This window comes from Pseudophryne corroboree, chromosome 12 (assembly GCF_028390025.1).
Source record: "Pseudophryne corroboree isolate aPseCor3 chromosome 12, aPseCor3.hap2, whole genome shotgun sequence".
In the NCBI taxonomy this organism is placed as follows: domain Eukaryota; kingdom Metazoa; phylum Chordata; class Amphibia; order Anura; family Myobatrachidae; genus Pseudophryne; species Pseudophryne corroboree.
In genome coordinates this window covers 43,642,352-43,714,440 of record NC_086455.1, presented here as the reverse complement: position 1 = coordinate 43,714,440, position 72,089 = coordinate 43,642,352, and the positions used below count along the sequence as shown (strand labels likewise).

Here is a 72,089-nt window from a genome sequence, read left to right as displayed (position 1 = left end):
TACTGCATACATGGCATTGCAAAGGAACCACTTGACTGCTTATAAGCAGGCAAAAAGTGTGATGACTCTTGGTCAATAGGTACCTTTAATGAGTGTGCATGGCACATGGGTCAAGCCCCCCCCTGCCACCCCCAATTTGCTATCAAAAGCATCATTTTTCTGCCTTGGAAAGATGGTACTGACACAGAAGATAGCATAGACACGTGTCCATGCTCCTGAGCACCTGTCATGTTTCTGAAGCCTGGAAAGATGACGTCACTGGCAACAGGGATGCTGGGGGTGGGGGGGGGGGGAGGCTGCATCTTTGGATTCACCACCATTCTCAATATTATATAATCGGTGGCTGGCCATCTATGGTGAAAACTTCCTCAGCCTCGAACCATCGATGGCTGCAAAACAATCTATGGTTGATGGCCAGCCCTCAATAAGCCTCTCTTGTACACATCATCAGAGCAATGCTCACATTGCTGAGCCGCCAGGAATCTCTAGGTTTTGCAGCCTCAGCAGAAGATGATGGGTGGAATTCCAGTCAGGGCCAGCAACAGAAATCTTGGGGCCCAGTACAGTGATATCTCTGGGGCCCCCCATAGATTTTATATAAATATATATATATATATATATATATACATACAGTATATATATATATATATATATATATATATATATATATCTCCTATATAATAGCCCAGATCTGTGATTTTGTGATTCATTTGCTAATGCTGGGCGGAGTCACAACAATGGGCGGAGTTAGTCAAATGAGTCACAGATCTGGCCAAATCTATAGGACACTAGGAGCAGCTGCAGAAACAGATAGTATGGACATGGCACAGGCAGGGGTGCATACCTCCCAGCTTTCTTCATAAGCTTTCTTCAGGCAGAAGGAGGGATACACACACACACACACACACACACACACACACACACACAGCAAAAAGGGGGCGTGGCTTCACGGGAGGGCCCCCGTTTTCGTCAGTGAGGGGGCATGCCCAGTGCTCTGTGAGCTGCTGGCATGCCCCCAGGGGCTGATTATGAGTCCGGGGGGCACAGGGTACTTGAGACAGGGGAGCCCTATCTCATTGCTGTGCCTGCTGTGGGGCTGGGGGCGTGGCCTAATCGCGCCCGTGTGGCCACGCCCCCTTATGCAAATTCCGGGACTTTTTTTTTTTTATGGAATTTTGGCCCCTCAACTAGGGCTAAATCCAGAGGAGGTGGTCGCTCCCCCTACACACCCGCACAGGCAGAAGAAAGCAGGGAGACTGCTGCCTCCCTGCAACACCACAGACCTGCCAATACGCAGCAGCGTGTGCTGACTGTAGCACAATGCTGCCGTTGTTGCTGGGGGAGCTTCTGAGCTGGGACAGAGCTACTCGAGCCGGGGGGACCCCTAAAACTGTAGGGCCAACGGTACGTACCGCCTGCCCCCCTCCCCCCCTTAATCCGGCTCTGCTGCTGGAACCCCCCCTTAATCTGTACCCCCTGATGCCCCCTCTCCCTCTGTCTCCACTATTCACCGCTGCTCTGCTAAGCAGAACAGCGAGTACAGGAGCTTTCCAACTGCCCCCTCCCCCACCGCAGGACACTGCGACCCGCGGGTGGGACAGCGGGACAGACCCCAAAAAATGGGACTGTCCCGCGAAAATTGGGACATTTGGGAGGTATGGGGGTGTGTGAGGGGGTATGCCATACTTGACCCCCACATCAGCATACTCAGCAGGGTCTCTCTGGCGGGGAGGAGCGTCACTTTCTGGCACACTCCACGCTTCTTAGCTGTAGTTTTGTGGGTCACCAGCCGCTGTGCACTTTTCGTACTGCCTCTGTTATCTCCAGCCCCGACAACCCCACCGCTAGCTGCAGCGCTGCCACCCGCAGTGAGGTGCGCCCAGCTCATTCACACACTTTAGCTGGCGGGTAGTGCTGCAGAAGTCCCCCTCCTCCCTCCAGCAGCAGCGTCTCCTGGGAGCTAACCAGTCACTCCCAGTCTCCCCTTACCATAGTGCCCAGCAGCTGTGAGGTCCGTGCCACGTACATGCTATGACCCCCTCCTCCCTCCAGCCGCAGCATCTCCTGGGGGCTAACCAGTCACTCCCAGTCTCACCTTACCACAGTGCCCGACAGCTGCGCGAGGTCTGCGGTGTGTGACTGAGGAGGGGGGGAGTGATGCGGACGGGCAGAGGAAGCAGGACTACAGCCTAAGAGAGTCAGCTATGCCAAGTCTCCACCAGCAGCAGATCCCAACAGGTTGGAGTGGAACAGCAGCAGCCAGCAGCAGGGACTCCGGTAAGACACATCTGTCTGTCACCACTGTTCTGTCCCTAATACCAATCTCTCCCGTGCCCTGTGTTCTGTCATGTCCCTGTCACCCCTGGCCTTGACCTGCCACCCTTATCCTGGCCCTTTCACCCTTATCCTGGCCCTTTCACCCTTATCCTGGCCCTGTCACCCTTATGCTGGCTCTGCTACCCCTATCCTGGCCCTGTCACCCCTGTGCTTGCCCTGTCAACCCTATACTGGCCCTGTCACCCCTGTCCTGGTCCTGCCGCCCCTACACTGACCCTGTCACCCCTATCCTGTCCCTGTCATATCTGTCCTGGCCCCGTCGCCCATGTCCTGGCCCCGTCACCCCTGTCCTGGCCCCGTCACCCCTGTTCTGACCCTGTCACCCCTGTTCTGACCCTGTCACCCCTGTCCTGGCCCAGTCAACCCTGTTCTGACCCTGTCACCCCTGTCCTGGCCCTGTTACTGCATACCCTCCAACTACCTTTTTGACAGGTACAGTACCCGCAGCACCTCCAGACCTCTCCCCAATGCACCACACCTCCGCACCTTCCCCTCCACCACATGCGGCACTCCACCCCTCCCCCACATGCTGTGCCTCCAGACCCCCTACACCACCCGCGGCTCCCACTCCTCCGCCCCTTCACCACCCCCAGCAATCTCCAGGCCCCCTCCACCATTCACCCCCCTTATATGTCTCCCCCACACCTGCCCCCCTCCACCCGCAGCATCTGCAGACACCCTCCTCCATCCACGGTCCCCCCCTCACCCACCCCTCCCCCACCAATGGCACCCCCGCACCTGCCCCTCCACCACTTGCAGCACCTCCGGACCTCCTTCCCCATCCGCCGCAACACCCGTACCTGCCCCTCCCCTACCCATGGCGCCTGCGGACCCCTACCCCACCAGCGGCACTCCCGCCCCTTCCCATCCCACAGCACCTCCGGAACCCTTCACCCATCTGCAACATCCCCACACCTGCCCCTCCCCCACCCATGGCACCCCTGCCCCTCCCCCACCTGCAGTGCCTCCGGACCCCTCCCCCATCTGCATCCCCCACTCCTCTGCCCCTCCCCCACCCGCAGCACCTCCCAACCCTTCCCCATCCGGGCCCCACCCCCACTTCCGCCCCCCCTCCATCCGCAGCATCTACAGACACCATCCGCAGTACCCCCCGCACCCGCTACATTCTGTACATTGTGGCCTGCAGGTGCTGTTCACGCCGTCGCAAGGGGCTGCGCCTCCTTCACCATCGCACACCCTTTCATTGTGCAATATTTAACCACTAACAAAGGAATGCAGGTGATACTCCATATAACACAAATATTGAACCCCAGAAAGGCATGCAAGGGTTAAGGGGGCGTAGCCCCTTGCGACGGTGTGAAGAGCGCCCGTAGGGCGCTATGAAGCACCTAGTATATATATATATATATACAAGTGCAACAGAATATATATATATATATATATATATATATATATATATATATACCAAGCAAAAATCCGGCACTCAGACTGTGTCCTGATAACTTGCCAGGTGCCCTCCGTATTAGGCTGAACAGCATACAGCTCTATATAGCAACAATGTCCGGCGGCACTCTTTGATTTGTTTATTTGTTCAAAGTCTTAGTCATTCTGCGTATACACATATATATGCAGTCGGTTTTGTATTTTTGCATGTAGGCGCTATGATGGCAAAGTGCTGTGTGTTATATTGTATTGTTGATTGGGTTGCTAAGCAACACTGTTTGTGAGACTACCTGACGTCATTGTGCTGCACTTTGAGAGGGGAGGAGAAGGCGGGACATGACACCGGACATAGCTCTTCACTGGTGCTATTTATAGGGTAGGTGTTTGTAAACTGTTATATGCCACATCTTGATAAAAGTGCTCAGGCACTGAAACGTTGATTTACTCAATACATGTGTTGGTGATTCCTTCTGCATAAGAAGTCCAGAGTGCCACCGGACATTGTTGCTATAGATATATATACTGCTCAAAAAAATAAAGGGAACACTGAAATAACACATCCTAGATCTGAATGAATGAAATATTCTTATTAAATACTTTGCTCTTTACATAGTTGAATGTGCTGACAACAAAATCACACAAAAAATATCAATGGAAATCAGATTTATTAACCCATGGAGGTCTGGATTTGAAGTCACACTCAAAATTAAAGTGGAAAAACACATTACAGGCTGATCCAACTTTGATGTAATGTCCTTAAAACAAGTCAAAATGAGGCTCAGTAGTGTGTGTGGCCTCCACGTGCCTGTATGACCTCCATACAACCCACACAAGTGGCTCAGGTAGTGCAGCTCATCCAGGATGGCACATCAATGCGAGCTGTGGCAAGAAGGTTTGCTGTGTCTGTCAGCGTAGTGTCCAGAGCATGGAGGCACTACCTGGAGACAGGCCAGTACATCAGGAGACATCAGATCTAGGATGTGTTATTTTAGGGTTCCCTTTATTTTTTTGAGCAGTGTGTATATATATATATATATATATATATATATATATATACACACACATACATACATATAATTTATGTATATCTCACCTTCCTCCCCCCACAAACTGTCTGTCTCTCCCCAAAGGCTCCAAGCTGTATTTCTAGCTCCCTTACCCTATCCCAAAGCCTTGTATCTCCTCACCAATCCACTCTTACCACGGGGAGAGACTCACCTGCGCTGCACTCCCCCGAACACCACACAGCAGGTACCATGCAACCTTCTCACCCCATCAGAAAAGGCCGACGCAGGGCATGGGAATCCTGGCCAGTGGAGCTACTGCCATGTCTCATAACTGCCTACAACAAGGCTGGACCGGGAATAGCGGGTGCACACTCACGCCGCACAGTCACTGTGTGTGAGAGACTCCTGTCACTCTGAGGCTGCGCCCACACCTCCTGCAGCTCACTACCAGATTTGGACAAGGCAGCTCACATCCTCTGATACTTAAGGCCCGGTACAGGTGTCCCCTTTGATCCCCCCTGTCGCTAGCCCTGATTCCAGTACAGTAGGCTCTTTCCTCAATTTAATTTCACTGGTTACAGATCTGGAACAAGAAGAGGTGGGAGGCTGCAGAGGTGATATTATTTGTGTCAAAGTATGACACAGAGGCATGAAACAAGCACCAATAAAAGTATCGGGCAATAAAAGTGCCAGTAAAATGTAAGTTCTCCTAGGGACCCTGCAGTAATGATTGCCCACAAATGGGGAAGTTTGTTATTTTAACTCTATGGGGTGTATTCAATTATAGACGTCAGTTTCCGACTTTTTTAGGTTGAATTGTGATTAGACCTATTCAATGGGGCTGCCGTTTTTCCGACAGGTCGGCAATCCCAACTTGTCGGAAAATACGTGGATCGGCGGTTTTAGCCCCGTTTCTGACAATGTCAATTTGACTTTAAAAAAAGTCGGATTGGCATTGTCGGTAATGGACAAAATCAGTTGGATTTGGCCGCTAATTGAATAGTGAACTGTCCGACAGCAATTGAATACACCCCTATATATCCATCCACATCTGAAATTGAGGCATAAATGCTTCTTTTGCACTGCAGATGTTTTGGGCTTCATAAATAACCTTAGGAGAAGTCAACTTCCTATTGAGTAACTTCTTTATGTTCAGTTCCAATGTATTTACAGAGAAGCAATGTCTCCGGCTTTGCTTGTACTGTATGGCAGAGATTTTCAACCTTTTACAACTTGCGGCACACGGAACAAGATTTAAATATAGCCAAGGCACACTCAAATATAATGGTGATGCATGGTGCAGTTGCGTATCCTAGGATGTCATGTCGCAGCTTCTCCATAGCTAATGCCTGAGCTACATCTAAGAAAGCCAGAAGAGCCCAACACTGCCTGGGCCCAAAATTAGAACTGGCTCTGCAACCACTCAACCCACCAGTATTGATCGTTCCAGGGCCTCAGTAGCGGCAAAACACTGACGGGCCTGGTTGTGCTTCTATGGCGGCACATCTGGAGACTGCTCAGGGCACACTAGTGTGCCACGGCACAGTGGCTGAAAAACACTGCTGTATGGTATGTGACACGCCTACTGTCCATTTGCTGCGTTCCACCAAAGTGTTATACAGTAATAGCTGGGGCCACAGAAAATTGCAAGGTTGCCATGGACACAATAATGGTAAGACAGAATTGAAATATATAGCCACAAGGTCTGAAATATAATACATCAGATCAGAAAAAAAAAAGGGAAAATTAAAACCCTTATTTAAAAAAAAAAGGCATTTCTCAAACTGAAGCAGAACAGTAAAAATCAGAATATAAAAGGAAATAGACTCACGTGGAAGACCTCAAGGGCACAAAAGGAGAATATTAGAAAAGAGAAATTAAACGGAGAAAATGGTGAATATATGCAGAAAACGCAATGAACCAAACCAAATGTCCTCCAGCAAAGGTAATCTCCTTATAGAGAACTCTTTCTAGGATGAATTATTTTTATGCATGTTTTTCATCTGTACAAATGAGAGGAGAGAAATTGCACTGACAGTGGAGTATTAGCATTGTGATGGCTTTGGATCTCAAGCATACTGTTTTAAGCCATTTTAAAACAAATATTATATTTATGGGCTCTTTAGAGAACAATAGAATGGAAAGGAAAAATTCTATCTTGCGGTAATAAAAGGTTTAATCTAACATAGCTGGTAAATGTTATGGCTTTAAGGATCTACCAGGGCAGTTTCTGATAGTCATTTAAATCAATGTATACAGGATTACAAAGGTTACATATGAGATGACTGACAAATATGTTTTTCAAATGGGATTCTAATGGCTTCAAATGTACCATGTTCCTTACTATGCAACTGTCTTCTAGATGCCGCCATCAATACTACGGAAGCAGACAGTAGATAAGGGGGATGAAAGCAGCCATCAGAAATCAGGAAGACGGGTGCACTTTAGAGAACCAGAGGCATCCTATATGCATGGTAGGTAATCAGCAACAAAAGGCATTTTTATGGGGGATTTCAGGTCTTTGTTTCTTATTGCCTCAGGTCTTGTGCCCACAGGCCCTAAATAATTCTGCTTGTTATCTGTTACATTTTTTAAAGCTGAGCAGAGGCAACAGAAGCTCACATACTGGTCCCATAGAGGTGCTGGCACAGGTCACATGTCGAGTATAAGTGAAACATGCTTTACTTCCCCCTCCTCTGCTGTGACATGGGCTTAGCTAAGACAGCCATGTGCTCTGCACCTGTGTTTCCCAAAGAGATCAATGATCTCTCTGAGTCTCTTGTTTTTCCTTTGTTCAGCTGTCAAAAATGGAATGGGGCCGAGTGATGGTCGTGGTTGGATAACAGAATAAATGTGCACAGACTGTTAAAAAAATGTAACTGCTATACATACACTTGGGATCAGGGAATGGCTTTGTGGAGTCTACTGTAACTCCATTATGACCTATTAAACACAGCAGCATTCATCTATTTCTAAAACCTCTCCCTGTCATTTTAAATAAGTCTCCGGCAGTTGTAACACTTAAGTGACCATCTCAGGCACTGATTTCACTAACTGAACATCATATAAAATATAACAAATAACCCATATTGTACATATCTGTGTGATTATATATATATATATATATATATATATATAATCACAATGGACAGAGGCGGCACTCTCAGGACTTGCAGTGATGGTAATAGTAAAGAAAAAACAGCTACATCAAAGCTCTGTAGATTAACGTTTCGATTTATCACAAAACCGTCATCAGAATCACATAACCTGTAATACAAACAAGACATACTTACATAACATCGTATCCCCCCGTCAGGAAGCCGCCAGCGCCGCGCCGTCTCCCGAGTCAATGACGTCACACATGCGACGCGCGCCCTCCGGCGCGCTCAGGTGACCACCCGGCGTCATGGCAACCTAACACACCAAAATACACAACAGTGAGAAATAAATAAAAACAACAGCAGCAGAGTATACTGACATGGTTAGGAGTTTAAACAACCATCCTATATTCATAATCCCTACACCAATGCTGAACAAACTGTAAATAAACTGATAAGCTATAGCTGATAAAGAAAAAGCATACTAGAGATCGGACCCAAATAAAAGAAAAAACAGCTATGTTACAAAAAGCAGCTTAAAGGTAACATCTCATTTAAGCCGCGAGGAGAGACTGTGTCCAGACGGTGAATCCAACGTGATTCTCTCTGCAGCAATGCCCTGTGTCTGTCACCCCCCCGCATTCTCTTGGGTGCTTGATCTATAATTTTGTAGCGTAAGGTACTAAGCCCGTGATTGAGTGCCTTAAAGTGCCGAGCCACTGGCTGACTGTGTGTGCCCGTGTGCTCCAATGCCTGTCTAATTGCGGACCTATGTAGGGCCATCCGTTCCTTAAATTGCCTTGTGGTCTTCCCCACATAGAGGAGACCACAAGGGCAACGTATAATGTAAATGACAAATGTGCTGGAGCACGTCAACACCTGTCGGATGGCACACCTCACTCCCGTCTGCGGATGCGGAAAAGAACTCCCCGTCTCCATGTAGCTGCAAGTGGTGCACCCAGTGCACCTATAGCAGCCTGGTTTTCTGGTCATAAAATTGGTAGGGATCCTATCTTGAAATGAAGAAATGTCGTTCTTAACCAACCAATCCTTAAGGTTGCGATCCCTAGCAAAGCTCGGCATCATAGTGACATTACGGAGACACGGCAAGTCCTTATCCGCAGTCACTATAGGCCACAATCTTTTGGCACATTTTGCAATCTCCCCGCTAGATGAATGAAATCGCTGGACAAATGGGACGACCTCTCCGCCCCCCTTCTTTTTGGGACTCTGTCCTAATGTCTTAGCCCTGGGAATCTTGAGCACCCTTTGTTTGGCCTCAATCAAGGCATCGTATTTATACCCCTAACCAAAAATTGACGTACCATGAGGTCTATCTCCCTCTCAGTTTCAACAGGATCATCGGAGATCCGATGAACTCTCAGAAACTGAGAGTAAGGTAGCCCCATCTTGGTCGCATTGGGATGCTGGCTGGCAAAATGCAGCAAGGTGTTTCTGTCAGTGCTTTTTTTGTACAATCCTGTATGGATATTACCCTCACGTAGGGAAATGCAAACATCAAGGTAATTGACGCAGACCTCACTAATCTCATATGTATACCTAATCGCGGTGTCGCCGGAGTTGACCCGTACCATTAGGTCAATGAAGTCCTGCTTGGGACCCGTCCAGATAAGCAGCAAGTCATCTATATACCTCACGAAAAAACGAATATTTACTGCAACAACTGGATCTGCAAGAAAGGTATCACGTTCTAGGTCGAACATATAGCAGTTGGCGAACGCGGGGGCCACGCATGACCCCATCGCGCATCCCTGCCGCTGTATGTACCACCCCTTGTCAAACAAAAAATAGTTACGTTTTAATGTCAATTCTAACAGTACTAGAAAAAAAGATACATCAGGTCCATTATATGTCGGACTAGTGGACAGCAGTCTCCTAACTGCTTCTAACCCTTCTTGGTGGGGTATATTCGTATACAGGCTTACTATGTCCATCGTACATAGGAAGCTGCCCACTGGCACTTCTTTTATTGCCTGTAGTTTCAAGATAAGAGCAGTAGTGTCCTTCAAGTAGGTGGACTGAACCTGGATAACGGGTTGAAGAAAGTTATCTAAATATTTGGAAACTTTGTAAAAGATTGAATCCCTGGCGGCGATGATCGGCCGGCCTGGCGGCTCCGTCGGGTGCTTGTGCACTTTAGGCAGCGTATATAGTACCGGGGCCACAGGATGTTCCTCAAATAGAGCCATCTGGGTGCTCTTAGTGATGATGCCATCCCTGACCGCTGTTTCCAAAATATTGCCCAGTTCCTGGTTGTAAATCGTGGTCGGATCTGCACTTAATTTAGCATAGACAGCTGTATCCCCCAGCTGCCGGTAGATCTCATTTCTGTACTGTCCCAGATCTTGTACAACAATTCCGCCCCCCTTATCGGCAGGGCGGATTATGATGGACTGGTCCTTACTCAAGGCCTTAAGTGCTTCCATCTCGTCTTTGGATAAATTGGGCCTAAAATGTCCTTCCCGTTTGTCGATCTCCAGCACTTGCTGATCCAGAGTTCTATTAAAGCATTTCAATGAGGTGTTCATACTCAGTGGATCAAACTTGGATTTGCTGCGAATCCCTATGCCAGACTCCATTGATCTAGGTGTGGGCATATTAGAAAAATGTTCTTTGAGTCGGAGCTTACGGTCAAATTTGTAATGGTCAAGTTTCCATTGGAAATTATCAAAACTGCTAGATGGCACAAAAGACAGTCCTTTGTTCAACACCCGTAATTCTGTCTCTGACAGCGTCCGACTGGACAAATTGAACACACACAGTCAGCCAGTGGCTCGGCACTTTAAGGCACTCAATCACGGGCTTAGTACCTTACGCTACAAAATTATAGATCAAGCACCCAAGAGAATGCGGGGGGGTGACAGACACAGGGCATTGCTGCAGAGAGAATCACGTTGGATTCACCGTCTGGACACAGTCTCTCCTCGCGGCTTAAATGAGATGTTACCTTTAAGCTGCTTTTTGTAACATAGCTGTTTTTTCTTTTATTTGGGTCCGATCTCTAGTATGCTTTTTCTTTATCAGCTATAGCTTATCAGTTTATTTACAGTTTGTTCAGCATTGGTGTAGGGATTATGAATATAGGATGGTTGTTTAAACTCCTAACCATGTCAGTATACTCTGCTGCTGTTGTTTTTATTTATTTCTCACTGTTGTGTATTTTGGTGTGTTAGGTTGCCATGACGCCGGGTGGTCACCTGAGCGCGCCGGAGGGCGCGCGTCGCATGTGTGACGTCATTGACTCGGGAGACGGCGCGGCGCTGGCGGCTTCCTGACGGGGGGATACGATGTTATGTAAGTATGTCTTGTTTGTATTACAGGTTATGTGATTCTGATGACGGTTTTGTGATAAATCGAAACGTTAATCTACAGAGCTTTGATGTAGCTGTTTTTTCTTTACTATTACCATCACTGCAAGTCCTGAGAGTGCCGCCTCTGTCCATTGTGATTATCTAGACCCGTGCTAGGGTTCATGCTTGGAGGGCACCTGGGCGCCTTTGTGATTAAGCTGAGTGCCGGTGTATTCGGATAGTATATATATATATATATATATATATATATATATATATATACAGGTTGAGTATCCCTTATCCAAAATGCTTGGGACCAGAGGTATTTTGGATATTGGAATTTTCCGTATTTTGGAATAATTGCATACCATAATGAGAGATCATGGTGATGGGACCCAAGTCTAAGCACAGAATACATTTATGTTTCATATACACCTTATACACACAGCCTGAAGGCCATTTAATACAATATTTTTAATAACTTTGAGTATTAAACAAAGTTTGTGTACATTGAGTCATCAAAAAACAAAGGTTTCACTATCTCACTCTCCCTCAAAAAAGTCCGTATTTCGGAATATTCCGTATTTCGGAATATTTGGATATGGGATACTCATCCTGTATATATATACCTTCCAACTTTGGAACGATTGCATGCAGGAGCTGGCTTAAAAACGGTGGCCTCGGGTGAAGGGGCGGGGCCTTGCAGTGTGACACCTCCCCCTCCCCCCCCCCCCCCTGTTTCATCATTTTGGGAACGTGCCTAGCGCTTCCTGAGCAGCTGGGCAGCCCCCATCTCACCTCACTGCACAATTAGATGCCATGCACATGCGCACGGCATCTCTTCAGTGCCAATTACAGCGGTTGCCACTGCTGCTTGCTGTGTTCATTACTGGCTGTCACAGCAGGTGAGGAATTACCCAGGAAGGAGGGGTCAGCTGCTGCTAAAAGTGCAAGAATTATATATATATGTATATATATATTTATATATATATGTGTGTGTGTAGGTTATATGTGTATGTATATATGTATATGTATGTATGTATATAGTGTCTGTATGTATATATATATATATATATATATATGTGTGTATACTATATATATATATATATATATATATATATGTAGGTCGGCACTAAGAGACTACAAAATAATGTCCCGACAGGGTGCTTTTATTCATTTATCTTTCAGGGATCATCTCCCCTTCCTTCACTATTTTGGATTTTCCGAGTGCCGCCTGTTCTTCCTGCCTGCACATTTGGGGGCACATACCCTGTAGGAGAGCACTTGATCATGTTACCCTGAGGGGATCTTGGAGTGCTGGGGAATATTGTGGATATATATTTTCTATATAAATAAGTATATAATATATATATATACTGTATGTGTATGTATATATGCATATACACACGTGCCTTCCCTATTTCAAATATGGGTGGGGGGGGCTCCTGTCCTTTACTTTGCCAGGGGCGCTCAGACCCCTAGATACACCCCTGCTCAGCTGGACGTATTCAGTCATTGTAGTATCAAACTGAGCAGGTGATGATACCCATGGCTCCTCCTAATTTTCTATCCACCCAAATCGGTGCTGCCAACAACTAAGGGGGACATTTACTAAGCAGTGATAAGAGCGGAGAAGTGAGCCAGTGGAGAAATTCCCCTATCAACCAATCAGCATCTCTGTACCATTTTATAGTATGCAAATTATAGATGTTATTTCAGTGCTGATTGGTTGCCATGGGCAACTTCTCCACTGGCTCACTTCATCACTCTTATCACTGCTTAGTTAATGTACCTCTAAGTCCTATATAAGTGAAAACAGAAATTTAAGAATATAGTTTTTTTCATTTACAATGATGGTTTTACACAATGAGATCAAATTTATGTAGTAAAGCTTGTAACTATTTAATGTTTGATGTTTGTTTTCTTGATCACAAAATAGTAATGATTTTTTGTTTGTTTTGTTTTTTTTCCTCTGTTTTTTTTTACCTTACAGCAAGCCGGCATTGTTCCAGCACTATATTGTCCTTCCTGATAATTGGCATTTGTATTTTAATGATCATGGCGGTGATTTTATATTGTCATCATGTGCAGCTGGGTTTGACTTCATTGAAATCAAGCTTTGTAATCTTCATTCTCCGTCTGAAAAACAATGTAGCAATCTGTTGGAACTTGTTGAAGAGAACCCCATAAAACATGACATAGTCAACAATTTAAAAGAAAAAATAAAACTTCTGTTTAGCTGTAAATTCTTTCATAGTTGAAACAACTGGAAGCAGCGATCATTGCTAAAAATTGGTTATGAAGATTTTTGCAGCTGAAGGAATTAAAGCAAAATAGATTCTCACGCTTGTATTCCAACACAAGAACAATTTGCCCAATTGAGAAGCACTTCAGCATTAATAACTAATACAATAGTAACATTTATAACATCCTTTGAATTCTATCAAAGGAATTTATTTGTGTCGTTGTGATGTAATTGGTTGCTTTTAGAAATAGCTTATGTTCTTCTGTTTAATGTAAAAGTACTGTATACATACTTATGAGACACGTTTCTGTAGTTGTATGATATTTTATAACAGGGTATACTATACATTTGCTAAGTTTTTTCTATGAATACTTCTTTTCTGTTAACTATGAGACTGCAGGATAGTTGGTGAGACTTGCCCTTGTACACTACTGTGAACTTTCTTGAATAATGCAAGACAGCAAATAAGCTTCCTATGAGTGAATTTGCTTCATCTATAAAAAGGAACCATCAAAGTAGAGTATCATTTATAATTACATGTATATTTAAGGTGATATGGTTGTTGTGTCCTGCATTGCCAAGGGAGTGGTAAGTATTATGAGTGGGCACAAGGTGTGCAATGTGGGGCCAGTGACACCAGGTTTCCATGCTTCCCACTCCGCTTTTTGAGAAAGTCGCCTTGCTGGCGAGGAAATACGCTAAAAGTACGGAGTTACTTGCACCTGTCAGTTACACTGTGAAAGTGCCCTCAGCATCCCAGCAGGGAGCTTCACATAGCATTGCTGCTAACGTTGCATGTACTACTGGCCTCAGGCCCTCTACATGCTGCTTGAAGAGGTGGCTGCTCACCTGCAATAAGTATTTAGGATACGGTACATAAGCCCCTGCAGTATTACTGCACTCACTGCACTGCTGGTCCCGGCGAGCCATAAAGGGCCAGATATATACTGTAACAGGACAGAGGATTACCATCTCCATTATCTATGGAGTGAGGAATACCATGACTGTATTTGCTTTGCTAGTGAAGCCGTTGTATTTTCATCACTGGATTCTCTTTGCTGGCTGCATTGAGACTGACAGAAAAGAACTGAGAGTCTCTGCAATTGTTGCGGTAAGTGGACATTGCAGATTTGTGTGCATATTAAGATCACTCTCCTTGGAGCACATTGGAACACACCATAGAGTGATTCCTTTCAACAGTGGTGCAAGTAGAAAAAATTCTTAGTGGTACTGTGTGGCCACATGCCACATGGGGCATGGCCAATGGAAATGGGAGTGTGATACACATATAGGGGGTGCGATACACATATGCCCCCAATAGTGCAGTGCTAGATACACATATGCCCCAAATAGTGCCAGATACACAAATGCCCCAATAGTGCAGTGCCAGATACACATTTGCCTCTGACAGTGCCAAATACACAAATGCCTCCATTAGTGCAGTGCCAGATACCCATATGACCCCAGAGTGCCAGATATGCTTCCACAATGCCAGATACAAATATGCCCCCACAGTGACAGATACACATATGCCCCTACAAGGCCAGATACACATATGCCCCCACAGTGCCATATACACATTTGCCTCCACAGTGCCAGATACAAATATGCCCCCACAGTGACAGATACACTTATGGCCCCATGGTGCCAGATATGCCCCCACAGTGTCAGATAGACATAAGCTTTCACAGTGCCAGATATGCCTCCACAGTGCCAGATACACATATGCCCCCACAGTGCCAGATACACATATGCCCCCACAGTGCCAGATACACATATGCCCCCACAGTGCCAGATACAAATATGCCCCCACAGTCCCAGATACACATATGCTCCCACAGTGCCAGATACACATATGCCCCCAGTAGTGTAGTGCCAGATACACATATGCCCCCCAATAGTGCCAGATATACATATGGCCCCAGAAATGCAACTAAACGTTGCTGCTGCCTGGGGCCGGCTCTGCAGTGTCACTGTGTTGGGGTGTGGAGAGCACAGCTCCTGATTGGCTGTCGGTGCGCAAGCTCTGATTAACTCACAAACCAGCATTTGATTGTGATACACGCCGCCGTTGCTGCCGAAGGAAGACAACAGAGACCGTACTAACTGCTGGGCAGGAGAGGAGAGCCGCATGCTGCATTCTCCTCTCCCCGGTACTGCTTACCAGCTGCCAATTTCTTACCAGTATGCAGTACTGCCCCGTACCGCCATACTTGCTGCACTACCTTTAAACCAAGTATACCAATGGTGATGATACCTAATTCATACCTATATTACATGTGCCGACTGATTACACCAAGTGAGACTGAGAAATACAGTATTATGGGCAAGGCCTGTGTGTAATGATTGTGCACTTTATACTGTATACAGTATGCAGTTTTATGTTATTACTTGTGACTAGTTGCTCTTTTATTGACCCACTCCTGGGAGTTATTAATGTGTTAACTGAATACAATGTTATTTTTCTATTGGAATATGCTATGTGTCAGTGTATGTATAAGAGCCACTTAGATATGTCATTTATCTTTTTCTATAGACGATTGGCATACCTCTTCTAGTTTCGCTACTATTATCACACCCTGTTAATTATTAATCTGACTGGCACCTTTGCTATATTTGTATTTATTCTTCCCACTGTGTCTGCCCACAGAGTCGCAGGACCAATTGGGCCACAATGACTCTGGAATGTATTGGGTGTTCCTTTGCCGTTGCTAGAAGGTGGCTAAGGAGACTCACAAAGAAATTCTGTCATAAAAGTATGTTATTATAAGAGAGTCTCAGATGGATATGCGGTGAACATACCACCCATCGGGATCCCGGCTGTCTCAATACCGACGCCAGGATCCCGACGGGGGTACTATACCGCCGCCAGAATGTACTGTAGGTGATACCCCCTCTATGGGTGTCCACGACATCCATAGAGGGAGAATAGCTCACCACCGAGCCCGCAAGGAGTTTTGTTGCACTCGCCCACCTGCCGGCTTTCTAGCGCCTGGGATGCCAATGTCGGTATACTGACATTCGGCATCCCAGCCGGTGGGATCACATACCGATCCCCTCAGGTAAGTCCCAGGAGTGATTTTGGACTCAAGAGGCCATACTGAGATTCTGCACCTAGCTATGGCTGGAGCAAGTCTGGATGGTGCCTCTTAGTGGCCGACCAATGACTGCAGGGGTGAGCCAGCCAGCATATACATGTAAGTGTTATGCACACCAGTGCCTGCAGGAATGTACTGGTGTCAGAACTGTTATGCACTCCAGCGCCTGCAGGAATGTACTGGTGTTTGAACTGTTATGCACACCAGTGCCTGCAGGAATGTACTGGTGTCTGAACGGATAGGTATGCAAAACAAATGAACTCACAGACAGACTGGGGAATATGACATTACGTACACAGAAGGTGATAGGGTAACAAAATACACACAAAGTGAACAGAGAAGCCCAGAGGCTAAGGAACTGGGTGTCTCCCTAGTATTAGTAATGCTCAGATGGGAAAAGCAAGATGTTGTGTTTTAATACGTAGAGAACCCGAAATGCTGTTGCTAAGGGCAACAGCAAAACCCTAAAGGGTTACCAACGGGTGTGGCAGTAAACTCCTTGGTCAGAGATGGAATGATAGACACAAGGAGAGTCTCCACAATCCTAATTCTCACTTGCAGTGCACAGGTTCAGCTTACTGCCACTAAACTGACACCAGACACCTTGCACAGTGAGACAGGATTTAGGCAGGCAAGTCTTAGAATACAGCCGCAAACTTGCTAAGTTCACAGAGTAGTAAAAGAACCCCAGCAAGTTAAACGACTGACTCCAGTCTTACTGCTAGGTCTGGATTGGCAGAGTGTAGTACCAAATCCCCAGGCCTATTTGCAGTAAGCAACAACAAATACAAAGCTACACAGTACTGGCTAACTTTCAGGAACTGACTAACCAACAAAGATTCAGCAGCATCTGCTTAACCTGAGAAGAGGCCTTATAAAGCAGGTGCTGTCCACGCCCCACTCAGACCTCACAGACTGTGAGCACAAAAACCAGCACCGGATCCCCTGCCGTGCACAGAGCCTGTAACCACTGCACAGCAAAAGACCCGAACCGGAGTATCAGCTGCGCTCAGGTTACTCCGCTAGCACTTGTCTCCCGGTTGCCATGACGACGTGGCAGCACAGGGCAGGAGACCCTAACAGTACCCCCCCTCTGACGAGGGGTCAAAGAACCCCTACCACCGGGTTTATCGGGGAACTGCGAGAAGAAAGAGCGTATCAGTCTGGGGGCATGAAGATCACAACTGCGCACCCACGACCGCTCCTCCGGGCCATACCCTTTCCAATGCACCAAAAATGACAGCCGACCCCGAACCATCTTGGAGTCAAGAATCCTTTCAACAACAAACTCCCTCTGGCCACGTATCAGAAGAGGGGAAGGTCTTCCACTGGAAGAAGGATTACTAATTGCCCGTTTTAAAAGGGAACAATGAAATGTTTTATTGATACCCAAAGAACGGGGCAGATCTAACTGAAATGCCACCGGATTGATAACCCTGGTGATCTTATAAGGGCCGATGAACCGGGTGTTATGATTCCCGTACTCCAGACCAGAGGAGATCTAATGGCAGAGGTCTGAGTACTGGAAAGATATGCTGGTTACGGGAGCAGGAAAGCCTAGTAACCCCTGGCGCCCTAACTCCGTTGTCTCGCCCGTGTTATCAGAAATCCCCTGCGAGACTATGGTTGCTTGAGCCCATGGCAGCCGCGTTTGAAGGGCGGATTATGTCTGCCCAACTTCGATGCCCCCTCAGGTCTTAATGGGAGACAAAGGGAAATCCGAGACAGGGTGATAACAAGGGGCCCTCTGACTAAGCAACCAGGCCAGGGGCTACAAGCTAACTAACTTAAACCAAAAGTATGTGCGGACAAACCGCCAGGGAAAAGGACAACCAAAGATCCACTGATCCGTTACTCCTATCCAGCACCGCTGGATACCAGAGTGGATTAGTGGGAGCGGAATCCTCCGCAAAAGCTCCGGAACACAAAGAAACTAAATAATAAACAGTAAGCGGTCAAGCCGCAACACACGGCTACGCCGCGACTCACGAACACCACAGGATGTTAAAGGTGCTCGGTCGGACTCCAGGAATAGATGACAACTTCCGAGTACTGGACCACTGAGGACAGGAACAACCGGATAGAGCAGGACTGGAAACTCTCTGTAACTGACACAGCAAACAGGAAGCTATCACCGGCGTCTGTGAGAAGTCCGGAGAGTGCTTAAATTTGGGAGCCCTCCAATCAAGATCCAGACAGGGTAATCACATAATCATGCCGTGCAGCTGCATGCTGCACGGCCAGGATACAATTGAACTGATTAATTAAGACCCAGCAACGGGGAACGCGGTCCGACCGTGGCGTCCCCGTTGCTAGGGTCTGAGCGGCTCCGTGCGCCCGGCGTCTAGCGTTGCTAGGGAGCCGGCGGCTGTCTGCCTGCGGCGTCCCTAGTTGCTAGGCGCCGGGCCGCACTGACGGGCGGACCCTCGGCGCCTAACAGTACCCCCCCCTTGAGGAGGGGTCAAGGAACCCCTAAGGCCAGGTTTCTGAGGAAATTCTCAAAAAAATGCCCTTTTGAGCCTCGGGGCATGGAGATCCTCATCCAGGACCCAAGACCTTTCTTCTGGACCATAACCTCTCCAATGTACCAAAAAATAAAGCCGACCCCGGGACAACTTGGAATCGAGAACCTTCTCCACCAAGAACTCCTGCTGACCCTGTACATCTATTGGTGATTTCCCCTGAGAGATCTTGCGAGGAAATCTACTGGACGAAACATATGGTTTCAACAAGGAGCAATGGAAGGTATTTCCGATCCGTAAAGTTTTTGGTAAACGTAACCGGAAGGCAACTGGATTGACTTTTTTGATAATATGAAATGGTCCAATAAATTTAGGACCCAATCTGGCTGAGGTTTGTCGAAGTTTAATGTTGCGAGTCGACAACCATACCCTATCTCCTACTTTAAAAGTGCACGGCCGCCGGAGCCTGTCAGAAAAATTTTTCTCCCGAAATGCCGCTTTTCTGAGAGCCAGGTGCACTTTTCTCCAAATGAGTTTGAGATGAGAGGTCAAGGTCAGCGAGGAGACAGAGGAATGTTGAAAAAAGGAATTAGCTCTGGGGTGAAAACCAAAAACTGTAAAAAATGGAGACACATTGGTGGAGGAATGACAGGCATTGTTGTAAGCAAAACTCCGCCAACGGAAGAAACTCAGACCAGTCATTTTGGAGTTTGGCCGAGTACAAACGCAAATATTGTTTTAATGATTGATTAACTCGCTCAGTCTGCCCGTTGGATTGGGGATGGTAGCCAGACGTTAAAGATAATTTCATCTTTAATGAGGCACAAAAAGACTTCCAAAATTGTGCAATGAATTGTGGACCCCGATCAGAAACAATATCAGTGGGTAACCCATGGAGTCTGAAAACATGGCGGAGGAACAAGACTGCCAATCCCTGGGCAGATGGCAATCGGGGAAGAGCAATGAAATGGGCCATTTTGCTAAAACGGTCCACTACCACCCATATGACTCGGCATCCGGCTGACAGAGGGAGGTCTACCACAAAATCCATGGAAATATGAGACCATGGCCTGAGAGGAACATTCAAGGGCATAAGTTGACCGATAGGCAAGGAACGGGGAACCTTATGCTGTGCACAGACCAGACAAGAAAAAACAAACTCCTTAATGTCTTTGGAAAGACCAGGCCACCATACTGAGCGGGAAACTAATTCAAAAGTTTTAGCGATCCCCGGATGCCCGGCAACTTTGCTATCATGAAACTCCGTCAAAACAGTTGCTCTCAAAAACTCGGGGACATAAAGACGACCAGCAGGAGTATTTCCAGGAGCTTGATGTTGAAGCTGCTTTAACTGGGTAAATAAATCTTGTGTGAGGCCTGCCCGAATGACTGAAGACGGAAGTATGGGAGTAACAGGACTGTTGTCTTGAACTGGAAGAAAACTGCGTGACAGGGCATCTGCCTTGGTATTCTTGGAACCTGGCCTGAAGGTGATAATGAACTTGAAACGAGTAAAAAATAAAGCCCAACGAGCTTGCCGGGCATTCAGCCGTTTAGCTGATTCAATGTATTGAAGATTTTTGTGATCAGTCAAAACTGAAATGGTATGAGTGGCTCCTTCAAGCCAATGCCTCCACTCCTCGAAAGCCCATTTAATAGCCAGTAATTCCCGGTTACCAACATAGTAGTTGGATTCAGCAGATGAGAATTTCCTGGACATAAAGGCACAAGGATGTAATTCTAGAGAACCCGGATCCTTCTGAGATAGGATAGCCCCTACTCCAACCTCCGAGGCATCAACCTCAACAATGAAAGGCAATTCTGGGTTGGGATGTCTGAGGACTGGGGCTGAGACAAAGGCTTGTTTCAAGGCCTGAAAAGATAACTCCGCTTCACGTGACCAGTTGGTAGGATCTGCTCCCTTCTTAGTCAGTGCCACAATGGGAGCAACTAGGTCGGAGAAAGAGTGAATAAATCTTCTATAGTAATTCGCAAACCCTAAAAAGCGCTGAATTGCTTTTAAGTTGGTGGGTTGCGCCCAACTAAGGATGGCTTGGAGCTTCTTTGGTTCCATACAGAATCCCCGAGGGGAAATGATGTACCCTAAAAAGGATACCTCCGTGACATGAAATTCACACTTCTCCAGCTTGGCATATAGGTGATTTTCACGTAATTTTTTTAGAACCTGACGCACCTGGGTAACATGTTGTTCTATAGAGTCAGAATATATCAAAATATCGTCTAAGTAGACTACAACGAATCTTCCAAGAAATTCACGGAGTACATCGTTAATGAGATCCTGGAAAACTGCCGGAGCGTTAGACAGGCCGAATGGCATAACCAGATACTCATAGTGACCCGACTGAGTACTGAATGCCGTTTTCCACTCATCCCCTGACTTGATTCGGATGAGGTTATATGCTCCTCTCAGGTCAATCTTAGAAAAAATCACAGCCGAACGTAGCTGATCAAAGAGGACAGAAATCAGCGGCAAAGGGTAAGTATTTTTCACTGAGATCTTATTCAAGGCTCTAAAGTCAATGCAGGGTCTGAGTGATCCATCCTTCTTCTCCACGAAGAAGAAGCCTGCACTTAAAGGGGATTTAGATGGCCTGATAAATCCTTTCCCAAGACTTTCTTTAACATACTCATTCATGGCCACAGTTTCAGGTCCGGACAATGCATATAACCTTCCCTTAGGCAAAGTGGCACCAGGAATTAGCTCAATAGCACAATCATAAGGCCTATGGGGAGGCAGAATGTCCGCATTGCCCTTGGAAAATACATCAACAAAATCCTGGTATTCCACAGGAATGGGTGCGGGAATGACAGCAGCTATTCTGATGGGAAACGTAATACATTCCTTATTACAGATGGTACCCCATTGTGAGATCTCCCCCGACTGCCAATCAATGATGGGATTATGAAAGGCCAGCCAAGGGTGACCCAGAACCACTGGGACTGCTGGGCAATGGGTAAGGAAAAACTCAATTTTTTCAGAATGCAGAGCTCCTACCGAAAGTAGAACAGGAGGTGTACAGAGAGAAATAACCCCATTGGACAAGGGACTCCCATCTAAACCATGCATGGTGATACACCTACCCAAGGCTAACTGAGGAATACCTAAGGCCTTGGCCCATGTTAAATCCATAAAGTTCCCTGCAGCTCCACTGTCCACAAAAGCCGAGACCGAGGAACAGAGGCTGCCAAAGGAAACTTTAGCTGGGACTAACAGTGAATTATTTGAGGAGATAAGCTGCAGACCAAAGTGAACCCCCTCACAAATCACTTGGTCGAGGCGTTTCCCGACTTGTTCGGACAATTACGGGCAAAATGTCCCTTACCTCCACAGTATAAACAAAGACCAGAATTTTGCCTTCTGGTTCTTTCTTCAGGAGACAGTTTGGAGAGGCCTATCTGCATGGGCTCCTCTATGTCCACAGGAATGGAAAAAACACAAGGAGTAGACCCGACAGATGCTCCTTTTTCAGCCCCCCGCTCTCTGAGATGACGATCAATCTTAATAGAGAGCTCCATGAGTTTATCGAGAGTCTCAGGAGCGGGATACTGAAGGAGACTGTCTTTTATAGACTCGGATAAGCCGAGGCGAAACTGACTGCGCAGGGCTGGGTCATTCCATCCACGGTCGTTCGACCAACGGCGAAACTCCGTACAATAAATCTCTGCGGGATTCCTACCCTGTCTGAGAGCACGCAACTGACTCTCGGCGGATGCCTCTCTATCAGGGTCGTCATACAATAGCCCTAAAGACCCCAGAAAGGCGTCTACAGACAATAAAGCCGGATCGTCTGTTCTTAAACCAAAAGCCCAGGTCTGAGGATCCCCCTGAAGTAAAGAAATAATAATTCCAACCCGCTGAGATTCCGTACCTGAGGAGACTGGTCTTAAACGAAAATAAAGTTTACAAGACTCTTTAAAATTAAAAAACTGCTTTCTATCCCCAGAAAAACGGTCAGGCAAATGCATTTTTGGTTCAGGAATGACCCTCGGGGAAGTCCGTAACAGATCTTCCTGTGACCTCACCCGAAGGGACAGATCCTGAACCATCTGAGTAAGTTCTTGAATCTGGCTAACTAGAAGCTGGCCAGGATTTGGCCCAACACCGGTGGGATTCATGAGGCCGACAAATCTTCCAACTGAATAAGGGAAAAAATTAAATCCTGTTTAATTTTAAATTTTAGTCTGGCCGGTGATAATGTTATGATTCCCGTACTCCAGACCAGAGGAGATCTAATGGCAGAGGTCTGAGTACTGGAAAGATATGCTGGTTACGGGAGCAGGAAAGCCTAGTAACCCCTGGCGCCCTAACTCCGTTGTCTCGCCCGTGTTATCAGAAATCCCCTGCGAGACTATGGTTGCTTGAGCCCATGGCAGCCGCGTTTGAAGGGCGGATTATGTCTGCCCAACTTCGATGCCCCCTCAGGTCTTAATGGGAGACAAAGGGAAATCCGAGACAGGGTGATAACAAGGGGCCCTCTGACTAAGCAACCAGGCCAGGGGCTACAAGCTAACTAACTTAAACCAAAAGTATGTGCGGACAAACCGCCAGGGAAAAGGACAACCAAAGATCCACTGATCCGTTACTCCTATCCAGCACCGCTGGATACCAGAGTGGATTAGTGGGAGCGGAATCCTCCGCAAAAGCTCCGGAACACAAAGAAACTAAATAATAAACAGTAAGCGGTCAAGCCGCAACACACGGCTACGCCGCGACTCACGAACACCACAGGATGTTAAAGGTGCTCGGTCGGACTCCAGGAATAGATGACAACTTCCGAGTACTGGACCACTGAGGACAGGAACAACCGGATAGAGCAGGACTGGAAACTCTCTGTAACTGACACAGCAAACAGGAAGCTATCACCGGCGTCTGTGAGAAGTCCGGAGAGTGCTTAAATTTGGGAGCCCTCCAATCAAGATCCAGACAGGGTAATCACATAATCATGCCGTGCAGCTGCATGCTGCACGGCCAGGATACAATTGAACTGATTAATTAAGACCCAGCAACGGGGAACGCAGTCCGACCCCGGCGTCCCCGTTGCTAGGGTCTGAGCGGCTCCGTGCGCCCGGCGTCTAGCGTTGCTAGGGAACCGGCGGCTGTCTGCCTGCGGCGTCCCTAGTTGCTAGGCGCCGGGCCGCACTGACGGGCGGACCCTCGGCGCCTAACACCGGGGGCCTAACTTATGAGATGGCTGTCTCAACTTCAAATTCTTGGTAGACAACCAGACGAAGTCTCCTAATTTGAAGCTGCAGGGTCTTTTCCGCTTATCAAAAACCCTTTTGGTCACTAATGACACAGACACAAGGGCTTTCTTCACTTTCCGCCAAATACCTCTAAGGACCGAAACCACAGAGGAACCACCAGGCGTGGAGTCCAGGGGGTCAAAAGAATTGGCCTTAGGATGATGCCCATACACACAAAGGAAGGGAGAGATCCCTGTAGCAGAGTGAGCCGCGTTGTTATAGGCAAACTCCGCCATGGACAGATGAGCAACCCAGTCAGTCTGACACTTGGAGACATAACACCTGAGGAACTGCTCCAAGGACTGGTTCACCCTTTCAGTCTGCCCATTAGACTGCGGATGGTAGCCTGACGACAAGCTGACAGAAATCTGGAGATCGGAACAAAATGCCCTCCAGAATTTGTCCACAAACTGGGATCCGCGGTCAGAGACCACATCAAGTGGCAACCCGTGGAGAAGCACAACATGCAGCATAAATAATTCAGACAGGCGTCTGGCCGATGGCAGCCCAACCAGTGGAACGAAGTGCGCCATCTTCGAAAACCTGTCAACGACAACCCAGATGGCTGTCATCCCCGAGGATTTGGGCAAGTCCACCACAAAATCCATTGAAATGTGGGTCCATGGCTTAGATGGGATAGAGAGTGGATGTAATGGGCCAACAGGAACCCCTCTAGGAGTCTTATTTCGGGCACAGATGTCACATGCCCGAACCCACTGATCCACATCCTTAGCCACCGAGGGCCACCACACCGCCCTAGATAGCAACTTCCGAGTTCTGGCAATACCCGGGTGACCTGCCCACTTCTTGGCATGGAATTCCAGGAACACTCGCTGTCTTAACCTAGGAGGCACAAACAAAAGACCTACCGGAAGGTCTGGAGGAGCCTGCTCCTGTGCTCTAAGGACTAATGATAAGAGGTCCTGGGTAATGCCCACTTTAATACATGATGGGGACACAATGGGCAACGGCTCCTCGGTGGTCTCCTGGATTGGAGCAAAACTCTGCGAGAGCGCATCAGCCTTGATGTTTTTTGACCCAGGGCGATATGTTATCAAAAAATTAAAGCGAGCAAAAAACAAAGCCCATCGTGCCTGCCTGGCATTGAGACGCTTCGCTGACTCTAAATATGCCAGATTCTTATGGTCGGTGAGAATTGAGACCACAAACTTAGCCCCCTCAAGCCAGTGTCTCCACTCCTCGAGTGCATCCTTAATAGCCAACAATTCCCGGTTACCCACGTCATAATTCATCTCGGCAGGCGAAAATTTACGGGAAAAGTAAGCACAGGGATGAAGGCGATTATCAGACACTCCCATCTGAGAAAGCACTGCCCCAATACCCATCTCAGAGGCATCCACCTCCACCACAAAAGGACGCTCTGGATCTGGGTGTCGCAGCACCTTGGCCGATACAAATGCCCTTTTGAGACGGGCAAAAGCCGCTTTAGCCTCACAAGACCAGTGAGCAACATCCGCCCCTTTCTTAGTGAGTGCCACCAAGGGCGCCACTATAGACGAAAATCCAGCGATAAATCGTCTATAAAAATTCGCAAAGCCCAGGAAACGCTGAAGCGCCTTCAAACTAGTGGGCTGCACCCAATCCAGGACTGCCTGTACCTTGGAACCCTCCATTTGGAAACCTTCTGGGGAGATAATATATCCTAGAAATGCGATTTGCTGAACTTCAAATTCGCACTTCTCCAGCTTCGCCCCAAGCCGGTGGTCTCTGAGTTTCTGGAGGACTAAGCGTACATGCTTCCGATGTTCCTCCAGGGAATGGGAGAAGATTAGGATGTCATCTAAGTATACAACTAAGAATCTATCCAAATATTCCCTGAGCACATCATTCATGAAATCCTGGAAGACTGCCGGGGCATTACAGAGCCCAAAAGGCATCACCAAATATTCATAATGCCCTGAGTGGGTATTAAAGGCAGTCTTCCATTCATCCCCCTCTCTTATTCGGATTAGATTGTACGCACCGCGTAGGTCAATCTTAGAAAAAATGGTGGCAGTACGAAGCTGGTCAAACAAGACCGAAATGAGGGGCAGTGGGTATGAGTTTTTAATCGTGATACGGTTCAATTCCCTGAAGTCGATGCAGGGTCGCAACGAACCGTCCTTTTTACCCACGAAGAAGAACCCCGACCCAACTGGAGACTGTGAAGGTCTGATAAATCCCTTAGCCAAGTTCTCCTGAATGTACTCTGCCATAGCCTGAGTCTCAGGACGTGACAGGGAGTACAACCTGCTCTTGGGAAGCTTAGCATTTGGCAACAAATCAATGGCACAGTCATAGGGGCGATGGGGAGGTAGTATCTCTGCAACTTTTTTGGAGAACACGTCCGCAAAATCTGCATAACACCCTGGCAATCCTGGCAAACTTAGCTGCGAGAGCCTGACTGGAAGGCTCAAGCAACTCCTGAAACAATCAGTACCCCAACTAAGAATCTCCCCAGAGACCCAGTCAAATTGAGGATTGTGGGCCCTTAACCAGGGTAACCCCAACACCAATGGGGCAAAAGTACAGACAGTCACATAAAAGGACAATTTTTCAGAGTGTGTGGCTCCAATAAACAAAGAAATCTGGCTAGTGCAAGAGGTAATTTTACCTTGGGATAATGGTTCCCCGTTTAACCCACAAATCTCAATTTACGATGCCAAGGGTACTAAGGGAACAGAGTGTTTCAGGGCGAATTGGCGGTCCATAAAAACCCCGTCGGCCCCACTGTCCACAAAGGCCTCAGTCTTGACAGTTTGACCGAGGATCTTCAAGGTCACCGGAATGATAAAAGTCTTCTTGGGAAATTCTGACTTCTGGCCTGACAGGATATTTCCCATCACCCTCAGGCCCTGAAGTTTTCTGGCTTTTCTGGGCATGATACTACCACATGACCTTTATTCCCACAGTACAAACACAACCCCTGCTGTCTCCTCCGCGTCTTCTCACGCGAGGAGAGGCGGGTAGCCCCAATCTGCATAGGCTCCTCGGAAAATTCCTCAGAGTCTGAGGTTCCCTTGGGAAAGAAGGAAACCTCAGTCTCCCTTTCAAGCCTACGCTCTCTCAGCCGTCTATCCACCCGGATGGATAACTGCATGAGCTGATCCAAGCTATCAGGCAAGGGATATTGTACCAGTTGGTCCTTTATCTGGTTAGAAAGACCTCTTCGGTACTGGTGTCTCAGGGCTGGGTCATTCCACTGGGTATCATGGGCCAACCTCCGAAACTCCGTACAGTAAACCTCAACTGGCCTTCGCCCTTGCTTAAGGATCGAAATCTGAGCCTCGGCTGAGGCCGTCTTGTCAGGGTCATCATACAACATGCCCAGTGCCGTAAAAAAAGCATCAACACTTTTAAGCGACGGACAGTCAGGCTGCAACCCATATGCCCAGACCTGTGGGTCTCCTTGTAGCAAGGAAATCACTATGCCCACCCGCTGAATCTTCGACCCAGAAGACTGAGGCCTAAGCCGGAAGTATAGCTTGCAGCTCTCCTTGAAACAAAAGAACTGCGAGTGATCTCCAGAAAAACGATCCGGGAGATTTACTTTCGGCTCCTTAACCCCTGAAGGTGCTGCTGCTGCGGGAGCTCCGCCAGCGGCCTGGGAGGTGTGCATTTTAATGGACAAATCATTAAATTGTCGAGTCAGGACCTGCACCTGATCGACCACCTGTTGCAACGTATTTTGAGGGGTATGCTCCATATTCCCACAAAATTTCAACAGGAGTATTAGGCTGCTGAATATGTTATGCACACCAGTGCCTGCAGGAATGTACTGGTGTCAGAACTGTTATGCACTCCAGCGCCTGCAGGAATGTACTGGTGTTTGAACTGTTATGCACACCAGTGCCTGCAGGAATGTACTGGTGTCTGAACGGATAGGTATGCAAAACAAATTAACTCACAGACAGACTGGGGAATATGACATTACGTACACAGAAGGTGATAGGGTAACAAAATACACACAAAGTGAACAGAGAAGCCCAGAGGCTAAGGAACTGGGTGTCTCCCTAGTATTAGTAATGCTCAGATGGGAAAAGCAAGATGTTGTGTTTTAATACGTAGAGAACCCGAAATGCTGTTGCTAAGGGCAACAGCAAAACCCTAAAGGGTTACCAACGGGTGTGGCAGTAAACTCCTTGGTCAGAGATGGAATGATAGACACTAGGAGAGTCTCCACAATCCTAATTCTCACTTGCAGTGCACAGGTTCAGCTTACTGCCACTAAACTGACACCTGACACCTTGCACAGTAAGACAGGATTTAGGCAGGCAAGTCTTAGAATACAGCCGCAAACTTGCTAAATTCACAGAGTAGTAAAAGAACCCCAGCAAGTTAAACGACTGACTCCAGTCTTACTGCTAGGTCTGGATTGGCAGAGTGTAGTACCAAATCCTCAGGCCTATTTGCAGTAAGCAACAACAAATACAAAGCTACACAGTACTGGCTAACTTTCAGGAACTGTCTAACCAACAAAGATTCAGCAGCATCTGCTTAACCTGAGAAGAGGCCTTATAAAGCAGGTGCTGTCCATGCCCCACTCAGACCTCACAGACTGTGAGCACAAAAACCAGCACCGGATCCCCTGCCGTGCACAGAGCCTGTAACCACTGCACAGCAAAAGACCCGAACCGGAGTATCAGCTGCGCTCAGGTTACTCCGCTAGCACTTGTCTCCCGGTTGCCATGACGACGTGGCAGCACAGGGCAGGAGACCCTAACAGTAAGCCAGTCCCCAGACTCCCATTGGCTAGTTTCACAGGGATTTGGGAATGGATTTATTGAAGATAAGATCCTCGGGTAAAGCAGCCAGCACATATATTACATATAACTTTACATGTATGTTTATATGTGCTGACCAGCTCCCTCCTGCAGTCTTTGGTTGGCGCTGATCGTTCGAACTGCAGCTTCTGAAGTGGGAGCCACAGCTGTACACCAGAAAAAGGACTATTACCATACCTCCCAACATGACCCTCTCCAGGAGGGACACAATGCTCTGCTTCTGGACTTTTTTCTTAATTTATGATTGCCATCACCTGTGTTGAACAGGTTCATGGATAAGAAAGTTGTTTCAGCACAGGTGATGGCAATCATACATTAAGAGGGAAGTCTAGGAGCAGAGCATTCTGTCCCTCCTGGAGAGGGTCATGTTGGGAGGTATGCTGTTACTAGCATCAAGCAGATGCGGTTACAGCAAAAGACGCTAAAGTGGTCGCAGCACCGTCCAACTCAGAATCAGCCCTCCTGTGTCCCCTGTGTTTGTGAGTCACCCCTCCAGAAAACATGGCTACTTTCTGCAGAACATTAGAGCAGTGGAAACATATTTAATGAAGTATAAACACTGCAGTTAATTTATATGTACAGTATTAGTAAGATCAGTACACCCATTGATGCAAATTAACGATATGTAGATTAGTGATTTTCATTACTCTTTAAGCTGAATGACTGTGACACAAAACAGCTGCCAGGTGACTTATCACCAATGAACTGTCTACACTTTAGACTTGAGTGAATGAAGTGAGAAATCGCCAGGTGAGACTGCTCTGCAAAGCTACTGCAGATCATACTTGCCTACCTGACCCTCTCCATGAGGGAGAAAATGCTCTGTTCCTGGACTTTCCTGGTAATGTATGATTGCCATCACCTGTGGTGAGCTAGTTAATTGAGAAGAAAGGTGTTTCACCACAGGTGATGGCAATCATACACTACCCACTAGGTAGAAAATGCTCTGTTTCTGGACTTCCCTCTTAATTTATGATTTCCATCACCTGTGTTGAACTAGCTAAATGACAAGAAAGCTGTTTCTTCACAGGTGATGGCAATAATAAATTAAGAGGGAAGTCCAGAAACAGAGCATTTTGTACCTAGTGGGTCGGGTCATGTTGGAGGGTATGAAGTCTGTGAGTTCAATTTGCAGTTGATTTAGTTAATGAATTCATTGAATTGAATGTTTAATGGTAAATCTGGAGACACATTTATCTGGCATTATTTCCATTCAATGGGAATTTTCAGATCAACTTAGTGTTTCAGTCTGCTGTCTAACAGGAGTCTAAGTAAGCCTGCATAAGCTGTGTATTATACATGTAAACCAGGGCTGGCCAAACCGGTCCTCGAGATCTACCAACAGTTCACATTTTCAAGACTACCTAGCTGGTGCACAGGTGTAGTCATTACTAATTAAGATGTGCTGCATTCATTCCTAACTGACAATTCTACAGATCTCCAGGAGGCCTGGAAAACATGCACTGTTGGTAGATCTCGAGGACCGGTTTGGCCAGCCCTGATGTAAACCATACTTGCCTACCTGACCCTCTCCATGAGGGAGAAAATGCTCTGTTCCTGGACTTTCCTGGTAATGTATGATTGCCATCACCTGTGGTGAGCTAGTTAATTGATAAGAAAGGTGTTTCACCACAGGTGATGGCAATCATACATTACCAGGAAAGTCCAGGAACAGAGCATTTTCTCCCTCATGGAGAGGGTCAGGTAGGTAAGTATGATGTAAACCAGGGCTGGCCAAACCGGTCCTCGAGATCTACCAACAGTGCATGTTTTCCAGGCCTCCTGGAGATCTGTAGAATTGTCAGTTAGGAATGAATGCAGCACATCTTAATTAGTAATGACTACACCTGTGCACCAGCTAGGTGGTCTGGAAAATGTGAACTGTTGGTAGATCTCGAGGACCGGTTTGGCCAGCCCTGATGTAAACAGTGTCTGATATCAGTTAACATGTGGACATGTACAGTATGCGGATATACACAGGATGCATCCTTGTAGCACATGCAGGAGCGGTTTCTGAGTACTTAGAAACCTCCCTGACTGATCATAATCGGAGCCCTGCCCCCTTGTGGTATAATGCTATGCTGCGCAGGTGTCTTTTTGGCTCTGCCCCTCCCATCCACCTGAGAATTGCGGTATTTGATGTGTGGTTAAATATACCCTATATGAATCTGATATATAATTATAAATATATGAGATACTAAATTATAATAAAGAGAATAACTAAGCATGCTGTATGTTCATCATTTTATATTGAGATTGCGGCCATTTACTTCTATTCAGTCCTACTGTATACATTATTAGATGTGAGATTTAATATATCAACACAATATGAGCTGTAAGAAATAGGACTGGGATTATGCTCAGGCTGTACACATGGATAGACTATGGGGGTAATTCTGAGTTGATCACAGCAGTAAGTTTGTTAGCAGTTGGGCAAAACCATGTGCACTGCAGGGGAGGTAGATATAACATGCGCAGAGAGAGTTAGATTTGGGTGTGGTGAGTTAAATCTGCAATCTAAATTGCAGTGTAAAAATAAAGCAGCCAGTATTTACCCTGCGCAGAAACAAAATAACCCACCCAAATCTAACTCTCTCTGCAAATGTTATATCTGCCCCCCTGCAGTGCACATGGTTTTGCCCAACTGCTAAGAAATGTCCTGCTGCGATCAACTTGGAATTACCCCCTATGATGGCTTGCACAGATGGGGGTATTAACATACTTTGCACCCATTCTTATAGTTTCAAAACCTGTTCCAGGTGTAGATTTTTGGCTAGGTGTCAGCTTTTTGCAATCTATGCGCATCCCGGGTGTGGTATTTAAGGTAGATAGTAACTAGGTTGACAGTCTAGGTCGACCACTATTGGTCGACAGGGTCTCTAGGTCGACAGGGGCTTTAGGTCGACATTGTCTAGGTCGACAGGTCAAAAGGTCGACATGAGTTTTTTTATGTTTTTTTGGTGTTGTTTTCTTCGTACAGTGACCGGGATCCCCAATTAGTACACTGTGTCTCCTCGCATGGCTCGCTTCACTCGCCATGCTTCGGGCAAGGTGCCTCGCTTGGCTACCGCTGCGCTCGGCACAGATTACCGTTCCCAATTGTAGTCCACATTTATCGCTAAGTATGAAAAGGTTCAAAAAAAGAAAAAGAATTGTGAAATGCTCATGTCGACCTTTTGACCTGTCGACCAAGAACATGTTGACCTAGAGACCCTGTCGATCTAGAAACCTCATCGACCTAGTTACTGTCAACCAATAGTGGTCAACCTAGATAGTGTCAACCTAGTTACTGAAGCCTTTGGATGTCTGAGTTTATGTTCCTCTCAAACTCATTTGGGATGTCATTTGCTCTTTGAAGTTCAGGATTAAACGCATGTACTTTTCATACATACATATTATAAACCACATTTATTGCAAGTTGTAGTCTTTTTGTATCAAGAAGGCATATTTAGTCTTAATTTAGTTGTTCTAAAATATGTGAAGTAGGTGTTAATTGGTTTATTATACATATTCAAAGCTACTGTATTCATACTGTAGGCATTTCTATAATGGGTGCAGTGTGCGGTGCACACAGGCCACTGGGTCCAGGGGGGCCCACACTGCACACTCTGCACCCATATATCAAACTTACCCCTCTGGAGTCCCATGGTGGTGGCCCAGCAGTGCAGACACATATCACTTGGAAAATGGCCACCGTGGCCATTTCCGAGTGATTTGTGCATGTGCACTGGACTGGTCACCGGGAACAAGGCACAGTCGCCATGTTCCGGAGACCTGCGCATGTACAACAGACTCTGGCATTATGCTAGAGTCTACTTGCATCTGGAGAGGAGGGGGCCCGCAACGTAGGCTTCCCGCGAGTCCCCTCCTCTCTTAAAAAGCCCCTGACTGTATATGTGTATTTTTAAACACTAAATAGTAATTGCCCAAATCCTTTTTTTTACAAGGTTTCATGCTTTCCACAATAGAACATTTACCTCTAATAACAAATGAACATTATTTACAGTATTGTGCAAAAGTTTTAGGCGGATGTGGAAAAATTGCTGCAAAATAAAAATGCTTTCAAAAACAGAAGTATTAATAGATTATTTTTTTCAATTAACATAATGCAAAGTGAATGAACAGAAGAAATACCTTCATCAAATCAATATTTGGTGTGACCACCCGTTGCCTTCAAAACAACTTCAATTCTTCTAGATACACTTGCACACAGTTTTTGAAGGAACTCGGCAGGGAGGTTGTTCCAAACATCTTGGAGAATTAACCACAGATCTTCTGCGGATGTAGGTTTGCTGAAATCCTTCTGTCTCTTCACGTAATCCCAGACAGACTCGATGATGCTGAGATCAGGATTCTGTGGGATCCATATTATCACTTTCTTGTTCTTCATTGTGGTGAAGATAGTTCTTAATGACATTGGCTGTATAATTGGGGTTGTTGTTCTGCTGCAGAATAAGATAAGTTCTTAATGACATTGGCTTTATGATTGGGGTTGTTGTCCGGCTGCAGAATACATTTGGAGCCAATCAGATGCCTCCCTGATAGTATTGCATTATGGACAAGTACATGTCCATATTTCTCAGCATTGAGGACACCATTAATCCTGGCCAAATCCCCAACTTCATTTGATGAAATGCAGCCCCAAACTTGCAAGGCACTTCCACCATGCTTTACTGTTGCATGAGGACACTCATTATTGTACCTCTCTCCAGCCCTTCACAAACAAACTGCCTTCTGTTACAGCCAAGTATTTCAAATTGCCATTTTTTGGCACCCCCGTTCCTACATTTTGGTGCATTATTGAGTCGCTTGGCTTTGTTTCCACGTTGAAGGTATGGCTTTTTGCCCACAATTCTTCAACGAAGACCACTTTTAGCCAGACATCTCCGAACAGTACTTTGGTGTACCAACCTGAGTCCCACTGATTTCTGACAGTTCTGAGCTGATGGAACTGCTGGACATTTTGAAGGGAAGTAAGCATGATGTGTTTTTCATCTGATGGCTTTAGGGGTGGTGATACCTGTGCTCACCTATTGTCTAGGTGTACATATCAACAGTATTTTTGCAGCCTTTATTAAGGCACAATGCTCAGGTCACATACATATAAATGCGATCACAAGGTGAGTGAATGGATTAGCTGAAAATACATGGACTATAATTAGCATGCATATGAATTAGAGATGTGCGCCGACCCCCATGTTTTGGTTTTGGTGTTGGATCTATATCTGCCTCATGTTTTTTATCTGAATTTGGTTTTGCAAAAACCACCCTTGTGTGTCATAAAAACAGCTAAAGTCATAGAATGTGGGCCTGTTTTTGTTCCTACACTATTATTAAACGCAATAACATTAATTTCCAGTCAGTTTTGACCACCTCATAGCTCAGAATATTGTTTTCATCCATTTTAGGCCAAAGGCTGCAGTGAGTTGGCTGGTTACTAACCTACACAGCAGCGGTACAAACGTACAGCAGTTTATAGCACATCTATAAAACATTGCCACAAAACATTGCCACACAGCAGTGCAGAAATGAAAATTGGTGCAAGATAGAAATGTCCTTCTAACCCTTATGTTTGATATTAAAAAGGACTTGCACAGTTTAAAAAAAAAAAACAAGCACTTCAGTGACAGGGACTGACACTTTTGTGGCTTAAGATCTTGCTGTGTTTGGGCCCCCACAAAACAATTTTTTGGAAGGTCTACCTCTGATCACTAATGAAGAGGTTGATGATGAGGGTGGTAATTACATTATAATCTTGTGCAATAAATTTCATGAACTCGCCACAAATGATGTAACATGGAGGAGTTGTCTAGATGGCTATCGTCCCTAACTCTACCAACTTTGCCTCACAAATGGAACAGATGCCTTCACAAACATTGTCAGGTTTTGGGTAAAAATAATCCCACACCCAAGAGGTGGCTTTTTTGGTCTTATGCCCAGGCATCACAGTGGCTTTCTTTTTATCAGGGCAAGAACTTCAGCCACTGGTGGCTGACTTACACAAACAACATTAACATCATCCACAGTGTCAGATAGTAGTACACACATATCCCCCTCACCCTGTTCCACTTCCACTTATGAATCCTCAATTTCTATAATGCCCTCATTATCACCATCTTTACTTGTACTGCTCCTCACATGTGCAGATGTGTCAACAATGTCAGACTCAAACATAGGTGATGTGGACACCTCTAAATGTTCCTCAGGAATGTGTGATGGCTCTGAACGCACATTTTGTTCTACTGCCTTAGTGGTTTTTATTTTTTTTACACCTCTTCTAGACTGGGTGAAAAGTTCTTGCATTGTTATGAGATGCAGAATAAGATGCCTCAATGACAGTTGCCAACCCACCACTTAAAGGCCAAGATCTGAGTCTTTCCTTGCCACTTTCCTGTTTCTCTGCAGCTACTGTAACTTTCCATTTGATGTTTTTTTCTTTACCACTGTAAAATTAAATTGCTTCTTTGATTTTACATGCCCTGACTTAAGTTCTCTATGTCCTTGGGCATCAACCTTAGTAGATGATGTTGATGGACTTGTATCGTCATGACTGGTGACAGCATCTGCAGCACTAGTATGTGCTTCCTGTTCTCCTCTCAATTGTTCGTCCCCCATATCTATCAACAAACATGAAGCAAGTGAGGTACAGCACACACCACAATTTGGGCAAAAAATATACCACATACAGTGTCACACAATATATGTATGAGTCGGAAATAGTATTCTAACACTGCGGTTTAATTTTACCAACAGTGTCGTATAATATGTGTATGAGTTTGAATTAAAATATATTATCAGTTTCATGCACAGTGTCACACAATATGTGTACAAGTAAGAAATAGTAATCTAACTACTGTGGTTTAATTTCACCAACAGTGTTGTACAATTCGTGTAAGAGTGCGAAATAAAATATATTACTGTGGTGCCACCTTCACCCACAGTGTCACACATGTATGAGTCAGAAATAGTAATCTAACACTGCACTTTAATTTCACCAACAGTGTCACAAATTCAATACGTGTATGATTAATTATACACTGCGGTCTGACTGGCAGTGTCACAGAAAAAAAAAGTATAGTACTGACCACTAGAGTTTAGCACCAAAAAAAAAAAATATATATATATATATATATTTTAAAGGATATATTATTTAGCTATAATTAGTGCAGAGCACCCCCAGATTAGCAGGGGACCCCTTTGTGTACAATAAAGTACTGACCACCTACAGTGTCACTATACTGCATGTGTATGATTAATTATACACTGTGGACTGACCGGCAGTGACACAGAAAAATAATAGTATAGCATTGTACATTGGGTTTTAGCATCAATATATATATATATATATATATATAAATTATATATTATTTAGCTATAACTTGTGCAGAACACCCCTAGACTGGCAGAGGAACCATTCATATACAACAAAGTACGGACCACCTACAGAGTCACAATACGTTTATGTATGATTAATTATACACTGCGGTCTGACCGGCAGTGTCACAGAAAATAATAGTATAGTACTTTACACTGGGGTCACTCACAATACATGAGATATAATTATAGTACACTGTACACTGATTATACAGCAGCCCCTTTATGAATGGAGAGAGTACCCCTGAACACAGCAGTCCCAGCCCCTTGATGGAACACACTACCCCTGGAGGACACAGGTACCCATTTAGTAGCCCAAGCCCTTTGATGGACAAAAACAGAGCACCCCTGGATGGACTCCGCATGGACACGTCTGTTCACTACAACCTCTACAGCTGGAGTAAAATGGCGTGATCACTGGGGGCCTCATATAGAATCCAAAACTCGAGGGAATCCGACTGCGGGAGGATGACATTTTGCCTCGATTTGGGATCCGAGTAAGGCAGGAGAAAACCCAAACAGGACTCGGATCCCGGCTCGGATCTCAATCTTCGGGTTGGTCCAGTTCTCCGAAAAACATCAGGTCCGGTGTCTGTGGTTCTATAAGTCCATGCTGGAGTACAGTTTATAAATAAAGTCAAATGGTGTAGTGTTAATGTCTGCTCAAATCTTAATTAGTGTAGTAAAAAGTTCCTCTGGGAGGCTTGCGTCTCGACCTGCCAGGTACAATAACTTACCCAATTCTGATACTGAGTAGTGTGTCTCACCTTCTTGCCACAGCTCCTACCACTGTCCCTCACAGTGCCGCTCTTTGATGGGATATGTTGGTATTGGTCCCTTGCTGGTTACCGTAGAGAAAACGCTGGGCCCCGTGCGAGCCGTAAGTAGCGTTTCTCACAAGAATGCCTGGAGGTGAGACACACTACTCAGTCTTGGAATGGTGTTTGACCTGTGACATGAACTGTCACCTTTGTAGTAGAGTTTGGCTGTTCCTCACACAGCTGTTTCTGTTTCAGCTATTGACTGTGTTTCAAACTACATATAAAAATGATGATCATTATCACCTGTTTGGTATGACTGGTAATCATAGACCTGACTATAATCCTACAAAATCCCTGACTTTGTGCAAGTGTACCTAGAGGAACTGACGCTGTTTTAAAGGCAAAGGGTGGTCACACCAAATTTTGATTTGATTTAGATTTCTCTTCTGTTAAAAATAAACTATTAGCACTTCTATTTTTGAAAGCATTTTTACAATGCAGCATCTTTTACACACCTGCCTAAAACTTTTGTACAATATTGTACAAGGCCCATATTTAAACAAAGGCAGGTATTACTGTGTATCTGAAAAGGCCATAAGTGTGTTCATGATCAGCCCACTAACATGATGTCATTTTATGGTGAGCGTGTGTTTCATAGTGTAACCCATTGGTACTCACTACTAGTGTAGGGGGCACCTAAAACACTGGGTGAGTGGCACAATGTACTGTATGACATGGATGGGCAGAAGCTGCTGGATTCTTACTTGTAAAACTAATGCTCCTTCACTTTTGTAATGGAGTTGGGGCGTGTCGCTGGTCTATTGCAGCAGTGACTAGGTGCACCCGGCAGCGACTATTCGCACCCACGATCGCACAATGGAAAGTCTATGGGCCACGCGTGCTAATATACGCACAAGCCCGTGAACGTGCATGCTACCTGTGGGTACAAATAGCCGCATAATGGATGAGAGCAGCTACGTTTGTAATATGAAAATACAGTGACCATTTATTCAAAAATTCAAAAAACTTAATACTGTACATTTTTTTTACATTGTGTTTTATTTCTTATCTAGCAAGGAGTGTATCTTTCCAATAGTGGTAAGCTCAAACTTAAGTAGACCTTCAACTTCATATACAGTACAGTAGGTAGCATTATTTTTAATGGAAATGTTAAAGAAATGGAAGGAAAATAAATGTATATTTTTATTGCCTGGTCTGGAACTACCTGCCCTCATGTAGTAAAACTATTTGGGTTCTTTGTCTAGGACCTGGAGGCATTTAACCTTTTCAAGGTTATTCGGTGGAAGTTGGACAATCTGCATCTGGCCAAGCCGTGGGTCTTGAGAATATAACCCCTACTGTGTTGGAGGGGAATATACTAAAGGGTACTTTATGTGGCTAGTCTGAAACTGATGCACATATACTACTCAGCGGTTTAGGGGGTGCTTCTCAAATAGCCACTGATGTGTGTAATGTTTAGAAATGGCCAAACCATCGCAAAACCAATGGAAATCTATCTGACCAATCAGAATTTGAGGAGGCACAATACATTTAATATGTGTGTATAATTATTCATTATGTAATGAGTAAGTGTGGAGAAAACCTTAATAATAATGTTATGGGGGCAATATTATTGAATAACTTTATTAGTGAGCCACATTAATGAGTGATTAGAGCACAGGTTCTCAAACTCGGTCCTCAGGAACTCACACGGTCCATGTTTTGCAGGTCCCCTGTAGATTTTTGAAATGTGACAGTTGGTGATACACAGTGCAGCTGCTGGGTGACATGGAAAATGTGAACCGTGTGGGGTCCTGAGGACCGAATTTGAGAACCACTGGATTACAGTAACAGACTAACATTAGTTATTACTTATTATATTATGCTGTCAATATTAAATGATTGCTAATAGTGGCAATAAATTTTTTTTATATATGACGAGGGAAACAACATTTTATGCTACTATAAATGATGGCCATTAATAATATTAATTGTTTGCCCATAATAAGCAGGTTTTCTACAATAAACCAAAAAAAATAAAAAAAAATCATGAATGCCAGAACATTGTAAGCCACAGGTCTTCAACCTGCTGTCCTCCAGCTGCTACGGAACTATACATTCCAGCATGCCCTGTCTCAGTTTTAGCATGCCTTAATAGCAAAACTGTGGCAGGGCATACTGGGATGCGTAGTTCCACAGCAGCTGGAGGGCCGTAGGTTGAAGACCCATGTTGTAAGCACATTTGTTTCTTAAATATCTACAGGTAAATACTGGGATGACCAGTATTTTACTTCTCAACAGTCACTCGTGCGAAGCCCCACCCCTGAGTCACACAAACCACACCCCATATGCAACCAGAAACACCCAATTTTGTATTAAACACCACCATTTTTGTGGACTCAACCCAGGAATGTCCTGTCAAAATCTGGGCAGTTGGAAGGAATGTTTGATTAATTTAAATATTGAGAGGATGTAGTTCTGGGGTAAACAGGATCTTTATATCTATGTCATAAACCTGTTTGACTCATCAGCACAGAATATCATAGTACACAAGAACATTTTGTACCCACACAGAACAGCAAACAGCACTCTATAGGAAATTTGTCCTGCTATTATTTTATTAAAAGTCTGTTATCACGCAGTATATTAAACTGATATGCTCCATGCTATATTCAGGTAGGCTTACATATTATTCACAATATCTATATCACCTATAGGATCACCACATATATCGCTTCAGAAATGGCAAAATGTATAGCTATTAGACACTGCTATTATCATATGACAAACTGAATACAGCGATAGCATATGGAATACTGTTGGGGTAATATAATAAGGGGGTTGCAAGGATATTTGTATAGCAATACTGTCATTCCATGTGACTAATGTCACTGAGATACATTGATGGTCATACAGTATATGGAAAGAGAATCAAATAATTTACATAGTGCAAAAGCGGCAATTGTTTCCCAGATTGCCGGGGGGGTATATGTAATCTTGTTATAAACATGACTGTAAAAGTTGCACAGGCAATAAGGCCTGGGAACCAAGTAGGCCTAGAGGTTCTCAAGAGGTTGTATATATTGCAACATACACTATAAACTGTAGGGAGGCCACTATTGATTGTATAGCTACCCAATCATGTCATCGCTCCTTGCACTGTGATAGGTGCACACCAATGTCACCTGGGCGCTATCTAGTGGGAAGACAGCCAGGGGTAAACATGGTAGGGGCACATCACTGTTTCATACCAACAGAGACGGACTGACGCCCCTTTCCCGCTGCACACATGCCCCCATTTGCAAATGGACTTGCGGCACATCCCAATATTGCTTAGCAACGCGGGGCGCACACTGCAAATGGGGGCATGCCACGAGTCAGGGGGCGTGGACTCGTGGCTCACCCCCATATTGCTTAGCAACGGGGCACTACGTCGGCAGCAGCAGGGGACAAAACAGAGAGCCGGGAGCTGCGCTGTGCGTGGCGTTTCAGGCTCTCTGTTTACCGGACTGGCCCTTCTGGCATTTGCCAGAAATGCCAGATGGGCAGTCTGGCCCGGCATACCAATGTCACCTGAATGCTGTCTAGTGGGAAGACAGCATAGTGGGAAACATGGGAGTGGCAGGATGTTAAATAATATATAGGTAACACATATGTAAAGCACATAGGGGTTGTGTAGGCTCCAGGCCCTCAATAGGACATGGCCACGCTCGAGCACACAGGTAGACATGCTATCCTGCCTTGCAATGCTCTTAATAAATTACTCTAAACATTAAAGTGCATTGTACCACACTGTACAATTTCAAGCCAAGTACAGTTAAAGCTGATAATTAGACATTATATTGCATGGAAGTGTGCCTATTACCAACACACAGTAGAGAAAGCCACGGAACAATATTCATGAGAATGCATCCATGTGCTTCAGTGATGTCACTACCTAGAGAATTGATAGAAGCCATTTTCATGAGTAGTGGTGTAGCTCATAAAATGGCTGGCTCCACTGTCTGTAAGAAATATGTACACTGACTCACTGCTAGGATAGTAACACATTCACAAGTGCTGGATACTTTAAGAATGATATATACATTTCTAAAAGTCCACCGAACACCATGTCTTTATGGCAAAAAGGCACACCAGTGCTTAATTAGGAGCCAATGTATTACTTTGCATACAAAGTGCTTTTTTTTGCCTCATAGCTAGTTATTGATTCACTACAAGGTGGACAGACTTATTCTGGCTCATTATCATTAATAATGCAGGCGGTGTTTTATCAGGTAAGCCGGATGTAAGGATCACCCGCAGCCAGTGTCGGACTGAGACATAAAGGGCCCACCGTGGGAATGCTGTTGTAGGGGCCCATGGTTAAGGGTGTGGCCAGGCTCCACTGGGGCGTGGCCAGCCACCACAGAGGTTTGGCTACCTATTACAGAGTATATGTTCTGTACCCCTTGGTAAATATATAATAAACCGTATTCTTGTGACGTATAATGTAACATAAGTATAATGCATAATTCAAGTGCACTAGGATAGAGTCTGGAACCTGATCCCTAAGAGGAGGAGGCGGGCCCACAGGTAGTGGGGCCCACCGGTGGTTTCCCCTGTTCCCCTGTGGGCCAGTCCGACCCTGGCCACAGCTGATATTAGTGGAAGAATTTGACCTTGCTGATGTGTTCTCTCAGTAGCCTGAATAGCCAAGTGCCTGTTGGACCAACACGCCAGCTCACCACTAGAATATAATGGAGTATTAATACCACTTATTTCTTAGCAAGAGGTTAAGCAATGTTAGGGCAATTAAATGAAAATCTGGCAATTCATGATACACTTCTACTAAATCATGAGACTTTTCTCTTCGTGTAGCGAGTTTTTGGAAGAAGACTTCCCAATCAGGAGCTCTTTCTCTTGAATCAGACTATCCAGTAGGTCCTCCTGTCTGTAGTTGTAGTAAACCTTCAGGAATGCAAGAGTTGTAATACCCAGCCAAGACAGCCAGGCAGCCCACAGTCCAAACTAGGAAGACACATAGAAAATATATCAATAATTATATTTGTGGCATGTCACTTATAAAGAACATAAAGGAGCTGAATCAAAAGCAATGTTGTTTTATTGTGCATATATCCCAGGCTGCATATCATGTTAGCAAGATTCACTGTTGCACAGATCTCAGTCTTTTCTCTGCACATGCTAAATGGGTATTTTTGAGCTTCAACTAGGTGGCAACAATCCAATGTGGGTGTGTCTGGGGCATGCGGCCATAGTTACTCCCTATCGTAAGTCACACATGTACAGTACTGTGCAAAAGTATTAGGCAGATGTGGAAAAAATGCTGCAAGGTAAGAATGCTTTCGAAAACAGAAGTGTTAATAGTTTGTTTATCAATTAACAAAGTGCAAAGTGAATAAACAGAAGAGAAATCAAAATGAAATCAATATTTGACTTTGCTGTGACCACCCTTTAACTTCAAAACAGCATCCATTCTTCTAGGTACACTTGCACACAGTTTTTGAAGGAACACAACAGAGAGGTTATAATGTTGAAATGAGGACTCTGTGGGCACCATATCATCACTTCCAGGACTCCTTGTACTTCTGTACTCAGAAGATAGTTTTTAATCACATTGGCTGTATGATTAGGGTTGTAGTCCTGCTGCAGAATAAATTTGGAGCCAATCAGATGCATGATGGATAAGTACTTACCTGTATTTCTCAGCATTGAGGACACCATTAATCCTGGCCAAATCATCAACTCCATTTGCTGAAATGCAGCCACAAACTTGCAAGAAACCACCAACATGTTTCACTGTTGGCTGCAGACACTCATTATTGTACCACTCTCCAGGCCTTCGGTGAACAAACTGCCTTCTGTTACAGTCAAATATTTAACATTTTGACTCATCAGTCAGGAGCACCTGCTGCCATTTTTGTGCACCCCCTGTTCCTATGTTTTTGTGCGTAGTTGAGTTGCGTTGCCTTGTTTCCAAATCAAAGGTATGGCTATTTGACCGCAATTCTTCCATGAAGACCACTTCTGGCCAGACTTCTCTGAACACTAGATGGGTGTACCCGGGTCTCACTGGTTTCTGTCAATTCTGAGCTATGGCACTGCTGGACATCATCCGATTTCCAAGGGAAGTAAGCATGATGTGTCTTTCATCTGATGCACTAAGTTTACTTGGCCGACCGCTGCGTCTACAGCCTTAACGTTGACCATTTCTTTGTACTTCATTGCTGAGAAATACAGGCAGGTTGTTATCCATCATGCACCTGATTGGCTCCAAATTTGTTCTGCAGCAGGGCAACGACCCCAAACATATAGCCAATGTGATTCAGAACTATCTTCAGATTACAGAAGTACAAGGAGTCCTGATCCCTGATCTCAACATCATTGAGTCTTTCTGGGATTACATAAAGAGACAGAAGGATTTGAGCAAGCCTATATCCACAGAAGATCTGTGGTTAGTTCTCCAAGATGTTTGGAACAATTTCCCTGCCGAGATCCTTCAAGAACTGGGGCAGATGTATTAACCTGAAGAAGGCATAAGGAAGTGATAATCCAGTGATATGTGCAAGGTGATAAAAGCACCAGCCAATCAGCTCTAATATGTAAATTAATAGTTAGGATCTGATTGGCTGGAGTGTTTGTCACCTTGCACATATCACTGGTTTATCACTTCCTTATGCCTTCTCCAGGTTAATACATCTGCCCCACTGTGTGCAAATGTACCTAGAAGAATTAATGCTGTTTTGAAAGCTAAGGGTGATATGATTTATTGAAATATTGATTTGATTTAGATTTCTCTTCTGTTCATTCACTTTACATTTTGTTAATTGATAAATATAAACTATTAACACTACTATTTTTGAAAGCAATCTTACTTTGTAGCATTTTATCCACACCTGCCTAAAACTTTTGCATAGTACCAGTAGCAGATTTACCGCTAGGCATCCAAGGCAGCTGCTTAGGGCCCGATGGGTCCCAGGGGCCTGCGAGCACCACTGAAAATCTCTCAGCCTCAGTCAGCTTAAAAGTCTCGGCAAGCTGTCAGTCAGCTGCACTTGCCCGTCTCTCAACAGTGTCCCACTCCGCCCCACTCCCCACGCACACGCAAGGTCCCTGGCAGTGACAAATCGAAGACTGGCAGTGACCGCTGCTGTAACAGCGTCACAGCTGCTCGCCAGGAGCTGCCCGGCACTGCTCTGTAAGTGTTGTTGTGAGGGGGCTGAGAGGACGACAGGCGGCAGATGAGGTAGCTGACAGGCTGGGCTTGACTGTAAGCTATGTACTACTATTTTAGTGTCTCAGTTACCGCATCCAGAGCCCCGGAAATATACAGTAGTGCCGCAATTTGAGGATGTACGGGAAAGGAGGCGGGGCCTAATGAAGTAACGTGCATCACACAGAAGTGATATTGTAGTGTCGCCTGCTAAAGGTAGTAAGTGTCTCACTCCTGTCTCTCCACCCTATTTCTCCCTGACACTCTCTCCCACTCTCTCTTCCTCTCACTGCCTGACACTCTATCTCGCCCTCCTCTCTCTCACTCTTCCTGACACTCTCCCTCTCACTTACTTCCCTCTGATACACGCACGCAGGGAAGGTCCAGAGTACCTGGAATTCCCCCCTGCCCACCGATCAATATATATATATATATATATATATATATATATATACCAGGGTCCCCTAGGTGGTTTGTGGTTTATTATGCTATTTTGCACTGAAATACATTTCTTTTTATTGCCAAATCCAATGAGTGCCGCCTGTTTCCTGTTCGCTGTGGGTGACGGACGGATTCTCACCTAGAGGACCCTGGCATGTATGTTATTACAAGGAGAGCACCGTGGTCATCGTAACCTGTGTAAGGAGTGCCTACTTACAACCCATGTATATATATATATATTAGTGATGAGCGGATTCGGTTTTACTCGGTTTTACTCGGTTTTACTCGGTTCTCAAAACGGCATCTTATTGGCTCACGGATGTCACGTGTTTTGGATAGCCAATAAGATGCCGTTTTGAGAACCGAGTAAAACCGAGTAAAACCGAGTAAAACCGAACCTCGCTCATCACTAATATATATATATATATATATAAATTTGATGAGGAGCTCAGGCAATCTGTGCCTGTAACACTGCTATCCCCCTCCCCCTGCGCAGGTGCCTATCCCCCTCCTCCTCCCATCTCCCACGTTAGTGCCTATGACCTCCTCCCACTTCTCTACTTATCCACCCATGGCCACCCAACCTAAGTGTTCCTGGGCTGTGGGAGCCCACCAGAACCACTGCACATCTTGCGGTGCCTGGCAAGAGAGATTATGCGGCCTTCTCGTGACCTCCAGGTAACTGCTTTCCCTATCTCCCTCACCTCATTCTACTGCTGATAGTAACTCTCTTTCACTCCCTCATGCCTATCTCTATACATGCCTTTCCCTCTCTCTCTCCCCATGCCCCCCTTTATCTCCCCATGCACCCCACTCTCCATGCCCCACGCTCTCTCCCTCCCCATGCCTTCCCCTCCATGCACCTCTCTCCCATGCCTCCCCCCTTCTTTCCCCCCCCCCACCACCCCTCCCTCTCTCTGTTTCTCTCCATGTCTCCCTTGGCTCTGTATGTATGTATGTATGTATGTGTGTATGCGTGTGTGTGTGTGTGTGTGTGTGTGTGTGTGTGTGTGTGTGTGTGTGTGTGTAAATATATATATATATAAACATGTAGAGATGCCCAGCACTCCCAGATCCTCCAAACATGTGTGCACAAGTGCTCTCAGTGAAAGAATAACGTAGGCTGTAGTGGATACTGCAGCACTCACAGGTCTTTAGATGCTCAGCGTCATCATTAGGGAGTCTTACATTTGTATAAAAAATTTAGTCAGGACATATATATAAAAATCTGCCCCCCTCCCTTTAAAATCCTGCATTTGCCCCTGCCTCTCCCGCTCGCCCCCCCCCCCGACATACTCTCTCTCTCCTCTCTTACCCTGACAACCTCTTTCTCCCTCTCTCTACTGCTCCCCTCTTGCTTTATCTCTCTCTCTGCGCTCTCTCTCTCCTGCTCACTCCCTCCCTCCCTCTCTCTCTCTCTCTCTCTCTCCCTCTCTCTTGTTCCCCTCTCTATCTCTCTCCCTCCCCAATACTCTCTGTCTCTTGCTCCCCTCTCTCTTTCCCTGACACCCTTTCTCCCTCTCTCTCTTGCTCCCCCTCTCTCTCTCTTTGACACCATCTCTCTTGCTCCCCTCTCTCTCCCTCCCTCCCTCTCTCTTTGTCTCTCCCTGTCGTGATCTCTCTCTTGCTCCCTCTCTGTCCATGTCTGTCTCTACCTGACACCCTCTGTCTCTCTCCTGCTCGCTACCCCTCCCTCTCTCTGACACCCTGTCTCTGTCCCTCTCTTGCTCTTCTCTCTTTTTCTCCTCCTCTCTCTCTCTCTCTCTCCCTGACACCCTTTCTCTCTCACTGATGTCCCTCGCCCCCCTCTCTTTCTCTCCCTGACACTCTGTCTCTCCCTTTCTCTTGCTCTCCTCTCTCTCCAATGTGCTCCCGCTCCCTGACACACTCTCTTTCTCTCTCCTCTGTTTCTCTCCCTCCCTGACATCCTATTTCTCTTGCTCCCATCACTCTCTCTCCCCCCTACTTGACACCCTCTCTCCTGCTGACTACACCTCTCTCTCTATCCGACACCTGCTCTCAATACTCTCAATACCCCTGTCTCTCCCTCTCTGACGTCCTCTCCCTCTCTTTCCCTGACAACTTCTCAATCTCCTTCTTCCTCTCTTTGTCTCTGTCCCTCTCTCTCTCTCTCTCTCTCTCTCTGACATGCTTTCTCTTGCTCCCCTCTCTGCCTGTCTGTGTCTCTCCTGCTCACTTCCCCTCCCTCTCTCCCCTCTGACAGCCTGTCTCTCTCCCTCTCTTGCTTCTTTTTCTCTCTCTCTCTTTCTCTTCCCCTTTCTCAAATTGATACCCTCTCTAACTGCTCTTTCTCCTGATACTCTCTCTCTCGTTCTACCCTCTCTTTCTCCCCTCTCTCTCTCTCCCTCTCGCTCTCTCTCATTCTCTCCAAGAATTTGTCTCCATTCATCGTCTCTCATTCCCCTGATGATGTCACATGCAAGAGAGGAGGCAGCTGGAATGTGCCCAGAGAGAGTGCACTGCTGAAGACTACAGTAGTCAGTTCAGTGCTGGTGCTTCTGCGGTTGCCTGCACTTGCTTATGGCTGCCTGCACACTGCAGTGTTATTTTAAGTACAATAATACCCTACCATCCGCCTGCTGTGCTCAGGGAGGTCGGGGATGACATAAACAGATTCGGGAGCACTTTATAATTGCACTATATTAGTATATATAGTAGTGGCTGTAGAGATCGACATACACACACCCCTCTCACTGCAAGCGCAATCGCAAAGGCACCTTGACACATGCGCAGTCTGCCAATAATCGCTCACTTGCATAAACATCAGCAACAGCGTATAGTCATGAATTAAACCAATATAGTGCTATGGATTGTTTGAGGAAGACTTAGGACCCCATGAGGTCTAAATCTGCCTCTGCATAGTACTGTAACGTCAGACAGGTTTTGGTATGTGAGTTTGACAGATAAAATGGGAACGGGAACACTATGAGGTTGTACTCGGCATGCCAATATGTTAATAATGAGATTTAAAGTGGGGTGGTATGATCACATAGATGTGTATGCTTTAGGGCATGTGTCCAGTCGCATCAGAATTATGTTAGCAACCCATTTGCATTTCAAAATGTGGCCACATTCAGACCTGCGTGCAACTCAGAAACAGACCCTAATTGCATGGTGAAAAACAAAATATGTGATATATCTCAGTAAATGGTGCGGGCAGTGCTATGTGGACTGTGGGCAGAGCAATCTCTGACTGGGATAACTAAAAAAAGAAGAAGAAAGAAATGAAGCAGAGAAGCAGTAGGTATTGTACAATAGATGAAATGAGTGAAATGTATTGTTATACAGTATGTCTCATTCTTGAGCATGGAAAAGATATGTCCTAAAAGGCTTTGTTAAAGATAAAATACATCTTGGCAACATAAAACAGTTAAGTACAATTTTCAAACTAACTTAGTTTAAAAAAACATTCTAGAATTCTATTTCTGATCCAGATTTTAGAAGATTTCATAGTTTCATGTTTTAACAATGAAACTGGACTTCAAACATTTTTGGGTTCACTTTAATAGGAAGAGTGATACGTTATTATCAATACTAAATGCAACTGAGAAAATTACTGTTTCATCTATTAAATCAGTAAAACAAAGGGGCCTCAATTCAATGACTTTCTTGTATAAATAATATATTTACTTTTCACAGTGGGAAACTAAGCGCCAAAATTAATTGCTAGAGGTTCCCTTATGGGTTAAAATAAATTACATTTTCCTGGTTACTGAGTATGAGATTTGTTTGAGATGGTTTGCATAATAAACCAATATGTATGAATAAAAAAAATTATTAGAACAGGGTAACATTTCCAGGTCTCTCGAGAACTTATTAAAACAATAATCTTGAAGTCATAAAACCAAAGAGTAAAAGACGCACCAGTATAAAGAAATAATTATTATTAGGTTATTAACTCCACTCATTAATAAATTAACTTTTATGAGAAGCTTGTTGAGTTATACATTAATATTACATAAATAGATACATAGTAATCGACACTGCATGTGAGCCAGGAGGTCTTCTGATGTCTGCCGTAATTTGATGATGTGCTCTACGCTCCGGACAGGGGCTACTACCTTGGCAAAATTTAGGAGAAGTCTGGAGAACCATCACATTAGAGAGAACCACCAGCCCCAGGCAAGTGACTCAAGGACAAATTCAAAACAGAATTCTCAGATTAAGGGGGAATTCAATCAGCAGTGGTAGATTGCCTCAGGCTAATTGATCCCTCAGGGCTATTCAAATAGCCCCAAAGCCAGGAGTCATCAGGGATTTCTTTTTCACCTGCCTCAGGCAGGCAAAATAAAATACCTGATAACTCAATGGTTGATGGGTGCCATGGCAGGGTTAACGCACAAATCCGTGAAATTTTCATGGATTCTGTGACTAAACGCCCATTAACACATTACGTTAAATGGCTTTAACAAGGCTATCGGGAGAAGTCGGGAGGCTCATTGAATAGCTTCAGGCCTTAAAGTCCAAGGCTACCTCCAGTTTTCACCTGCAGTATTTTACAGCGGGTAATTGAATCTCCCCCTTAAGGAGTTGCAATGAACCTTTTACAGAATTTATACATTGGTCACCACATTCAGTTCTGGAAGAGAAACCCTTTACTTGAACTTCTGTGTAATTCCTGTTAGAACAGGAAGTAATATATTTAGTTTAATAAAATATACAGTAAGCTTTAATTTAGATCCAGTGCGGACTAATTGTAATATTTTCTTATGTCTGCCACTCTTCATTACTGCCAACTATGAAAATCTATTTATTACATTATTTACGACTATATTTGTAACACCTTACTCGCTATAATGTCAATTTTAGATTGTTACAGTATCTAGAGATATGAGGATGGCACACTGTTTATCCCAAACAGCAATGCAGAGACTTCATGTGGTGCCTTGAAAATAAAAGTTGAAAACAATATTAATAAGAATGTAGAGTACGTAAAACAGAATTACTGGTTCAAAACAAATTAATTGGAATGTAAGCCTATTGTATATATTCATATGTACCAAACAAACAAAGCTGAACACATGGCACCATTACAATTAATTTAAAAAAAGTCTTTAAGATAGCTATTACTCTAGTCAATCTTGTCAGCTGTAGGTCCTGTGACAATGATCAAATGAGATTCTTCAGCGCCAATATACTGAAAGTTATCAGCGTTCCTAGGGTTGAGAAAGTTAGTGGAAACCCCATAAGCACCTACTGTGTACGCAGCTGGCAGTATGTAGGTTGTTCATTCTGTCATTAGAAATCTAACTGGGCATAACCATGTTGCAATGCATGTGGGGCAGATGTAACATGTGCAGATTTATTAGATTATGGTGGGATATATTATTTCTGTGCAGGGTAAGTACTGGCTGCTTAATTTCTACACTGCAATTTAGATTTCAGTTTGAACACACCTCACCCAAATCTAACACTCTCTGCACATGTTACAGCTTCCCCACCTGGAGTGCAATATGGTTTTGCCCAATTGCTAATTTTTTGGGTTTACTAACAAACCTGAATAAGGCACTATATACAAACATACCATGGGGACAGGGCACTGGAGTGGGCTAAGCCAAATCTGGGAGGTGCAGCTCTGCCACCTCAAAATATAATAGAAAAAATACTATGTGCTGCAAAAGGGGACATTTGTTCCACTCAGCAGCACTGTAAAGGAGGACAATATCTACCCCTTTTAGGCAGGGTGATTTTGTAGGGATTGGAAATGTGTAAGCAATTCTTTGGCAGAGTGGAGGAACTTGGAAGGAGTGCAGGAGAGGTGTGAAAAATTAAAAAGTGCAATGCGAAAGGAAACAGACCTTTGTATCAAAAGGGTTAGGAATAACACAAGAAAAAAGAAGCCAGTGTGGTTTGCGAATGAAGTAGCAAATATTGTGAAAGCAAAAAGGATGGCCTTCAGAAAATATAAACTGATGCAGAATAATGAAAACAAAGAGGTGTATCTTGTTAGGCAGAAGGAGGCTAAGAAAATAATCAGACATACAAATGCACAAGCTGATGAGAAAATAGCCCAGTCAGTGGGTAAAAGGGGAAAAACTTTTAGGTATATAAGGGAAAGGAGAAAAACAACAGGCAGAATAATAAGACTAAAGACAGAGAGTGTGAGTTTTGTGGATGAGACAATGTCATACCAGATCATCTTACTAATTATTCTTGCTCAGTATTCACTACTGAAGGAGAGGATAAGGGGCCACAGTTAAGTTGCAAGTACTGTATATTCAGAAAAATTAAGTAGAAACAAGTACATTTACAGAGGAGAAGATCCTAAAAGAACTCTCAAAACTGAAAGTGGATACATCATTGGGACCAGATGGGATACATCAAAGGATATAAAATACATAATACCGTAGATGTATTTTATCTAGATTATTGTAAGGCTTTTGATACTGTCCTACATTGCACACTGTTAAATAAACTTGAAAGCTTGGGACTGGATTTTAAAATGGTTTAATGGATAAGATCTTGGTTGCAGGATAAAAAACAGAGAGTTGTAGTAAATGAAGTGCATTCACAGGAGGGAAATTATACCAGTGGAGTACCCCCGGGATCTGTACTTGAAACACTGATTTTTAATATCTTTATTGGTGACATTGCAAATGATATTGAAGGGAAAGGCCTTTTTGCAGATTATACAAAGTTATGCAACAGGGTAGACACACCAGAAAGGCTAAAACAAATCACTGATAATCAAGGTAGACTAGAGGATTGGTAAAGAGTGTGGCAACTACAATTTAATCCCAAAACAAGTAAAATTTGCACTTGGGTCTAAAAAAAATCAAAGGATTAATATAGTATTAATGGCATTATAATGGAAACTACTGAGGGGGAAATGGATCTAGGTGTCACTATTTCAGAGTACTTAAAGGCAGGTAATAACTATAACAAAGCAATAAGTAAAAGCATGTCAGATGCTAAGTTGCATAGGGAAAGCAATCAGCAGCAGAAAAAAGAAGTAATAATACCACTGTATACTGCAGGTCACTGATACATCATCATCTAAAGTACTGTGTTCAGTTCTGGAGGTCATATCTCCAGAAGGATATTAATAATACATTAAAGACTGTACAAAGAATGGCAACTAAAATGTTGCTTGGTCTACATCACAAAACGTACCTAAAAATACTAAAGATCTTAATATGTATAGTTTAGAGCAGAGAATGGAAAGGGAGGACATGATAGAAATCTTTCACATATATCAAGGGTTTTAACAAGGTACAGCAGGGAGACATTCTTCAAAGAAAAGAAGTATTAGAACATGAGGACATGCACTGAGACTGGAGGGAGGTTGGTTCAGAGGAAATTTGAGGAAAAATGACTTTACAGAAAGGGTAGTGGACAAGTGGAATAGCCTCCCACCAAAAGTGGTAGAGAGTAATATAGTAGAGCAATGTAAAAGGGGCAGACTAGATGGGCCAAGTGGTTTTTATCTGCCATCAAAATCTATATTTCTATGACATGAGCGCTTCCAACAAGCCCTGCCTGCTACAAAGGGGCCAATTGGGAACAATTGTCCCCTTCCGCAGCTGATCCAGCTCCCCCCCCCCACCCACCCACCCACCCCCCACCCCGGACCCTTCAACAGACCCAGGCTTTATCATACAGTAAATGCAATACATGTCTAGTTGTATGATGTGTACAGATTTCTACTTAATGTGTATAAAGTTGACACAAATTCTTTAAGGAGTGGGATCTGCAAATGAAAGGTCCTGGCCAATGCGGACTGACCACTTCCAAGTTGGCCAATGACCTCACACAAGTGTTAATGAATGTAGCATTTACATATCCTTACAAATAAATTACTGATGGGTGGATTTACTGAAACTTTTAAAACAGTTTTGATGTTGCCTATAACAACCAATCAGACTCTAGCTATCATTTTGTAGAGTGTAATAGAAAATGATAGACATAATCTGATTGGTTGCTAGAAGCTTTAGTAAATATATCCCTCAGCATTTTGGATGTGGTAATATACTGTATGTCAAGGAGGTTTTGTCTCTAATGTCTAAGGCTAGGTACAGACGTGCATGATGTCAGGATGATTTGCCATATTCGAACGACAAATTGTCTACATCATGCAAAATAGCGTGCTCCCGCATATCTCATGCAACATCATCTGGTTGGCCATGCTGCACAGCCAACCGGAAGATATCGAATGCGACCTAGGGCAGTTTAATGAAGGCCAGAATGAGAGATCATTCTGTTGATCATTAAATTGCCAAGTGTGAATGGGCAAACAGGGATAGTCCAGGGTGAAGACAAATTACCCCGACCATCAGCCCAATTGTCCTTCGTCCTAGTGTGTACCCAACCTAAATTTGCCAACAAAACTGGGCAGATCTGTAGCCACCTCAATGTAAATAGAAGTCATGTTTAATACGTTATAATGCCCTTCAATGTACAGTCAGTTGTTACTATATTGGTGCTTTCATCCAGTACATTCTACAGATGCTTCAAAAGCAAATCTAGAAGACACTGTTGTTAGCATTCTCAGAAGGAAACTTTGTACCTCTATGAGTTCTTATACAATCAATGGTGCGTCCTTTACTCGGGCTATTTACATTTAAATTGTGTAAATGAGATGGTACTTTCAGGAACATGCTGTTTTCAAAAGGTCAGATTCTTTGTCAATCAATCTTAGGATAAGATGTAGCTAACTTGTAGATATAGCAGAGGGTAGCGGAGAGTGTGGAAACACAGTGTCAGCAAATATTTGTAAGGTGAAACATAATAAACAGCAAATATATGAAGTCATGGAAAATCTAATACTGTAGTAAAGTAAAACTAAACAAAGTAAATAAGTGCTAGCATGCTAGGTCAGTCAGATGGATCAGGAGATTGGAATTCAACATTAAACAAAGGTCCCTCCACCTCTTACCTGTGCAATAGCAAACTGATCATAGAAGGAGGAGCTTTCTAAGTTAAGCTCAAGATCTTTATCTTGGAGTTCTTCACAGCTTCAAAGAAACACAACAAAATCATGATTTGATATACTGTAATACATTGCGTTTTGATTTAAAGAACTTCAAATGCCTAGCGGTCATGTGAAAATGTAAGGCTGACAGCTTTGGTCTGCTACATGTTACTAATGTTAGTTAAATTATTGTAAATGTGTCTTCAGTATACGTATATATATATATATATATATATATAATGTTAACACATCATTCATGTTTAAACTTATACTGATAACACAGTTGGAATGGTTTACCAAACATTAGTATTGTGATGTCTTTGCGTGCTACCAACAAACTGTTGACATTGGGAATATCGGAAAAATTAACTCCTTCCCTTGAGATTGATGTTAAGTGCATTAAAGCACTAAGGATATCTATAGGAAGAATATTTTCATTAAGATAAGTCATTTCTATAAAAAAAAGTACTTATACACAAAATAAGACAGACATTTCAGTATGTGTAGAGATTGTATTTACCATAGAAAATGAGATTTATGGTAAGAACTTACCTTTGTTAAATCTTTCTGCGAGGTACACTGGGCTCCACAGGGAATGACATTGGGGTGTAGAGTAGGATCTTGATCTGAGGCACCAACAGGCTCAAAGCTTTGACCTTCTTCCCAGGATGTTTCCTTTGGATGCCAGGTTCGTGTGCCCGCTACAGTGAGTCCCCGCCCATAAGGAACTGCTTTAGGACATCCCCAATGTCTCTTTTGCCTGCTACTGCATTGGACTGGTTAACTAAAAACTGAGCTCCTGTGCACGGAGGCGGGGCTATAGAGGAGGCGGCGCTAGGCATTCTGGGAAGAAGGTCAAAGCTTTGAGCCTGTTGGTGCCTCGGATCAAGACCCTACTCTACACCCCAATGTCATTCCCTGTGGAGCCCAGTGTACCCCGCAGCAGAAATCAATATTCTCTATGACAACATGCAATCAAGCGATGTTGTGTATGTGGTACACACATAATAAATATTTTGATACCTTAACATAAAAAACTTGTACTTATCAAAACTCAATCAAACAACGAGGCTGATGTTATCCTCCATAGAACCAAAGGAGGTAGTGCCTAGTATTTTGCTTTGCTGATAGTGTTTGTGAGCTGCTAAATAAATGTCCTGAACTTGACAAAGGTTCCAACTCTTTGTAAGAGGTAATAACTTCACATAAAAACCCACTGGGAAAAAAAACAGGTTGTGAGAAAATCCAGGAAAGTCTGGATAATCCTCAGTAGTTTCTGCAACACACATATCTGAGCATTGAATATTAAACTGAAAGAGAGAGTGACAAGGACCATTGTACCCTCCCCATAGAGGAAGACATAAATCTTGGCTACCGACCTGTTGGGCATACTGCCTTTCTCTGTAATGGCATCGCACCACATGTTAAACCCAACACTGACGATGGTGCTGGCAATAAAGGTAACGAAAACCACTAAGGAGCTGATCAGCAGATTCAAGAAGGCATAAAAGAAGGAGCTGCAATAAAACAGAAAGACAGTATCACTAACAAGAAGCAAGAAAAACAGCATCAGCAGATGCTCCAAACAGTGTAGTGCCAGCATACAGCAGACATAAGTAGTCTCCTAAGACGTCTGCTCTAATTAATAACACCAAGGAGACATGAGAAGACCTGAGATTACTCTTCTCTTGTCTCATTATCCTTGTCACTTACACCCCTTTATTTTTTCTACTTAATGAGATTTTAAATCATACATTTTAAACTGTCTTCTAACTATACATCATGTTGCTCAATCACAAATAGGTAGCTGACAGAATGGGAAGCCAATGATGATTAAAGTAGTGCTGTTGGCCTGTATACTCTCAGACAACTTTCTTATGAAGGACTTTAGAATACCTCTGCATCTGTTTATATATGCATCAACTATTTGGTGCAGGGAGCTTAATATATGCCATTAGCTTAACTCTTTCTTTTAAAGAGATTCTCCTAATTTACCTCCCTACCTCACCCCCATAATGTTAGTTATTTACTGGCCCTATCTTGAGGACAACTTCAGCAATTGTTCACAGTCACTCGGCTCTGGTCAACTTCAAGATCCTGGTTTACATATGAATAAACCTGGGATTGGGTTATGAGACCTGCACTCCCACTGGGCTTTTGAACCTCCATAATATATTATAATAGGTTGTTTTGCCATAAATTCCTTTAATCCAGGACACCTATGATTTACACAAGTTCTGCAGATGGGTAAATTCAAGCCTGAATTTCTACAGTTTGTTATCAGCCACAGAACCTGTACAAATCATAGGTGTCCTGAATTAAAGGGATATTATGGCTAGCCTAAATACATGTGAGGTAATGGAAGCTATCGCTTTGGGTACAAACAGTGGGCATACAGACTTGGCACTCAGACCCAGCCACTGCTGTGGCCTGCATCGCAGTTTGCAGATGAAGGCAAACTGTACATATGCAGCAGCTGCATTGCAGCTGCGTGGGCACACACATTGCGGTCGCATCCCCGATAAATGAAACCGCAATGTGATTGACAATGGCGGGCATTCACGGGGCGGCGACGTGGCATTGGGGGGCCGGGGCGGGCCAAAAGGGGGCAAGCCGGGACCATTTTCGGGGTAGCTGCTTGATGTCACAGGCAGCCGCTCCGATTAAAAAAATGTCAGCTGACTGCGGCATAGCTGAGCTGCACTGCTAGGGGCAACCGATGCATCCGCAAGCTGATTGTGGATGCATCGGGAGGTGGCATCACACATGCTGGGTGGCCTTGCCCTGTGCTGGGTGGCTCCCAGCATGTGAGGAGATGGACTCAGATCTAGCGGCGCATGCGGAGATCTGCGGCCATCTCTGAATAAGGCCCATTGAGGGTGATTCAGACCTGATCTACGATCATTCACACTGACATGCAGGGGGATGCCCAGCACAGGGCTAGTCCGCCCCGCATGTCAGGCCCGGCCCCACCGCACAAGTACAAAAGCATCGCACAGCGGCAATGCTTTTGTACTTGAAGAGTAACTCCCAGTCAGCACAGCTGCTGTGCGCTGGCCGGGAGTTACTCGTCGGTGTGATGGTCGCAGCGGCTGCATGTGATGTCACGCAGCCGCTGTGGCCCGCCCCCCGCACAGTCCGGCCACGCCTGTGTTGGTCGGGCCATGCCCACAAAACGGTGGCCAAACGCCGCCGTGCCACCCCCTCCCGCCCAGCGACCACCTCTGCCTGTCAATCAGGCAGGGGCGTTCGCTGGGCTACGACAGCCGTTGGTTGTCTGACATGCACCCGTGCACTGTTTATAAAGGCAACTTTGCAAGGTCCATTCTGTGAGGTGAATTGTTACTATCTACAAAGTGGGTCTACAAACAGGAATACTCACAACTTCAGGACGCTGAAAATGTTAAGAAATTCTACCTAAAGGACATTCTCTAATTTGCACACGGCTTATTATTAAGCAAGAAAGATCGCACCATCAGATTGACCACATTATTGTGGTTTTCTCTGACGTCCTAGTGGATGCTGGGACTCCGTCAGGACCATGGGGATTAGCGGCTCCGCAGGAGACAGGGCACAAAAATAAAGCTTTAGGATCAGGTGGTGTGCACTGGCTCCTCCCCCTATGACCCTCCTCCAAGCCCCAGTTAGGTTTTTGTGCCCGTCCGAGCAGGGTGCAATCTAGGTGGCTCTCCTAAAGAGCTGCTTAGAAAAAGTTATTAGGTTTTTTATTTTCAGTGAGACCTGCTGGCAACAGGCTCACTGCTACGAGGGACTTAGGGGAGAGAAGTGAACTCACCTGCGTGCAGGATGGATTGGCTTCTTAGGCTACTGGACACCATTAGCTCCAGAGGGATCGAACACAGGCCCAGCCATGGAGTCCGGTCCCGGAGCCGCGCCGCCGACCCCCTTGCAGATGCCGAAAAGTGAAGAGGTCCAGAAACCGGCGGCAGAAGACTTTTCAGTCTTCATGAGGTAGCGCACAGCACTGCAGCTGTGCGCCATTGTTGTCACACACTTCACACCAGCGGTCACGGAGGGTGCAGGGCGCTGGGGGGGGCGCCCTGTGCAGCAATGATAATACCTTATTCTGGCTAAAAAAATACTTCACATATAGTCCCTGGGGCTATATGGATGTATTTAACCCCTGCCAGGTCTCAGAAAAACGGGAGAAGAAGCCCGCCGAAAAGGGGGCGGGGCCTATTCTCCTCAGCACACAGCGCCATTTTCCCTCACAGAAATGCTGGTGGGAAGGCTCCCAGGCTCTCCCCTGCACTGCACTACAGAAACAGGGTTAAAACAGAGAGGGGGGGCACTTATTTGGCGATATGATTATATATATTAAGATGCTATAAGGGAAAAACACTTATATGAAGGTTGTCCCTGTATAATTATAGCGTTTTGGTGTGTGCTGGCAAACTCTCCCTCTGTCTCCCCAAAGGGCTAGTGGGGTCCTGTCCTCTATCAGAGCATTCCCTGTGTGTGTGCTGTGTGTCGGTACGTGTGTGTCGACATGTATGAGGACGATGTTGGTGAGGAGGCGGAGCAATTGCCTGTAATGGTGATGTCACTCTCTAGGGAGTCGACACCGGAATGGATGGCTTATTTAAGGAATTACGTGATAATGTCAACACGCTGCAAGGTCGGTTGACGACATGAGACGGCCGGCAAACAAAATAGTACCTGTCCAGGCGTCTCAAACACCGTCAGGGGCATTAAAACGCCCATTTTACCTCAGTCGGTCGACACAGACACAGACATGGACACTGACTCCAGTGTCGACGGTGAAGAAACAAACGTATTTTCCTTTAGGGCCACACATTAATTGTTAAGGGAAATGAAGGAGGTGTTACATATTTCTGATACTACAAGTACCACAAAAAAGGGTATTATGTGGGGTGTGAAAAAACTACCTATAGTTTTTCCTGAATCAGATAAATTAAACGAAGTGTGTGATGATGCGTGGGTTTCCCCCGATAGAAAATTATTGGCGGTATACCCTTTCCCGCCAGAAGTTAGGGCGCGTTGGGAAACACCCCTCAGGGTGGATAAGGCGCTCACACGCTTATCAAAACAAGTGGCGGTACCGTCTCCAGATAGGGCCGCCCTCAAGGAGCCAGCTGATAGGAGGCTGGAAAATATCCTAAAAAGTATATACACACATACTGGTGTTATACTGCGACCAGCGATCGCCTCAGCCTGGATGTGCAGCGCTGGGGTGGCTTGGTCGGATTCCCTGACTGAAAATATTGATACCCTTGACAGGGACAGAATTTTATTTACTATAGAGCATTTATAGGATGCATTTCTATATATGCGAGATGCACAGAGGGATATTTGCACTCTGGCATCAAGAGTAAGTGCGATGTCCATATCTGCCAGAAGATGTTTATGGACACGACAGTGGTCAGGTGATGCAGATTCCAAACGGCACATGGAAGTATTGCCGTATAAAGCAGAGGATTCAGGATTGGATGCTGGTGACCACGGAGGCCAGCCTGAGAGGCTGGGGAGCAGTCACACAGGGAAAAAATTTCTAGGGTATGTGATCAAGTCTGGAGACTTTTCTCCACATAAATATACTGGAGATAAGGACAATTTACAATGCTCTAAGCTTAGCAAGACCTCTGCTTCAAGGTCAGCCGGTATTGATCCAGTGGGACAACATCACGGCAGTCGCCCACGTAAACAGACAGGGCGGCACAAGAAGCAGGAGGCCAATGGCAGAAACTGCAAGGATTTTTCGCTGGGCGGAAAATCATGTGATAGCACTGTCAGCAGTGTTCATTCCGGGAATGGACAACTGGGAAGCAGACTTCCTCAGCAGAAAAAACTGGACAGGTATTGCGCCAGGTCAAGAGACCCTCAGGCAATAGCTGTAGACGCTCTGGTAACACCATGGGTGTACCAGTCAGTGTAGGTGTTTCCTCCTCTGCCTCTCATACCAAAAGTACTGAGAATTATACGGCAAAGGGGAGTAAGAACGATACTCGTGGCTCCGGATTGGCCAAGAAGAACTTGGTACCCGGAACTTCAGGAGATGCTCACGGAAGATCCGTGGCCTCTACCCCTAAGACGGGACCTGCTTCAGCAGGGACCGGGTCTATTCCAAGACTTACCGCGGCTGTTTTTAACGGCATGGCGGTTGAACGCCGAATTCTAAGGGAAAAAGGCATTCCGGAAGAGGTCATCCCTACGCTGGTAAAAGCCAGGAAGGAGGTGACTGCACAACATTATCACCGCATTTGGAGAAAATATGTTGCGTGGTGGGAGGCCAGGAAGGCCACCACGGAGGAATTTCAACTGGGTCGATTCCTACATTTCCTGCAAACAGGATTGTCTATGGGACTCAAATTGGGGTCCATTAAGATTCAAATTTCGGCCCTGTCGATTTCTTCCAGAAAAAATTGGCTTCAGTTCCTGAAGTCCAGACTTTTGTAAAAGGAGTACTACATATACAGCCCCCGGTTGTGCCCCCAGTGGCTCCGTGGGACCTTAATGTAGTTTTGGATTTTCTCAAATCCCATTGGTTTGAGCCACTCAAATCGGTGGATTTGAAATATCTTACATGGAAAGTAACCATGCTACTGGCCCTGGCTTCAGCCAGGAGAGTATCAGAATTGGCGGCTTTATCGTATAAAAGCCCATATCTGATTTTCCATTCGGACAGGGCAGAACTGCGGACGCGTCCTCAGTTTCTGCCTAAGGTGGTGTCAGCGTTTCACCTGAACCAACCTATTGTGGTGCCTGCGGCTACTAGCGATTTGGAGGATTCCAAGTTGCTGGACGTTGTCAGGGCATTGAAAATATATATTTCAAGGACGGCCGGAGTCAGAAAATCTGACTCGCTGTTTATACTGTATGCACCCAACAAGCTGGGTGCTCCTGCTTCTAAGCAGACGATTGCTCGTTGGATTTGTAGCACAATTCAACTTGCACATTCTGTGGCAGGCCTGCCACAGCCTAAATCTGTCAAGGCCCATTCCACAAGGAAGGTGGGCTCATCTTGGGCGGCTGCCCGAGGGGTCTCGGCATTACAACTCTGCCGAGCAGCTACGTGGTCGGGGGAGAACACGTTTGTAAAATTCTACAAATTTGATACCCTGGCTAAAGAGGACCTGGAGTTCTCTCATTCGGTGCTGCAGAGTCATCCGCACTCTCCCGCCCGTTTGGGAGCTTTGGTATAATCCCCATGGTCCTGACGGAGTCCCAGCATCCACTAGGACGTCAGAGAAAATAAGATTTTACTTACCGATAAATCTATTTCTCGTAGTCCGTAGTGGATGCTGGGCGCCCATCCCAAGTGCGGATTGTCTGCAATACTTGTACATAGTTATTGTTACAAAAAAATCGGGTTGTTATTGTTGTGAGCCGTCTGTTCAGAGGCTCCTACGTTTTGTCATACTGTTAACTGGGTTCAGATCACAGGTTATACGGTGTGATTGGTGTGGCTGGTATGAGTCTTACCCGGGATTCAAAATCCTTCCTTATTGTGTACGCTCGTCCGGGCACAGTATCCTAACTGAGGCTTGGAGGAGGGTCATAGGGGGAGGAGCCAGTGCACACCACCTGATCCTAAAGCTTTATTTTTGTGCCCTGTCTCCTGCGGAGCCGCTAATCCCCATGGTCCTGACGGAGTCCCAGCATCCACTACGGACTACGAGAAATAGATTTATCGGTAAGTAAAATCTTATTTTAAGTGCCATTCATACTTATACATCTCACACCTTGCCAGCGTCAGAAAAGAAATTTGTTGAATGCATGGCCTTACTGCTGTTTACACAGCTGGGCTGTCCCAATTGCTGACATCACAGAGATGAGATATCCACACTGCTGGGATAGTGTATTTTCGCTTTGCACGTGTGCGAACGCGTGTGCAGCCGAGCAGGACGGAAACGTTTTTTGCAGTTTCTGAGTAGCTCTGGACTTACTCAGCCCTTGCGATCACTTCAGTCTTTTTGGTCCCAGAATTGACGTCAGACACCGCCCTGCAAATGCTTGGATACGCCTGCGTTTTTCCAAACACTCCCTGAAAACGGTCAGATGACACCCACAAACGCCCTCTTCCTGTCAATCTCCTTGCGATCGGCTGTGCGAATGGGTTCTTTGTTAAATCCATCGCCCAGCAACGATTCGCTTTGTACCCATACGGCACACGTGCGCATTGCAGTGCATATTCATGCGCAGTAGTAACCTGTTCGCGGCGCTGTGAAAAACGTCAGCAAGCGATCAACTCAGAATGACCCCCATTACCTCTTACACCACAAAGCTGGGATGCCCTAACTACTGACACACATGCTTTACTGCTTCAGTATCCAGGTTTTTCTGTTTGTGCAGGAGTGAATTGTCTCTACAGCTGTGCTTGGGACCATTGAGAGCAATGTCTGGCCCGGTGCATGGGGAGACATGGACAAATTATAGGGGCATGGCAACAGTAGTTTGAAAATAAAAAAAAGAGTTATCAACTATGTGCATCACAATTGCACATGAAGGAGGGAGCAATCTTCCTTCTGCACAGGTGGCCTGGCCCCCTCAAACAAGCTTGCCTTTCCCCAAAACAAGCCTTCACCTGGGTAATTAGAATCCCACCCCCAGCGGAGCTGCTCACAGAGCTGATTCATGCAAACTACCAATGATCGTTCCGAGTTTCATGTATTAACGTGTGTTTTTTTAAATACATATTGATGTTTTTTTGGGTGGTTTTTTATTTTGCATTTGTAGCTTTTAATCATGTTAAATGAGCGTCTTTCAAACTAAAAATCTGGATACTAATAATTAGTTTCATTTGTATCTTAATCATGAGAGTGGGAACAAAGCAGTAATTTGTTTTATGATTCACTTTTTTTGTGCTTTCATGTTTACTACATTGGTTAAAATGTGACAAAAATTTGCCTTCCCACAATACTGCAGATGGAAGGTGTTTGAATGTATTAGGGAAAAGGATTGGTATCTGATACCCCCAGCTAGGAAATTTAACTCCTTGTACCGTACATGGAAGAAAAGAATGTGCGCTGACTCATAAATCAGGGCACAGATCTTTAAATGCACAGTCTCATGGGCAAATTTAGAGGTCAGACCGCCCCTAGGAACAATATTTTATATCTCATATATCTCATTACGGTATGCAAATATTCCAATATATGTAAAAATCTGATATCCAAAATACTTCTGTCCCAAGCATTTTGGATATGGCAGACTCAGACTGAACACTTACACTGTTCTGCATAATGGAGACATTTGTATAGTTAAATATATTTGGATTATATTGATCAGCATGCTGTAGATGAATCTCTAAGTGCTATTGTCATTTACAATGTGTCACGGCTGGACAAGTCACAGTCTACTGAGTGTTAATATACTGCACATTAGACCCAGCAGCTGCAGTCCCTCTCCCCCCCTGCCCAGTGTGTGGTACTCACTCCTCATAGCCCTTGCACAGGAGGAATACAGATCGCCAGGCCTGCACTGCCGAGGCTAACAAGGACAGCACCCCGGTGAGCACGCTGAACCTGCAGGCGGACTCCGGCCCCCACTCCTCCACCGTGAAGTGCTCCCTCTCCAGCGTGATGTTCCCGCTCAGCCACACGCCCTCGGTGAACAGGAGGCACCTCCCATGGAAGTCAGCGCTGTTTTCGGACAGGGGCACCACGGCGATGAAGCTGAAGAGGAAGGCCAGGAAATACAGGGTGCATTGTGCAAAGAGGAGATTGCTGATCGCCATGTTCGGCAGCCGGGGAGGGGCGCGCATGGAGGCTGCGCAAATATGTACAGGTGCCCCAGCCTGGAGAGATGCTGCTGCTGCTGCTGCTGCTGCTTACGACAGTTGCAATGCATCTATGACCCTCCTGCCCTTCCCAGCACATCCCGTTGCCCCAACCAGCTCCGGGGAAACAGCAATGGGGCTGTGGTAGTGATATTGGGAAGATACAGGGGACAGGACGTGTGAGATGCACGGGCTGTGGGTTAGTGAAGTTCAGCTGCTGGATATCAGCACCATGGACAGCAGCACTGATTAGCTGCTTTTATATCAGCGCCATGGACAGCAGCACTGGTCTGCTACTGCTACTAGATATCAGCACCATGGACAGCTGCACTGGTCAGCTGCTAGATAGCAGCACTGGTCAGCTGCTGGATAGCAGCACCATGGACAGCAGCACTGATCAGCTGCTTTTATATCAGCGCCATGGACAGCAGCACTGGTCTGCTACTAGATATCAGCACCATGGACATCAGCACTGGTCAGCTGCTAGATAGCAGCACTGGTCAGCTGCTGGATAGCAGCACCATGGACAGCAGCACTGATCAGCTGCTTTTATATCAGCGCCATGGACAGCAGCACTGGTCTGCTACTAGATATCAGCACCATGGACATCAGCACTGGTCAGCTGCTAGATAGCAGCACTGGTCAGCTGCTGGATAGCAGCACCATGGACAGCAGCAGTGGTCAGTACAGTATAAAGCAGGGGTGGGCAATTATTTCAGCTGGGGGGCCGCTTAACACTTCCAGCGAATATTCGAGGGCCACACACAAAATACTCAAAAAGAGATCCCTTTTTACACATTACGGCAGACAGCGTGCCCTTTTTACACATTACGGCAGACAGCGTCCCCCTTTTTACACATTACGACAGACAGCGTCCCCTTTTTACACATTACAGCAGACAGCGCCCCCATTTTTACTCACTACGGCAGACAGCGCCCCCGTTTTTACACATTACGGCAGACAGCTCCCCCCTTTTTACACATTACGGCAGACAGCGCCCCCGTTTTTACACATTACGGCAGACAGCATCCCCTTTTTACACATTACGGCAGACAGCGCCCCCATTTTATACATTACGACAGACAGCGCCCTCGTTTTTACACATTACGGCAGACAGCGTCCCCTTTTTACACATTACGGCAGACAGCGCCCCCGTTTTTATACATTACGGCAGACAGCGCCCCCGTTTTTACACATTACTGCAGACAGCACCCCCGTTTTTACACATTACGGCAGACAGTCCCTACCCCCCTTTCCCCCCCCCCTCCCCTAAACCCATATTGCAGTTTTTAACTCCCCTCCCTCCCCACCCCTAAACCTATATGGCAGCTTAAGCAGTGATCCAGGGGCTGGCTGGACAGGGGGTTTACCTGTTTGTCACAGTGGCAGACGATCCCCGCTGTCCGATGATCCGCGCTGCTGCCGTCCGGAGTCACTGCTGATGTGGCCTCTACTGCTCCCGCTCGCTGCCCGCCGCTTCTCCTCACTGGCCGCCGCTTCCTCTCCTCACTGGCCGCCGCTTCTCGGCCGCCGCTCCTGCTCACTGCAGTGCCCGCCCCCGTGCCGCCCAGCGCATGATAACAGAGGAAATCCCGGTCAGCTGACCCTGTGACGTGACCGGGATTTCCTCAGCGGCGCCGCGTCTGAGAGCAGTGCAATGACAAGCGGCATGTCGGCCGCTTGTCATTGCACTCTGGTGGGGCAAAGCGGGCCAGGCAGGATCGGTCCGCGGGCCGCCTGTTGCCCACCCCTAGTATAAAGGAATGTAAAAGACTCGACAATTGCTCCATCCGTACTCATTTTGGGGTCTATTTATTAACATTATTTTTACTAAAATAATGTGAAAAAGGGTGTTTTCACACCCTTTTCACACTATTTTAGTATCACCTGAATGTATTAAAGGGTATTTAGAGCAGTTTTCACGAAAAACTGCTCCAAACCCTTTAATTCACTTTTTTTTAGTAACCCACATCGCATTCCCCATACTTATAATGGGAAATGTGATGTGGCCAAATTTCCACACAAAAAAGTGAAAAAATACCGCACTGCGCCCTGCGATAATGTGGCACTTGCCCAGCTTTCTCTGCCCCTGTCAGAGAAAGCTGGGCGGGGACCCGGCAGAGTGATCAGTTATGTGTGTCCGATGGACACACAAGCTGATCACAGTGTAAAAAGTAAAAAAAAAAGTAAAACAAAAACCATACTCACCTGTCCAGGGAGCCGGTGTCCATTGCTCTGGTGAGTGCTGCCGGGCGCTGGGTCCCCCATGTGCTGCCATGTGACCCCGGTGCAGTAAACTGACGTTGCAAAGCAGCAGTGCACTTTACAGCATGGGGGGTCACTGCAGCGTACAGGATCCGGTGCCGGGCAGCCCAGCAGAAGCAGCGCGGACCGGCTCCCTGGACTGTTCAGCATATTGATCTTCTTGGGGGGGTCCATGGCGCGCGGGGATAGTCGCAAAGGGGGGGTCGACCGGGTGGCGGCAGTAGCAGCGATGTCGGTGGGGGCGGCGCATGCGCAGCAGGACATCGGGGTATTTTTTCCAAAAAATACCCCGATGATGCTGCGGAGTATCATCGCAGGGACAGCGCTTGACCACAAGCTCTGTCCCTGCATGCGATAATTGATACATCCCTGTGATGTAATCAATTATCACAGTGTGAGTTTGGGTGATTTTATCACCTGTCATCCACATCCTGGATGCGGATGGTGATAAATAGGCCCCTTTGTCTTAATTTACATTTCAAGAAATATGCTTAGTGCATGCAAAGACAAGGATAAGTCAGAGTCAGATTCTTTTACTTAAAAGTTTAAGACATTCAGCAATATATTTTTCATTTTTGCAGATGCTTTTTTTAAACTTTCATATAACATCTTTCTAATATGGTATCTGTGAAAACACAAACATACACATATACCAACGCGCATACTGCTCGTCATGATCTCGATGTGGGCACCATACCGCCGCCGTTATACCGGCTAGGTAAGTGATTCCTCCTCTATGGGTGTCCATGACACCCATAGAAGGAGAATAGAACCTGTGGTGAGCGCAGCGAGCTTGCAGGGGGGCTTCATTGCACTCGGCCCCCTGCTGGCATTCTACCGCTAAGGATGCCGATGTCAGGATAATAACATTTGGCATCACGGGCTGCGGTAAATCATTCCGAACCCACACATGCACATAGGGGCATGCAACTGTAGTTTTGATTAAATAGTCACATCATCAGACATTTTTACAAGAACAGAGGCATTTAAAAAAAATGTGTTATTGATGTAATAAAGCAATTCTCCCAATGCAATTCTGTTTACATTATTTTTATCTATATATATATAAAAATGGATGTATGTGTGTATGTATATATGTTCCAGCATAACTCTGGAATGGCTGGAGCAATTTACATCAAATTTGGTACACATATTACTTATTATCTGGGGAAAAAACTGGGTGGGGAAGGTAAGACACCCCTAGGGGTGGGGGTGGGAAGGGGGTGACATGTAAATATCCATAGTTTTCGGGGTCGCAGTGATGAATAGTGACACTTCCGATGTCGTTTAAGTCCAAGTTCAGCCCTCATCAGCATGGGCAGTGAAAAATAAAATGTCCAAAATTACCGACATTAGTGTCGAATTATGCCTGCGCTATAAGCATCAAACTGACAAGTATATAGCCCAGAGGGCCATTACACAGGGTACAGGTCACGCATAGACTACACCCGGCTCAGGTGATGGCACAATGAGAGCAGTCGGCAGTGTGTGCAGGGCTTGGGGGTGGGGGATGGGACAGCCCTGCTACTGCTGCTTCCACACTTACCCACATCAACAGACTCACACAGATCCACCCAGTCCTTTCCACCAACTGATCTGCAACAGCGCGATGCGGCTCCATCCCCAGCTACTCAGCGGCAGCGATAATAAATCGCATCAGGGTCCCTGCTCCCTGTGACCACCCCCCGGCACAGCCGCTGCCGCTATAACTACTACTGTCATGGTACAGGCCACTGACACCAAGGGTCATGGCGGCACCGCTTCTGGGTAATGCACATGTCTCCCTGCCGGTGTACCCGGTGCTGGCTGTTGTGTCCGGCTTGGGGAGGGAGTGATCCCGGGCGGTTCCCAACAGTGGGCGTCCCCTCCGTCTCTGGACTGCTCCCACCGGGTGCTGCCAGTTGCTTGGGGATGGGTGGTCTTAGTTTACTAGGAAGTCCTTCAAAATGAAAGTTATACACACGGAAATACTGGAAATTCCGTATTGAAGCACAGGTATTCAGCTAGTTATTAATAAAGGTTGTGTATATATATGGTTGTGTATATATATATATATATATATATATATACAGATACAGTATGAATGCCTTTTCTCTCTGGTTTCGCATTCTCTTTTCTATCTCTCTCTCTCTCTCACTCCTTCTCTCTCTCTCTCTCTTTCGCTCTCCCTCATTTTTCACTTTTCCTATTTCTGGTTTTCCTATTTCTCTGCCTTTCTTTTCCTATATATTGTTTTGGTTTTTTTTACTATATCTTTTTTTCTTTAACATCCATATCGGTTTTTATTGGACAGTCATTTAGACACAAAAGTAATCAGAGCAATCAGCCATTACCCATTCTGTGTACTGTATTAGGAAAGATTCTCAAAACAGAATAAGAAAATGATCAAATCAGAGCTAGTCTGTAGAACTAATGCTGGTTAAATTACTGAAACAGCTGTACATGTCACGTATAAGCAGTCCAAACAGCCACATAATGCACAACCAGGCCAGACACAACAAGAGCAGTCAACCGAGAACCGGAACAATTTATTTGAAATTATAGATTATCAAGCATAATATTATACATGAAATAACTTGAGTGTTTCTGATTCACTAAATTTGCCCATTGTCTTCTTATACTAGTCTGCAGCAGGTTGTTTTGTTAGGAGGAAAGAGCTTTACTAACTAAACAGGCAAACACTGACTGACAGGCTGACTTGATTTATTGAAATGTGCAGTGGAGATTGGGGAATTCATACACCGGGACTGAGCCATACTGTAAGTGTCACAGCAACTAAGTCAATATTTTTAACTGTGTCAATTCCCATTCTGAATAATGTGGTCAAAACTTTAGCATTTTATAATGGAGTGTGGCCGGTAATATTTATGGTATCCGTTTGGATGGTCGACCAAGTTATGGTCGACAGTCATTAGGTCGACCACTATTGGTTGACACTGACATGGTCAACATGGACACATGAAAGGTCGACACATGAAAAGGTCGACATGAGTTTTTCATATTTTTTTCCTTTTGGGGAACTTTTCCATACTTTACGATCCATGTGGACTACGATTGGGAACGGTAATCTGTGCCGAGCGCAGCGGTAGCAGAGCGAGGCACCTTTCCCGAAGCATGGCGAGTGAAGCGAGCCATACGAGGGGACGCAGTGCACTAATTGGGGTTCCCCGTCACTTTACGCAGAAAACGACACCAAAAAAAGTAAAAAAAACTCACGTCGACCTTTTCATGTGTCGACCTTTCATGTGTTGACCATTTGTTCATGTTGACCATGCCAATGTCGACCAATAGTGGTCGACCTAATGACTGTCGACCATAACATGGTCGGCCATTTATATCGGAACAAATATTTATTTGGTAACAGAGCTGCAAGGGAGAGTCAGTTCAACACTGAACAATTTATTTTGCCTTCATGTTTCATATTTTAAAACGGACACTTTGCAGGTTCATTAGGCAATCGGCAAGGTTGCCTATTTTTTTTTTTTTTAAACCAAAAAAATTCCTATCACATAAATTTGCTTTTTTAAATACATTTGAACACATAATAAATGCACCAAATTTCCAGGTTCAAGAAAGGTGTACAAAACAGGTACTTGTGTATCACTAGAAGAGTTGGAGAAGACATTTAGATGTCACCCTGACATCTCATTATGTAACGTTCTACTTCAGACTTTTGCATCAGACTTTAAACTGAAGCTTTCCGAAAATGAGATAAGGATGCAAGAACAGCACTCTCCCTGACATGGAGAAAGTTTTAGGGGGGGAAATACTAAAGGGAAAATGCGGTAAAACCCCTGTTTTACCACATTTTCATATGTACTAACCCCCGACCGCCGCGTTTTCGCCCCATAGGGTATTGCCATCTTTTTATGGCGATACCCTATAAAAACCTATGGGCTTCTTTCCGCCGCCGCTCCTGCCACCGCCCCGCGCCGCTCACAACGACCCCCTCCCCCCCGGCATTCCTGTGTGACTGTGAGCTGCTACTGGTGCGGCCCCCCTCTTTCTTCTCCCCTGCAGCACAGCCTTGTCTCCTTCCGGCTGCAGGGGGGAGGAGGAGGAGCCCGGGGACTCCCTGCACATGTCACCTCCCGGCTCTGGCAGGTGATGGAGACTCCCGCTGACCCCCGCCGACCCCTGCAGACATCATTGCGGGGCCCTCCTATACCGCATTGCGATACTAATCGCATAGGTTAGTACATATGCAATTAGTAGCGCTGCAGTAGGCGGCGAGGGACGGCAATGATGGTTTTGTCTTAGAGGGGGTGATTCTGACCTGATCGTAGCTGTGCTAAATTTAGAACAGCTACAATCATCCACACTGACATGTGGGGGGACGCCCAGCACAGGGCTAATCCACCCCAAATGTCAGGCCCGGCCCCACCGCACAAATACAAAAGCATCGCACAGCAGCGATGCTTTTGTACTTGAAGAGTAGCTCCCGGCCAGCGCAGCTCCTGTGTGCTGAACAGGAGTTACTCATCGTTGTGATGAACACAGCGGCTGCATGCGATGGCGCACTGTGGTGCCGGCGCATGCGCACTTCTGACCTGATCGATGCGCTGCGATGAACGGCAGCATGCGATCGGGTCAGAATGACCCCCAATGCCCCTGGGTAAATGGCTTAAATTTTTACAACTAACCAAAACAAGTGAAAAATCATCTTTTATATAGAGAAAATATATGTGCTACATCTTATTTAGTAATACAGAGTGCTGTACAAATAATACATTGTATTAGATATAGCTTATACAACAGCAATCAAAAAATGATTCCCACACAGGGCCTTGATAAAGTTTAAGCTAGACAACTTTCAAAACACTAAATATGATCCAAGTAATATAAAGGGAAATGAGTATATGATACATATAATATTGTTTAAAAAATATATTTTAGGAGATAATTAAGGAGGTTTATTTGAATTTGATATTTTAGAACAACGTATTACTTTTATTTTGGAATGTAATCTATAAGAAACAAAAGAGCCTGATTCTGACTTGGAAGTACAGCAAAAAACAAACAAACAAGTAACTGTGCAGTGCACCTGGGCAAAACCATGTGGTGCTTCAGGTGGGGCAGATGTAACATATGCAGAAAGATTTAGATTTAGGTGGGGTGTGTCCAAACTGAAAGTGTAAAAATAAAGATGCCTAACATTTTTGGGTTTCCTGCAAAAGCAGCCAGTATTTACCCACCACAGAAAACAGATACATGTATTTGCTCCCCTTGCATTGTGACATGGTTAGTTCAAGACACAAAGTTAGTTGCTTTTTTTTTTTTTTTTTGCTTTACTTACAATCATGAATCAGGCCCATTGTTGGTGATTAGCACTAGGGAAATTTTATACTCCTGAAAGTAGCTGCTTCAGATGTTTAATAGACTTAGAATCAAATTCCTAATATTAGTTATAGTCATGGGTTAAAGTGGGGGGAAAACGAGGTGGAACTGAGTTCCACCACCTGTAATGGTAGGGGGAACTAGTTCCACCATCTCCATTGCCCTTCACAGTAATTCCAACAGAAAAGCCCACCCCACCATCTGCGTCAATCGATGATGCAGGCGGCACTAGTGTTACTGATGAGCTTCAGCCACCTACTCCTTCCTCAGATCCTGGTGCCTCCATGGTTCTCCTCCATGAGTTCCGCCACCTCACCAGGACCACTTTGAGCCCTGGTTATAGTACATCAGCACTATCTGATAAGTAATTTAATATTAACATACAGGAGTTGAATAAGAACAATGATTACATTTAAAGTATAATAATATGTTTAAGACTGTTGGCAGCAGATAAATAGGTTTTAAGTTACTTTTTAGTTTTTGATACACTTCCATTATTTGCATTTTTATATTTCACTTTTTTAAAGAGGATCTTAGAAGAGCTAAAGGTTTTTAAATATAAATAAAAAAAGTTTAAAGTTTGTAGCGGTTATAATTGATCCCTTGCACTATAGGAACTTTTTGGGGTTCTTTGTTTTGTGAAATTTAATATAGCTTGCAATAAATATGAGGGGTGTGCAATAAGTTTCCGGAAACACAAAATAATTATATTTAAAAATGAATTGAACATTACATTTTTTCAAAGTATTTGCCAGAAAAGAATGTGCTCAAACCGCTTGGTGAAGCATCTGGACCAGTCCAAAGCAGGTATGTCTTCTACATGCTGGATGAAAGTCTCCACTGCAGCTACCAGTAACTCAAAATTACTCCCATGCAACTGCGTTTGATTTGTGCAAACATTAAGATGTTGCACAGGGCCAGGTCTGGACTGCATGGCGGATGACCAAGCTCCTGCATGCGTTCATGGGCCAGAAGATCCACCACTTACCTAGACTTTT

General features: G+C 45.3%; 1 protein-coding gene and 1 long non-coding RNA gene across 3 annotated transcripts; one reads left to right on the top strand and one right to left on the bottom strand.

Moving 5' to 3' along the window:
- Positions 1 to 4,030: 4,030 nt before the first annotated feature.
- On the top strand, positions 4,031 to 13,466 carry LOC134979910 (uncharacterized). Of its 2 annotated transcripts, XR_010190309.1 has the most exons (4): positions 4,031 to 4,117; positions 7,111 to 7,222; positions 11,041 to 11,161; positions 13,151 to 13,466. It is a non-coding gene; the product is annotated as an uncharacterized LOC134979910 (long non-coding RNA). The 2 variants fall into 2 exon arrangements; XR_010190308.1 differs by lacking the exon at positions 11,041 to 11,161 and having other exon boundaries at positions 13,151 to 13,458.
- Positions 13,467 to 39,746: 26,280 nt separating this feature from the next.
- Positions 39,747 to 63,566, bottom strand: TMEM179 (transmembrane protein 179). The gene is made up of 4 exons (XM_063947432.1): positions 63,146 to 63,566; positions 55,109 to 55,246; positions 53,694 to 53,772; positions 39,747 to 42,153 (listed from the first exon to the last, which is right to left on the bottom strand). Exons 1-4 carry the CDS (start codon positions 63,472 to 63,474, stop codon positions 41,974 to 41,976), a joined length of 726 nt encoding a protein of 241 aa, XP_063803502.1. The 5' UTR covers positions 63,475 to 63,566; the 3' UTR covers positions 39,747 to 41,973.
- Positions 63,567 to 72,089: the final 8,523 nt, after the last annotated feature.

Bases quoted from the DNA above. Each gene is read 5' to 3' on its own strand.
- TMEM179 (XM_063947432.1), bottom strand. From the start codon at position 63,474: ATGCGCGCCCCTCCCCGGCTGCCGAACATGGCGATCAGCAATCTCCTC. The intron at 55,247-63,145 runs GTGAGTACCACA...GTTTTATTGCAG, and splicing joins CTGTGCAAGGGCTATGAGGA to CTCCTTCTTTTATGCCTTCT. The intron at 42,154-53,693 runs GTAAGAGGTGGA...GTGTCTTCCTAG, and splicing joins ATCAGTTTGCTATTGCACAG to TTTGGACTGTGGGCTGCCTG.